The sequence below is a fragment of the Cucumis sativus genome, chromosome 3 (genome assembly GCF_000004075.3).
Source record: "Cucumis sativus cultivar 9930 chromosome 3, Cucumber_9930_V3, whole genome shotgun sequence".
NCBI lineage: Eukaryota > Viridiplantae > Streptophyta > Magnoliopsida > Cucurbitales > Cucurbitaceae > Cucumis > Cucumis sativus.
In genome coordinates, this window is record NC_026657.2 from 35,698,529 (window position 1) to 35,758,752 (window position 60,224).

Below are 60,224 nucleotides of genomic sequence, written 5' to 3' on the forward strand. Positions count from 1 at the left end.
AACTCAGTTGTCCAACTAAATTAGAGTTCTTTTTTTTTTTTTTTTTTTTTTTTGTTGCATTCTTGGGTTTGTAGGGAGTTTTTGTGAGAAAGACGAAGATTTAGGAATGGCTAGGAAAGAAAATAAAATGATTTTTGTAGATCTTTTGACTTGTTTTAAGAAAAGATAAATGTTAAGAGAAGTATGGGCTACCGAGGTTAGATGTTTAGATGAAAAAGGGAGGAGATGAAGATTGTAAAAATTTCTATGTTTTCTTTTTGTAGCCTTTTCTCTTTTTGTTCTACTGTCTCTCGTGGAAGAAGAAGATATTATTTATAGCAAAAAAAAAAAAACTTCTTCAAATTGCTAAAAATTCGAAATGGCTAGTTTTTTTAATTTAAAAATAATACTAACATTAACAATTCATTTCAAAATGACATAGAGCCTTTAATACTACAAGAAAAATGGCATACAGTGACAGTTATAAATTTTCATATTTAGAATTGTTGACAGTTTTTTTTCAGTTATTGCATCGCTTGTAAATGTATGACCATCTATGACAAATTGAAAAAACTGTCACAATAAGTGTTTTCAAAAAATAAATATCACATATTCAATATTATTGACAAATGATGAATGTCATTATTTTATATTTTATGACAATTACTAACTATCATCAGCTCACACATATTAGAGTAATTATCTATGATTCTTTGTCTATTGACCATATTTAGTATTTCTCCACCTACCTTAACTAGGCTAACCAATTGATTTAGTTACTCTAACCAAATTATATACCTACAAATTTTAACAGTAATTAAATATTTTTTTTTTACAAAAATTGGTTAATCACAAAATTAAAAAAGATAGTCAATTTAAAATAAAAGTTAATCTAGCAATTGAATTAATTTTAAATTACATCCCACAAAAATTAGCGAAATTGTGAAGATGTAAGTTTTAGAAAATAAAATTTAAAATTTTTTAAAGGTGATTTGTGACATGCATATATATCCATATATTGTATAATGCATGCATGCCATCCACAAATGTTTTCAATTTAAGAAGAGATGAAAATATGTAAAACATTTTTTAAAACATTGAAAAAAAAATCAATTATAATAATAATAATGAGTTTGTACTATATTTAGATGTTGAGCTTTCTCTTTATGTACTAATCAATATGAATTGGGTTTAATTTTAGTTATAAAGTCTCATTCCAAATATTGTTGAATTGGTAAAGCATCATCAAATCCATGGATTCCAGAGAGGAAATTAAATTAATTAAACTGTCATGTGCTATGTCGTTTTGCATTTTTAATTATTGCATCTAATACCCACATAATTAATTGTATATTCATATCTACACAATTTGTTTTCAATTATTTTATTTTTGCTTTCTATATTATTCTAATCACTTTTGTTTCTTTTTGGTTTTCTGTTTCAACTTTTTAATATCTTACCTCTTTAGTTTTTTTTAAAAATAATTAGTTTATTAAACAATTTTACTTTTAATATTTTTCCAATTTAAAAAATCACAAACGCACTTTTTAAAGAAAAAATTAAAAGCAAAATTAGCTAACATTATCATTCGGTTTTCTTTTTTAATATTACATGAAAATAGAAATGGAATAGAATCTCCAACTTCAAAGTTGTTGGCACTTCTTCACTCCTCTCGGCTCACCCTCTAGTTCGAATACACCGAATTAGAACATACTAATGAGAATGTCTTTGAATCAAAGTGGCACTTGTCTGACGATGAGTTGAGTAGGCTATGGTGTCTAAGTAATTAGTATACTCGAGTAAGCACATAAAGAATATTGCTTAATCTCATCAAGTTGTTGGTGTGGTCATTTACAAAGTCAATCATCTAACTCTCGTTTAGAATATTGTGGAATATCGATCGTGTCAAAAATATGTGTGTGGGTTCTCAAAGTTAGAGAGAACTAGTGATTAGCTTTACTCGATTATTATTATTTTTTTGAGGTGAAATTCCACAACTTAGATGGTCGATTTGAAACTAAAGGACTTGAACCCTTTTATCAAGCTTTTCCCAAGTCTTCTAGGTTTGAGCTAGATTGATAGTACATACTTTATCTTAATTGAATTGAGTTAATTTTTCATTATTAAAACATAGATATAGAAATAAGGGTGAAATGTGATCAACTAAGCAGATAAAAGAAAATGGAAATCGTAGTTTAAAGAATCTAATTAAACTATGATTAAATCTCTTTATTTTATTTAGAAATAAAGTAAATATTAACACCAATAAAAACAGCATAGGTATGTGTTTACTCATTCATAATAAAAATAGGTATACTTATAATGCAATTCTCTTGAGCCCCAATCACAAATGTAATTGAATTTTTTTTATTGCATTTACCTAAAGCTATGAACTTTATCAAATGTACTCTTACCATTATAGTTACCTTTATCTCTCACAGTCAAACTGTAATAGTAACAGTAACAATAAATGTGTCAAAATTTACTATTATTGTTAGGGTCATGGTTACGATTTGTTTTTCAAGGTCAAATAGTAACCGCGTAACAGTAACAGTAAATGTGTCAATATTCATAGTTTTTTTTTCTCTAAAAGAGTAACAATCAAGGTACGTAACCATAACCATAACCCAAATCATAATGATAACGATAACGATAACCAATAAGATGTAATTTTCGAATGCAATCGGATTGATCGCCATCTACTCGTCAATCGGGTTATTCTTTTTTATGGATTTAAACATGAACCTCATGTATTAGTACGAATGCAAAATACAAGTAAACAACATCAAACATAATCACATTACACTCATTTTTTAAATTATCATTAATTCAATTTTTTCTTTGTTGGACTACAGTAAACATAGTAATTCTCAAGGAAAGTAATGAGAAGAATAATGTGGGTATATATATTACATGCATGAAATGGTAAAAGAATTGTATAATAAAATATTAAAAAGGAAAATGAAATAAATTAAGCTATGATTAATTAAGAAGGTATGGAGATAAGGTGGAAGAGGCCATGTAGTGTGTGTGTGAGAGACTTTTGGTCTAACCAATGTTATGATTTTCAAAAACCAAATCATTGGAAAGAATAAAACAAGAAAATGACAAAACACACTGAAAATCATTCCTTTATATATATATATATATATATATATATAACTTAAAAATATCCATTATTTTCTCTCCTAATTAACTTTTTTTTTCTTTTTCTTTTTCTTTTTTAAGGGAACACACACAGCTCCTTGAAAGTGATTACCTAACAAATTAACAAATAATGTCTCTTCCCTAATGCCATAGATCTTTTTTCTTTATTTCTTTATTTTTATTGTTTGTAGACAATATACACCCATATAGCTAGATCTATCTTAAATGCATGTTTTCATATGTGCACATAAATCTAAATAAAAACAATATGCTTTTAGGGTAATTGCCAAATTTTATTCAAAAATGATAATGTGATATCAAAGTATAGATTAGGTTAAAATATGTTTTGTTTTGGTTCATCCCTATCGAATTTGTTTTATTAGTCATATAATGTACGTACTTTCAAATGTGTGTCCTAATTTTGTCGGTGTTTTATGATATACTTCCAAATTATTAGATTTTTTCTTTTCTTTTTTTTTTAAAAAAAAAGATAATCTCTTTGTATTTAAAGATTCATTATTTTGACCTAAATATATCATTAACAATAAATTGATGATGGTATCCATCATCCCATATATTAGTTAATTACGTACCCATATCCCTTAACTCAATAAATAGAAAAACTTACCCAAATTTCACCAAATATAAAAGGGAAATATTTATAGTATATTAACATGGGATATGCTCAATTGGATATAGAAATAAGGTACTTCTGAAAACAAATTAGTAAAAAATGATCCTTCTGAAATAAATTAGGTAAATAAGATTTCTTTTTCTTTTTGTTTTTTATTTGATTTGTGTCTCTTAGAACTAGCTAAATATATTTTTTAAAAAAATTTAAAAATAAGAATGTTGTCTCTTTTAACATAGGCACTCTAATGATAATAATAAAAATAAACTCCATTTACCTAAATAATTTAAAATTATAGTATCCATTTTTTCTATTTTTTTAATAAAATACCTTATGTATCTTATTAAACTCTGAAAAAACAATATCAATTTAAATTCCTACACCAATTTTCTTCATAAAAGTTTTAATTTCTTTCTCCCTTTTAATTAGTCTTTTTTTCTTTTTAGAATACCTTTTTAATCTTGTTAATCTAGGTGTCTTCCACCATTAATATTAAGTGGTCTTTAACTACCCAAAAACGTGTTTATAATCTGTCAGAAATACAACTTTTGAATATTGACTATAAGTGCTAAAGACAATTATTAAATAAAATCAATCAATTGAGAATTTCCAAATCATATATAGGAATCACAATATAAAAGGTTAGGTATATACATATATATATATAATAGTTGTTTTTAAAGTGATTTTTTAGGACATATTTTATTGAATGTGTTACAACCTTCTTCTTTTTTTTCAATTTTGTTTGACTATATGTATGTTTTCTTGAATTATTTTAGCATATGGTTGTTGTTGTATTTTTTTTTTTTTTTAAAAAGCAATATATAAAGAAAGAGAGAGTAACAAATAAAAGTCAGTAATGTACTAATGTTTTGAGAAGGACATGCATGCAGTCAAATTAAATTCATTTGTATGTCGTCCTCATTCGCCAACTTTTTTCTTATTTTAGAACTCATTTTTATACATTTTCTTCCATTGCTAATTTGGAAAACTCAAATAGTTTAGACAATAATCAATCCTTTTCATGCTAGAATAATTTCCATTTTAAATCGTAGAAAATACAATTTATTCTCTTCTTTTTCTTTGAAGACTAAAGGAGTTGTAATTGTCAATAAGATAATTAATAATTAAAAAAAAAAAAAACCAAAGTAGCAGCCCATTGTCCATTGAGTTGAATATTCCATCCATTAGATTAATTAACAAGAAAATTACTTTTCTTTAGTCCATAAATTTTGGATCGTAGATTCCTTTCTTTATCTAAATTTTAAAATAATTTGTTTGGTTAGAGAATAATAGGTTAAGAAAGCCATAGTTGAAGTAACTTTTTATTTTAAATCGTTATATGGTATTTTAAATTAGAAAATTAATTTTAGAGAGAGGAGATAATTTTTGTAAATTTATTCTTTTAAGTTAATCAAGTGATATATAATTATTTTAAATAATAATAATAATCCTTTCGGGACCCTTTTAGTTAAACACATTCTTATAAATTTATAAATTCAGAGACCAACACTAACTTCTTCTTTTTTTTAATTATGAAATTTTTTATATTTTAAAATGTTACTATATTTTTGAAAAAGAAAATTTGTGATTTAGAGTGAATTCCTATTTTATGTATAGCAAACCGAGAGGGCGGCAAAGTTTCCCTCTTTTCCTTCTCTGCTCTATTTTAGATGAGACAAATAATATTTTATAATCTTAACTTTTTCTTTTATTTGTTTAATTTATTATATATATAATTAATATTTTAGTTTTTATTTTTTATTTTAAAGCCAATCAATAGAGAGGTACTTATTGTGTCTATTTCTCTGTTTCTTCTGTCCTACTTGTTTTTAGTTTTTTTAGTTCAATACAACATTTTTTCATGTGGGAAGACCAATTCAAATTATACCCTATTTGGGATGTGATTTCATTCTCTCCTCTTCCAATTCTTTCTAAAACAAACTTTTAATTAATAATTATTAGTTTTATACTTTTTCAATATAGTTTTTTCTTTTACTATTAAATCACTCCAAATATGATTTAGAGTCATTTTAAAAATGAATGTCAAAATTAGTGTTCCCAAACCATGTCTTAACTAATTGCATAACTAATCACTCTTTTATTATTAGTAATTAACCAAACTTTACATTAATGGGTAAGTTAAATAAAATCCTTTTCACTTCTTTTCTTTCCACCCTTTACATTTTTTTGAAGGTGTAAGTAATATTTATAGGCTTTATTTATAAAAACAAAAACAAAAAATCAAATGAATATGAAAGAAGAACCTAATAATTTAAATAAATGACAAATGCGATAACAAAACACATTGAATATTCGTGATTAAGTTAACACATTTTTAGTATCTTCATCGTACATTTATATTTGAAATTGCATTAATTAATAACAAACTTGATAGTATGAGATAAAGAGGGTGAGAGAAGGTAAACTCAAAGTATTGAGAAATCCAAAGGAGGATAGGTTAGAGAAAAGCAACCCTAATCCAGTGGTGTGCAAAAGATGCAGCATAGCCCCCAAAAAAGAAGAAAAGAAAAGAAAAATTGAATGAAAGTAAGAGAAGATGGGTTTATGGTTAAAAAGATGATGAAAGCTTTTGATGTATAATGAATGGATGAATGATGCCACAGTAATTGGGGAAAGGATCTACTCATTTCCCATGATATGGATCTAAAAAGAGAATTACAATTTACAATATATTATTATTTGAGAAGAAGAAAGTAATTCTTTCTCTTTCTCTTTCTCTTTCTCTTTCTCTTTCTAACTCTAAGTTGTATATATATATATATATACAAAATGAGACTCTCTTTTTACCAAGACAGGCTTTTGTAACACTGTTGTTTTCACACCTTTATGTGAGAGAGAGAATGGGAAAAAAAGTTTGTTTCTTAGAGAGATTAAAGAAAAGAGTGGAATTTTGTGAGAAGAAGATTTCAAAACTTTCCCCCAGAAAAAAAATATAATTGAAAATATACATCCATTCATTGAAAAACATATCTAGTTTCACTTCTCGATTTTGGTTCTAATTTTTATTTAGTTTTTAGATTTTAAAATGTTATATTCTTATGATATGATTGTATTTGAAGCTGAATTAGATATCCAAAATTTCAATTCAATTAATTTTAATAGAAATAAAAAATTATCAATTTAATTATAAGGAATTGATTTTTGAAAAATTAAAGTAATAAACCATCAAATTATTTATAAAAAAAATCAAGATTTGAAAGTGTAAATCTTGTGCTCTTTTGATTAAATTGAAAAGAAATTCATATAATGAAAGTTAGAATAAAAGTGTGATGTTTTGAAATTTAAAAACCAAATAGATCCAAAATTCAAATACAAAAATGGTATTTTTCTCGAATTTACATCATAAATAATTGTGATTGAATGAGCAAGAGTATGTTTAGATGGACTAAAAAAATGCATACTTTTTAAAAAAATATTTTTATTTAAACTCTAGACAAAATAATTTAAAATAAAACTTGAAAAGTATTTCAATTTTTTATTTAAAATAAAACTTGAAAGGTATTTAAAATTGTTAGTAATTATCAAACACTACATTTTCTTAAATAACTTCCTTTAAAAAAAAAAATTCTTTTTTAGTCACCAAATTTTGAAAAATATATATTTAGTTCGTGAGTTTACATATTTACGAGTAAACTCAATTTTTTTGTTCACTTTTCTAATATATCTTTTATGGTTCCTAAATTTTTAAAAATAAATTTAGGGAGTGGACTTCAAACCATTGTATATTTTTATTTTAAATAATTATATAACAAAGTCATTTTTGGACAAATTAGTCATAATTATCTGATATTTTAAACCAGAATAAAAATTTCTAAAATTCATATTCACTCTAAATTTAATTATTTCTAATTTAAATATTATATAATTATTTCTAAAAAAATCAAACTAACAGAATATTTCAAAAATATGTTAAACCCTATTTTTTAAAAATTCAAAAAAGTAAAATACTAGGTTTTAAAAATTCGAAAACCAAATAAACTTACTTTCACTCACTGGAACACTAAAAATTACCTTACTTAAACTCACATATTCTTTAAGAAAAAAACTCAGGCTAAAAACATAATTTTTTCGAAGAAAAAAATATTTACAGAGAATAATAATTAAAAGATAAAAAAAAAAAAAGAAAAACAGAGGAAAAGACAGAAAGTGCAACATCTCAAGGGTTTAGGCAGCCGTAGGCTTCAATTTCCTTTGCCTCCTTATGGTTTTATTATGTGTGTGTATATATATATATATTCTCTGTCTTTTACACTTTGTTTTCTTTTCACTACACAATAATACTTCATTTTAATTTCAAAGGTAACTCCCTCCTCTTTTTTCTTCTTCTTTTTTGTTCAAATCATATATATTTGGGTGGCTATTAATTATTCTATTTCATTTCATTGATATTATCAAGATTTATATAATTTATTTCCACCAAAAAAACCAAACCCAGATTTTGTTTACTCTCTCTCTCTCTCTCTCTCTCTCTCTCTCTCTCTCTCTCTCTCTCTTTCTCTCTTCTTCTCTTTCATGCATTTTTTTCAAAAAAAAAAAAAGAAAGAAAGAAAGTGTCTGAAAAATTGTCTGTTGGGTGAGTGCCAAATTCAACACAAAGATTCAATTTCAAGAGCATTGGTGGTGAGTTTTCAGTAATTAAGTTGCTATTCTCAAAAGAAAGAAAGAAAGGATCAAATTAAATAGACCACTTTTTAGGTCCTTTCTTTTGTTCACTTTCCTCTTGGATTTTACTCTTCCTCTTTCCCCCCTTTATTTCTTAAGATCCATCCACTCTAAATTTATTTTTATTTAATTTTAATTATTATTCTTATATATATATATATATATATATATATACCTGTATATTAGGGATGATTAAAAGTTTGTTGCTTCAACATCAATCTCAAGCTATGGAGGAAAATTTGTCAAATTTAACTTCAGCTTCTGGTGAAGCCAGTGCCTGCTCCGGCAACCATTCCGATCAGATTCCGACCAACTATTCAGGCCAGTTCTTTTCCACCCCACCACCACCAAAAAAGAAGAGAAACCTCCCGGGAAATCCAGGTTCTTTTTCTTTTGGGAATTAGATTTAAATGATTAAGTTAAAATTACAAAAATTTCACTTTCATGTATTCGGGTGTAAAGCTGTCAGTTACATTGTTTGATTATTTTGTTTACGGATCTGACGATTGTGGACGTTTGTTTTGATTTTGATGTTAGACCCAGATGCGGAAGTGATAGCTTTATCGCCGAAGACGCTTATGGCGACGAATAGATTTGTATGCGAGATCTGTAGTAAAGGGTTTCAGAGAGATCAGAATCTTCAACTTCATAGAAGAGGACACAATCTTCCATGGAAATTAAAGCAAAGGGCAAACAAAGAAGTAATAAGGAAGAAAGTTTATGTGTGTCCAGAAACAAGTTGTGTTCATCATGATCCATCAAGAGCATTAGGGGACTTGACAGGAATCAAGAAGCACTTTTGTAGAAAACATGGTGAGAAGAAATGGAAATGTGATAAGTGCTCTAAGAGGTATGCAGTTCAATCAGATTGGAAAGCTCATTCCAAGACTTGTGGCACCAGAGAGTATAGATGTGACTGTGGAACCCTTTTCTCAAGGTAAAATTAAGATTTATCTTACGTATCTACGTCCTACTTCTACTGTTAAATTACAAAATTTAGTGATCTTATGAATTTTTTTACCGTTTGAGTTTTGTGCATATACTGATAACATGTTAATTAGATATATAATTAAAAAACACGGATACTTGCTAGTTATAGGAAAAAAGCTGTCATAAAATTTCGAAAATTTTGTGTTTTTTCTACAAAACAAACGCGTGATTTTGGCTTTAGTGATGGTTTTTCTCTCTCTTCTCTATATTTACTGATGTTCATGTGTCAAGAAAAATCTAATTTGTTCTAGTGTGTGCTTAACCTTCTATTCACTTTAGATCACTTGAGTTTATAGGTCTTCTCAAACACACTTATCATTGTCTTCTCTGTACTTCAATTCTCTAGCTTTATTGTATGCATATAACTCTTCTCCTCCTGAAATGCATTGTTTATGGACATGAAGTATGATGAGGGGGTAAGGCGTGTTACAAAATATGTTAATGCTTGATCCTTCTAATCTTTTAGAATTTGACAAATATAAAGTTTATTAATTATATGTCATTAAGTAGTTTTATGATAATTAATTGATGTGCTTTTGATTATTTCATGGGGTGTTGTTTTTGTTGTTATGAATATTATTCAGGAGGGATAGTTTCATCACCCACAGAGCTTTTTGTGATGCATTAGCTGAGGAAAGTGCAAGAGCCATTACATCAAACCCCCCAATACTAATAGCAAATAATAATAATAATAATTATAATCAAAACCACCTTCTTCCTCCACTTTCTTCCATTGCCACTCCCAATATTAATTCTCAATTAAACTTCCAAATTACACAACAAACCCATTTCAATAATCCTCCCTTCTTAGATAATACCTCGTTTAATAATAATTCTCTAAAAAAAGAAAATCATCAATTACAAAGCAATAATAATAATAATGATAATAATAATATTCCCCCATGGTTAACCTTTCCCATTAATAATAATTCAACCTCAAATAATCATAATCACCATCAAATTATAAACCCTAATCATAATCATATTAATCTTGGTCCCACTTCTCTTCATCTAATACAAAGTGCTTCACCTTCTTCTCCACATATGTCAGCCACAGCACTTCTTCAGAAAGCAGCTCAAATGGGATCTACCATGAGCAGCAACAGCAACAGCAACAACAATAATAATAATAATAATGCTGAGCCACCACACACAATCATTCCCCATACAAATTGTAATTTTGGCCTTAACTTATCATCCACCACCACCTCCTCCTCCTCACGTGACATTCATCAGAATCAAATTTTGGAAGAAGCTGCAGCAGGGCTTTCTCATGCACTGCCATTCTACAGGAACAAAATTGCTGATTTTGAAGGAGCTGGGACTTCTTTTGAATTAGATCAATTTGGAGGGGTTTTTAAGAAAAACAATGATCATCATCATCATCATCAAGCTGCAGCTGGGCTCAGTACGAGAGATTTCTTGGGGTTGAGAGCTATTTCTCATACTGAATTCTTGAGTAATATTGCAGCTGCTGGTAATTTTAGTCATTGCATTAATAATAATCATAATGTTGGTGCTGCTCAGAATCCTCAAACTACTCAAATTCAAAATCAATCCACTTGGCAAGGTTAGAACACCAAAATTTCAAGTTCTTTTTTTCAATTCTGTCCCTTTTTGGTTTAGATTATATATGAAATATATATATATATTTTTTTTAATTTTTGTTGTTTTTTTACAAAGGGGTCTTTTTTCCCCTAAGGGGGAAGGACCACCATTTTCTTGAATTAGGAATTTTGGATCATAATATTCTATATGTTTTTGTATGTATGGATATATACATATATATATATTTCAGTGTATAATTAATTCTCAGTGGATTATTATTTCTTGGTACGAATGAAATTGTAAAGTTAAATCCATCTTTGGGATTTCTTAATTTTGAGACTGAAAATAATTGTCTCGAATTTTTTAATTGGCATAGTTTTTAAATGTCATCAAATTTCAGTTTTGTTATAGTTCATTATTATTATTATTTATGAAATTGAGAAAACCCTAGTTAGCTTCATAAATTGTGGAGTTTGAATATATAGTGGATAGATAGAATATACATCATAGAATTAAATAGTATTAATGGTGATGGACATGGAAGTTCTTCTTAAATATTTGATGTACATGTACCACACATTTATTCTATCTTAGCTATGTTTTAAAGTATAGTATCTTCCTTGATATTTATTGACGTACAAGTTTTAAATTTTTTGCCATGTGTGTGATATAGTAGAAAACTTGGGGACCCTGATTTAATTAATTCGAAAACTTGGAAGGGAAACCCTAGGTTAAAAGTACTTTTCCCATTAATTTTGTATTTATATCTATATTTGAATAATATAGTTTATCTATATATATATATATATTGTATATTCTCTCTAATGTTAGAAAAAATAGGGTAATTATTTTCAAATTGATTTCAATTAAAATCTTAATAGATATTATGTCATATGCATCTCTATGTATTAAATTATAAGCTCAATTAATTAGAGAGTTGTGATGATTGCATTTAATAACTTGATAAATATTTTATAATACTGTTCATCAAGAGAGGTTTCAAAGAGTTGATTGAATATATTATTTTTCACACCAGTTGGGAAGGATAGTAAATATAATAACATATGTTAATGTTAAGATTTAAGTTGGTTGCCATGCATTTGAAATACACAATTATTTAAAATCTGACTTTTTTTTTATAAAAAAAATTATGAAGTATTTGTGTTGTTTTATTGTTCTATGAAGATTGGAACAAAAAGTCTTGGCTTACAAATAATTAAACAATTAGTTTAAGTAATCATTCTTTTATGATTTGTTTAAATTACTGTTTACTTTATTTTTCTGGCATTTTCTTTTCTTTTCTTTTCTTTTGTTTCCTTTTTTTCCTTTTTTGCCAGCCTCTTACAATTTCAAATCCAAGTTGGGTACTAGTTTTTAAGAATTTATTTTTGTTTTTAAAAATTGATTAATAATTCAAATGTTTATATAATAAACATTAAAACCATATGCAAAAATTAGGAAGAAACAATATTGAAAAAGAAAACAGAAATGAAAAAATGAAAATCGTTATCAATCAACGTCTTAGTATTTCAAATTCGAAATGGGTAAGCAACAAGTCACCTTGTGATTTGATAGAATATTTTTCATATATACATTATTGCATATGTATCTTTATCAATAAACAACTAAAATAATTAATGAAATTTTCCTCTCCATATATTTGGATCATATGCACACACAAGAAGAAGAATATTGTTTCTTAGTCCTTGCATTTTTGTTATTTCTTAAACTCCTAGTTATTGATTACAAGAGACTAAAGAAATAGTTAAAATTAACATCATACTTAGAAAAGAAAAAAAAAAAGGATTTTCTCCATGTGTCATACCAACAATTGAAATGACGTATTTTCATAACTATGATAGATTCTTATTGCCATTTTTTGTTTATATTTAAAATTTAAAATCATTCACTATAATATATATTAATCCACTTATCAATCACACTATAATAGTTTATATTACAACTACAATATGAGGTGAATGTCTCCTGCCACTAGCAGACGTTAGGTTGGCGTAATTATATTTAGATGATAAAGATAGATATAAGCATAATTTAGTTAATTTATATCATTCCTAATTCCCATATATATATATAATAAAAGTACAATGGATGGTCTTTAAAAACTTTTTAATGGGTTTATATATATATAATAATTAATAGAAATCTTTATAGAAAAAGGCTATAGGAAAAAGCACTAAGTTATTCTCTCTTTAAGAATGATAGTGATCAGTATATAATGGCTAGAGCATGGGAATATACAGAAGAGATGCAAATATATATTATTATACAAATATATAAGATACTATAAAGTTATGAATTATATGTTGAAGCTTTTTAAAGGGACAGTAATTTATTTTAGTCAATCAATATTATTATTTGTATAATGGAAGCCCTTTTCATTAAGAAAAGACCAGCACCCAACAAAATCTCACTCTCAATCTCTTTTTATAAGAAAATATATAAATTTTGATTGTAAATGATAAATGGGTTGAAAAAAAGATGGTAAAATTTGATAAATATATTGATTCATTTTATTATATATAAAAACAAACTAAAATGAATTAGAATTAAGAGATATAAAGTTTGAAAGGGGAGAGAGGAAAGGAGGGGTATTTTAGGTGTAGAGAAATGTGAATAATTAGCATAGGATTCTTGAATGAAAAGAATATGTTGATGGGCAAAGAAGAGAATATGTGTGTGAGTTAGGGTTTTGTGTGTGTGTTTAAACATATTGCCCACTTTTCTTTTTTGGTAAACAAAAGGGTGAGAGAGAGATGCTGTTTGACACCTTATGTGGGTGCAAATGGGAATCAATCCCAAGGCATATATATAGGATCAACATCCATCACCTTTCTCTCTCTCTCTCTCTCTCATCTCTGCCTAAAATTCATTTCAAATTCTTTCTTAATATACCATTTTCCTTTATATGTTTTTTTTCAATAAATCTTAGACTTAGTTTCTTAAAATTACTTTTTATCCAAATTTATTAAATAATTAAAATAATAATTTTCGTACAAAAATTACAATATATGAACACGATTCAACATATTAATTAATAACTTTTTTTAAAAAAGAAAATCAACAATAGATCCGTATTAATAGATTGAATTTAAGAATTTTTTAGAACACATGGATTAAATTTAGATAATTGAAAGTAAAAAAATTAAATTAAATAAATTTCAAAATATAGGCACCAAAAATCATATTTTAATCAAATTTTTTATGACTGTGTATCTTCTTTTTTCTTCTTCGCCAAAACCATATTTAAATAAAAAATTGTGCATCAAAACAGACCTACAGTAAATTTGCAAATAATTATTTATTTCTTTAAAAAAGAAAACATTATTATGAAAGGAAGATATGTAGAGAGATTAAAGTGATGAGCATTAAGCGCCATGCAAAAATGTGATAATTAGCCTATGATAAGAAAAAGTGAATCCTATTGGAGAAACTTTATGGTAAAATAATTATTTGAGAGAATAATTAGTTAGGTGTGTGGGATGTGAGAGATTTGTCACACACATACTATATATAAATTAGTAAAAAAGAGAATATAATGGTATAGATAGTGGGAAGTGGGGTTGCAATATTATTATTGCATACCATCTCTCTCACACACACATTTTGCTTTAACATTAGAAAGAGAACAAGAGGTACGTAGTTTTCCATTTTAATTATACCTCAAATCATCTCGATAAATTTTTATCAACGCCATGGTCAATTATTAATACTTTAAACATGAAATATTATGGTCTCTCTTCTCTTCTGTTCATGATTAGAAAAATATGAATAATGGTATTTTTGAAAAGGTGGAAGGATTTTTGAAATCCCACCCAGAAATGTTTGAACTAAAAAGAGATAGAATTAATTGAGTTAGATCAGTAATGAATAGTTGGGCAGTTCCAAAATGATTAAAAAAAAAAGTTTCAAATGGGACAATAAATAAAAGGTTTTTGTTTTGAAAGATTGAACCTTTTTAACAAAATGATGAACACGAGAATAGACAAACATACCATTCTCTGTTATAAATGTTTGCCACTTACAAAATTATTCTGACTTTCTTTTTCTTTAAAGAAACCATTTATTTATGTATATATATATACCAAATTTTTTATTATATAATATATAAAGTTTTATATTTATTTGGTCCATGTGAAATTGTGGGGATATACTGAGAAAGGCAGACAAAACAGTAAGGGACACACTTCCCAAACAACCCGTGTTCTACTTTTTTTTCTTTTTTTCTCTTCTTTTCTTTTACATTTGTCTTACAATCTAAAATTTGTAGATGAAAATGTCAAATAGTTTCACAATTATTAACATTTTATACAAATATTGATCAAATATTGACGTTGACCAATATTTTTTCTTAAATGCTATAAAGCATTGAATAGTAAAATATATTACGTTTTTTTTTTTAATATTTTGTTACTTACTTCTTTTTATTGATTTTCTTGTATAAGAAGTAGTAGAAATGTTGATATCTCCATTCAAAATTTAATAGGATTATTTTTGCATCTATTAACCATTGTTATATTTTCATCTTTTCAGAAGCTTAATAGTTTTCCCATAAATTTCATTTCATACTCTATTGTTGTTAGCAAGAAACTTTACCATTCATTCTATTTTGCAGTTCAAAATAATATTTTTTTAAATTTTAAATAATTATATAATTCTTTTTAAAAATTGAATAAGAATACTTCAAAAATACTTTAAATATATATTTTAAAAATTTATGAATCAAATATATATATATATATGATTATAAGCTTGAACAGTCAAAAAGATACATTTTTTAAACGTATGAGAAGAGAGGTAAAAGCTCTAATTTTGTATCATAAAAAACCACTTATTTATCTAAATTTTTACGTTTTGCTCTTGTTCTGTAAAAAAAATTGATCTGTAAATTATAAATTGGGATGATTTGAGAAGATGAGAATTTTATCCAAAGCCCTTGAGCGATTGTAGGCGTGGCACATGTCTAACATAATTATATATATATATATATGTATGTACTTTTTGAGTCATATATTAAATGTTGATTATTTAGGAAAAAATGAAATCACTTAAAAAAAGTTGATGGGTAACTATACATATAGAAAGATCATATCAAAATTAGTGTTGATATTTTATGTAAAATTTAGTGACAAAGACAAGGAGTTCTGTATAAATAATATGACAATGAAAACTTAGAAAAATATATAGGAATATAAAATAGAATTGAACCACACTTTTATATGTGCAAAGGGAAAAAGGATATGTAAATTAAAAGAAAAATAGTTGATTCAAAGATGATTATTAGAAAGAATGGGTTGATTTGTCCCTTTGTGTATATATATATACTTTTTTTTTGTGGTGGGTAGGCATTGGCGTAGCCAAAGGCCAAAGGCAATATATATATAAAATTTAGAGGTTAAATTATAATATTTTTTTTAGAGATAAAAGATTTCAACCTACTTCCGTATATTTCGATACTAGTTGAGATAAGATTTTGTTAAGTGATTAAATTAGAAGTGGTTCCTTATAATTTAGAAAGAAAGTTTTAAAAGTTAAGATTAATTAGTTTCTAATCTCATAATTTTATAAACCCTCATAATTTGTACTTATAGTGAGACCACAGTGAAGGTTAACCCTAATTTTCTTTCAAACTATTCAACAAAATTTACGATTTAACCTAAATTAAAATATAGCCCTTTTACAATAGCTTAAGTAGTACCATTAAAAAAGGGCATTGAAATTCAAACATATTCTCCATTTCCAATCATCATATTTCCAACCTTTATTTTTAGTTCATTTTGGATAATAATTGCAAAAACCCCTTTACTTTGGATACCCTTTGAGTTTGACCATGCCATGCCATATATACTAGGCCTCACTTTTCTTTTGACTTCTCTAAAAGCTTTGACCTTTAATTATATTTCTCCTTTGTTTTTGACATACACACACACACACATATATATACATACTTTGAGGAAACCCCAATATTTTTGCTTTTATGGGAATGGAGCTTCAATTCTTTCTTTCTTACCTCCTTTCCAAGAAAAAAAGAAAATCATGATATGACATTGAAATTTTTATGTCTTATAACTCTTAGATTGATTTTAGTAGAAAGCTAGTGTGTGAGTACTAAAAATATACTTTATAAATGGGTAGAACATGGTTATCATTCTTAAATTTGACATTATGTTTCATTTATTCATCAAGTTGGCTTCTCCTTTGTAAAGTACCCAAGTATTCATAAAAAGAATACAATATATTATTCAACCATATCATCTATCTCACTCCATGAAAATAACATGATAAAGTACTTTGTTGTAAAAGGAAAAAAATTTATAAAGAAGAAAAGGTAAGTAAGGATATGTTGTCTTTTAATTTTTTGAAATGACTTTATCTAAGATTTTAAAACCATTTTTCTTTAAGTGTTTTAGCAAAGTTGTAGTAATTAATTGAGTACTTGAAAATTGATTAATTGAAACAAAGCTAAACAATTTCCTATATATTGGTGGTAGGAATTAATATTGTTTTCTTCTTGCATGAATATTATAATCTCTAGACAAATATATATCTCACATATCACACCCTCATTTTTTAGATTCGTTGGTTCTTCGGTGCTGCTACACTACACTATTGCACATGATTTCTATCGTAAGCTAATTTTATTTGGACACAGAATAGCTTACACAAACAAAAATAATAACTTTCATTTATAACCATACAAGTGGATAACACATTTTTATAAACAAACTAAATACAAGCAACCTATTTGGATCTTATCCCAAATACAAAAATTGGCTAAATTATATATATCTTACAAAATACCTCTAAAATTTAAATAAATAAAAAAGTTTTTCACGGAGGTGGTTAAAGTTTTCTACCCTAACTTTCAAAATTTTAAAAAATGATTCAAATGAAAAACTCTTACTTATACTAAATAACTAAAAACGTGCCTTAGATTGGAACGGTGTTAATATATATTTTTGTTAAAACAAATACATAATATGTAGTGGTAAATTTAAAAATAACAATGTTAAAAATATATAATAAATCTTAAATGATATTTCAATTTCAACATTTAAATTTTTATAATATTTTTCTATTTCTATAACATTGTTAAATTTTTTAATCAAGTCATTGTATAAATTTATTTAAATTTTTGTTGCCGGAAAGAGAAAAGGTGTTGCATTTTTTATATTAAGTAAATTATTGTATAATAAATATAATTTTAAGTAATAAATGTGAGGAGCTTAAAAATAAACTATTTTTAAATATTGATGGATAATATTATTAACAATTAGATTAGAATTAAGAAAGGAAGAGTGATAAACAATTAAATTTAATTTAATAAATGTGTGATCATATCTTCATGTATGATAATAAGTTTCAATACCTCAAACATTTCTTTCTTTTTAATTTCTTTTATATATATATTTTACATAATACTCTATCTGAGGCTCCAATTATTTTAAAAAGGTTCCAAACATTGGATTGGCAAATACTCCATTAAATCGATAGTTCTAAAATGAAAATAAAAATTAACTTACAAAACAATAGAATTCAGCAAAATTTAAATATTAACATTTTCTTAATTCAATTTTTTTTAGTTAACAGAGAAAATGAGTGGATAAAACTTGAAGGCAACCAGAATTTTTTATAACAAATTTAACTAAATGATGCATCTATATTGAATAATTGATGATTATTGTTATGAGATTTTAAAATCCAATTCTTTTTATTATAATAATTGTACAAAAGGTTACAAAATCATTTATTTTTCATATTACAAACAACTTATAGAATTTGGAAAACCAAGTCTATTTTGTTTGGGTGCAAAATGGTTACCAACAAGGTTAAATGTTTTAAATTATTTCTAAAACATTATTCACGCCATATATGGATGACTTTCTCCTTTTCCTATTCAAGATAAAACTTGTATTTGTTTGTTATTATATTATAGTAGAACAAATATTGAAAGGGTAAATTAAAATGATTATTTATTATAAACACATTAGAAGGGGTGAATGTTTTCTTTCATTATTTTTTTAAAAATGTAAACACATGTACTTGACTTTTTTTATAAATCGAAAAACTTAAAATTGATATTACTACGTAGAGTAATATACTCACTTTTCAAATACTTTAATCTTTCTAAATTAAATATTTAAAAATGTAATGAAAATGAGTAATTACAACTTTTACAGATAAACCAAAGATGATAATAAAGTGTTGTGTGTGGTAAGCAATTAGAAAAAGCTTAAGGCTCCGAGAAAATTAAATTAAAATCACAAAAATAGCAAAATGATTTTTAATATTATTATTTATTAAGAATTGTCAATACACTAAAATACACCCAAATTAGAATTACCATACTTCAAATAAATCTTAACCACTTGTATTCTTTTCTAAATCAATTACAATATTTATTTCGAAATTATCTAACACTTAAATGTTGTCAACTTATATTTTTTTTTCTACAAGCAACCCAAATATTTCATTACGTATTAAAAACATAAATAAACCTAAGACGATCAATTCAATATTTAAACAATTAGTTTCTTTTTGTTTAATATGCTTAAACTTGAAAGTAATAAAACACACAAACCATTTTATATATTATTTATCATATCACTACATAAATGATAGAATTATTCAAATAATAACATCCTAATTATAATATTAACCTTCTTTCAACAAACAATAAAGTTGAAGATCAAAGAGAACAAATAATCCTTAATTCCCAGTTCTTCTTCAATGATGATGTTTAGATCAGTGAAACCACTCTTATTCAAAACCTTTTTATTTGCTATTTGATCCAATTTTCGATGTAAAAAACCTCCCCAAAAAGAGTTAAGAGGGAAGACTAGATAAATTATAGAATTAAAAGGGCTACTTTGGACAAATACCAAAAAGAATTTAATTATTAAAATGAAAAATTCGAAAAAATAATAAAAAATAAAAGTGTGAAATGGAAAAAAATACTCTCTCCAATTTATTTAAGTTAGTGATTTCTAAACACTTCAAAAAAATACTCAAGTATCCTATAAGAAAACCAATTACTACAAATACACACAAATATAATGTATTATAAACATTTGATAAGCAAAAATTAAATAACACCCAATGCGGTCCTTAAAGCTTTTGGCTGCCTATGCATACAAGGAAAGCTAACAATGGACTTGAGTTTGTGAGATGGTCAAAAGTCAGACATGGAATTCAAGAAATGGTTGTTGAACCAACGATCAGAAACATGAGATCGAGAAGGAGAAAAAGAGAATGGAGGAGGGGGCTAAGTGGAAAGATGAGATTTAGAGTTTTTTTTGTTATCTTATTTTATTTAGATTGCTAAATAATAATAATAATAATAACAACAACAATAGATCATAATGATGATGATATTATTATAATTATTGAAGTAGGGGAGAAAAGTAAGGAATTCTTTTATTTATTGTGATTAATTCGAAAATTAGTTAGATAAAATGTAATATAAATTCAAATAAAATTGGAGGGAGAATTTGCCATATTCTGATATTCCTCCTACCTGACCCAATTGACAATAAGGCCCGTGAACTAAATATCCTCAAGACTATATATGGGCCAGCCTACATCATTAGGCCCACTTACTAATTTGAATTTTGGTTAACTAGTCAACACGATTAGAGGGAAAAATTCTTTTGATGTTTTAGATAAAAGAAACTCAATCTAATAAAATAGGGTTAAAACAATAAAATACAACCAAATATTTGTTGTTTTATAAAGTTTATTAATGAAATATTTTGATATTTTTGGAAAACAAACAAATAAAAGTTTATTAAAGATAAATACAAATTTAAAATAATAAAAATGAAGAAAATATTTCAAATTTTTTATTAAACCTATATTTTCTAAATCTTAGTAAAAATATATATTTTGGATTGTTTAAATATATATTTTCGAAATTCTAGAAATAAATACATAAGAGATAAAAATTAAGTTAGAATATAACTTTAGTAAATAAATATACAATCAATTATGATTAAGAGTAGATATTTTGGGAATCTAAGTAAATTAAAACAAAAAAAAAATATCAAAAAATACAACTAGATCTATGATTTTGCTCTTAAATCTCTATTCATCTACGATATAATCCCACTTCATAAAATCGTACATGGTATATAACAAAGATGACGTAAGATGTTGTAACTTACCACCAAGGACAAAAATAGGATGTTTATAAAGTTAGAAATGAGTTTCTTAGCTAACATGAGTTTAGCTCAACTGACACATGTATGTTTTCGTAGAAGATTACCGTCATATTTGTCAAATTTACAATATGCAAAAAAATGTGTTATGATTCATTTTTTTTCTAAACTTTTTTCGTCATCTAATACAATTTCTCTTATTTCTATGGATTTAGTTTTCATATATTTTTTATTAGCTTAATTGTTTTATCCTTATTTTATTAAGGATGAAAAAATTATTAAAGTCGTGTGTAAATAAATTTTATAGATGTGCACTCAACAAAAATAGTATGAGAGGTATACATATAACACCATTAAAAATTTCAAAATATTTTAAAAAATGATGGAAAGAGTTGAAAATAAAAGGAAAATAGAGATTAATGAAAGAGAGACAGTTAGAACGACAAATGCGTAAGAAGAAAGAACAAAAATAATTAGGAGCAAATGTAACCAAGAAAGGAAGAAGAAGAAGAAAAAGTTTTTGAACTTCGTTGAATGAATTACAGTTCGAAGCTTTCATCCATGGCCAAGAGACGGCACCTGATGCCTTCCCTTTTCTTCCTCCTCCTCATCTTCCTTACAGTTCTTGGAGTGATCGTTCCAGTCTTTGCTCTTCTTCCTTCATTACATTCTCACTCCCATCCTCTCTTCCGCCATCACCATCATCGTTCCAACTTCAACAAGGTTTCTTCACTTTCTTTTTGCGTCTCATTAATGTCTAACACATTACTCAATTGCTGTCTCGATGTTACCTTGGACTGCTTGATTAATATTTCATTTCATACCAGTTCTTTGAGCTGTAATTCACTTCATCCTGGTAAGTAGCACCTCTTAATCGTTTTCGTGCCTTTTAAGTTCTTGGATTTGGGTAGTAGTTTAATACTGAACTTTAATCGGATTCGTTTAGCGTATTCATGTTCTATTCCGATTAGAGGAAGTCAAGAGTACATTTCCAGGTTTTTTGGATTTAGATAATTTACAGGTGTTTTGAGTCCTTGATGTCAGTAGAAGCAAGTGTTCATTAATCTTTTGGAATTCTTTCCTTGCATTTGGATCGTCAGTCTGCAACTTGACACTTTCAGCAACCAACCTGAAATAAGCTGGGCTGTGAATTTTACCATGGAGGAAGCCACTTCGGGGTTGTTTGGGAGGCTAGGATGTAAACGGTATTACTGGGTATTACTGAGAATCTAACGGGTGTTGGAATAATTTTGAAATTGAGGGTGGAACAAAATGAGATCGTGAAGCAAAAAAAAGGTGGGAAAGAGGATTGAGTTGAAAACTATAAGAAGGAAAGGAGTTTATTATTACAAACCGGCCCAAAATACTCAATCTAAACATGGGTTTGGAATTAAAACCCATTACAAACCCATTCTGTTCAATGCTCCCAAACATGCCCATAATATGAGGATGGCATTTCCTCTTTATCTGGTAGAGAATTTTCTCGAAGTTTCCTCCTAATTTTTCATTTTTTATCTCCTTGACTGCAATCCCAGTTAATTTTCCCTCCTAGTTTCTCAAACTGGAACCATACTCTGCCAATTCTTCTAAACCAAAAACTCCCTATCAAGTTTGAGTTATTTGCAGGGTTCGTTTAGAAAATAATGATAAAAAATAAAAATTCAGACAAGCTTTAATGGAACAACTACTTACTGATAGTGAGACAACGAGGCTTTCAACAAGAAATCAGTTAGCATTTAAATAGTAAACATTAAAAGTATGTTCTCTGTTCTTCTAATTAGATGAGTTTGATTCCACTAACAGAAACAATTTTCTCTTCATTAGTTTTCAACTCTATTAAATAGAACACAAATAACTATTGAATATATTTATTTTTTGTTTGCCATAATAAAGGTCTTGACCTTCTCTTGTAAACGGTGTGGCATGGCCTCATCTTTGACCTTCATGTTTACATTTTAAGATATAGCCGGCATTCCACAATTCTCAAGCAGTTGGATGATTTGTTATTTTATATCAGGTTCATACTAGAAAGTTTGAGATTGATGATGACATGTTCTGGAAAGATGGTAAACCATTCCAGATTATTGGTGGTGACCTGCATTATTTCAGAACTCTTCCTGAGGTATTTATTATGCACTTATTTCCTTTCATGGTTATAAAGTAATAATACATCATGGATGGAAATGCTCTCAGCGATTGGCACTCTATGAATTTCCTTTGGCTTATTACTTCATCTTTATAGTGTCATTCTTCATCTTTCGGTTCAGTTCAGACTAGTCGGAAATGGATTTTGATACAATACTTTGAAGCAGGTCAACGAAGTTTCATGGCAGAACTAAGGTTTTGATTTGTCAAATATGTTTAGCAAAGCTGTTGACTGCCTTTCACTAACTTAGCCATAATAACTTTCATAGTTACACTTACAGTCACCATGCTGAGAAAATTAGTTGAGGCTCCCATTCAACTTTTTCACAACTTTTCATACATGTTAGAGAAATTCAATAGAAAGTAGTAATTGGTACATATCCTCAAGCATAAAGTTGTTGACTGGAAGGTCCGTAACTTCAAAGTTTGTTTTTCTTCTTCTTGCATGACTTTTTATCATGTGAAATTATGTCATGCTTGCAGTACTGGGAAGATAGACTGCTTAGAGCAAAGGCATTGGGATTAAACACGATCCAAACTTACATTCCCTGGAATCTGCATGAACCAAAACCTGGAAATTTCACATTTAATGGGATTGCAAACATAGTGTCGTTTATCCAACTCTGTCAGAAGCTAGATTTTCTAGTTTTGCTCCGGCCAGGGCCTTATATATGTGCAGGTAGACTCTCATTGGCATTAATTTTAATTCAAACAATTCAAAGTCTTATTTTGATTCAGAACCAGCATCTTTTCTTTCTTGTGACACCAGAGTCTTCTTTCAATATTTCGGGAGATTCATTCAACCTATTTTGTCATTATCTGCAGCAGTGCCGTTGATCTTTGACCATTTTGACTCTGCTATAGATGTTCCTGTGTGCTTGCACACTGATTTTAAAAAGAAAGTGATATTGGTTTGGTGACAACTACTTTGTAGTGAGACTAAAAGATTTTCAAATCACCTAATACTCTTTGTGATTAGAATTGATTCCATTCTCTAACTGATTCTTTATTGAAAAACTCACGAGATATATAAATCTAATTATGATCAAATGGTTTTTCAATCCATGACTGCATGTTTGAACTGAAAGGGTATGTTACTGTTATATAAAATCATAGACAACGTATGTCGAATAGCTTTTCAACCCATGACACCTTGTTTGGATTAAAAGGGCATGATTCCATGATATCAAATCTTGGATAATCTTGAAATTTTTTGAAGCTCTTGGTTTAACATACAATTATAAGTCTGTTTGGTCTGGTCTGCAGTCACTTAATTGGTTAAGAGAATCTATTCATTGAAAGGTCTGTTTTCATGACCTGACCATTAGTAATGATGATACAATTTTGATGTTGATAATAAATGTTTAGTTAAGAACTCAGAACCATTAAAAAAACGAAAAAATGGACATTTAAGTGAAAAAGATTCTTATTGTTATTTGCTGCAGAGTGGGACCTTGGGGGTTTTCCTGCTTGGTTGCTTAGCAAAATGCCAGCTTCTAGGCTAAGATCCTCGGATCCTGGTTACCTCCAATGGGTATGTGTTCTTTATTATAAGCTTCCGAGTAAGTTAAGAACAGTGTAATAGTTCAACCCTTGACTCTGGGATAAATATTAAATTCAGACAAGTCAGTTTTATGTGTGTAATGTGACATTTTCTCATGTTAATACTTGATACGTTACTATTTTTATGAGAAACTTTAGTTCTTATGATTTGATTGGAAAAGATGTTTGAGTGCGGAAAATTTTAGGAAGATAATTCTACTGACTATATATCAGGTTCATGCCACTTTCTTGTTGAGTTAAAATGTGTGGTGTGACCTTCTATTACCCTATTATTAACTTTGTCTGGTTCATTAATGAATTTGTCTTCCAATTGTATAATTGTATTCAGGCTTTGGTTCTTTCTGTAATAACATATTACCCTTCTCTTGATTTCAAATTTTCTTTCACATCTGTCTATAACTTCAATAGTAAAACAAGTGAGAGTCGTTAATGGAAATGGTTACCTCATATACATTCCATGATTCATATGTTTTTATTTATTTATTTTTATTTTGAGATGGAGAAGTTTAAGTAACGAAGTATAATATGTACTTTATACATGGTTACCCACCCATGCAGACGCTCTTATCTTGTACACTGTCTACTTCTGCAAACAGATTCTCTTATTGTGTGATAGTTTCTTATATGAGCCGACTTGTACACTGTCTACTTCTGCAAACAGATTCTTTTATTGTGTGATAGTTTCTTATATGAGCCGACTCTCTTTTATTAAGAAGTGTGAAGTTGAAGCCCATCCTTTCAGCTGCCTGAATCCTTAACTTGTAAAAGAAGTATCTTATGTTTTAGATTTGCTCAGTGTATATTTTTTCACCTATTATTTCCTCTTGATTTGTTTGTCTACCCAACAGTTTCAAGATCTACTTTTTTCTTAATACATGGTATAACTGATTATAGGTTGAAAGATGGTGGGGGATTATTCTTCCGAAAGTAGCTCCCCTTCTTTACAATAATGGAGGCCCTATAATAATGGTCCAGGTATGTAAAATTATTATTTTTAGCATAGCTTCTAATAATTAGAGTTTCTAAGTTGGACTTATTCTTTGTGCATTGTTTGTCAAGAACTTTTTAGGCTTCCTACAATACTGGAAACATTCTGTATTTTTTTAGGGTCCTTTAGGTAGTCTCTTGGTCCACTTTCACTGTTCATGGGCCAAATTCTATTTCCTGTCACTGAAAAGGAAAAATAAAAGGAAAGGAAGTTAAGGTTTTATTTACTAATACCTCTTGTATGGTCATGGTCTAGTACATGTAATGTAACGCCTGAGATTAGGAGGGAGACATGAATGAATCGATATCACATCTAAATGAGAGGGATCCTGAGGACATTAAAGTACTGTTAAGAAAGACTTAAAAGAATTAAAAATTAATACCCATACCAACAAGATGCACCTTCCTTTTTGGTGGCTCGATCATAGGAACTCCAAAGTTAAGCGTGCTTATCTTGGAGCAATTTTATATTAGATGACTTCCTGAAAATGTTCCTAGGATGCATGTGAGTGAGGACAAAGCATTCTGAAAGGACTCGTGTTGGTTTGTGGGGAGAACTTTCACTCTAATAAGCCTTTAAGAATAGTCAGGATGATGCTGTCAGGTCACATGGGATGTAGGAGAATGTCGGGGATCCAAATTCCAAATCCTGGTTCGAATCTTGGGCCTGCGACATTACATGTAATGTAGGGTATTATTACTTCTAAATACTTCTAATTCTACTTAGCAGTCTTGTTAACACAGCATGACTGACTATTGCGGTTTTATTTGTACTAAAGAGAATGGGAATGAAAAGATGCCCAAAAGATGACGTGGAAAATGTTAAAACTCATATTTGGGAAAGGATATATTAAATGCAGTTACGTGGTGAAGCATTAATGCACATGCCACCTTGAAGCAGATAGTTACAATTCTTTTCGACATAACTGTTTTATTGCTATTTTTTCATTACTTGTTTAATGGTTAATGACTTGAAATTTTTTCGAATGAGATAGGATTCCTAAATTAGAAAACCATCAAATCTGTTGGTTCATAGTCTTCTACCTTGTCTGGTTCAAATGATAATATTCTTTTCCATTTTGAACATCCTCTGGTTGTAAACACTGCACTTAGAGCTCCAGAGGGACTGTTTTGACAGATTGAAAATGAATTTGGCTCATATGGAGACGATCAAGCTTACCTTCACCATTTGGTTGCGTTGGCAAGAGGTTACCTTGGGGATGAAATAATATTGTGAGCAGTTCTACTTATTCGAAGTTACGTTCATTGTTAAAAATAATGTTTTCAGCTAAATGATATGAAAGAACAATTATACATGTTCTCTTTGTGGCCGAACAACTTTACAATATTCATCTTGGTAATGCTTCTCGTGGCTATATAATTTAATTTATAAACTAATAATCTATTGAAAGACCTAAATGGAATGATTTTTTAAGTGTGTACTTATTTTTTGGACAAATTGCAAAAACCACCCCTAAAAGTATGGTGATACTTGCAATGACACCCTCAATCTTTCAATAACAACAATTGGATCCTTACTTCTAAAAGTCTTAAAATTAAACCTTCAAGCCTACAATAATTGTAAAAATTGGACCCACAAATGATAAAAATTAAATAATCAAACTTGTATAATCAGTACAATTTATACAATCCAATTATCAAATTTGAATAAGTTTGAAAGCTTTATTTTTCATTTTAACAGTTTAAGAATATAATTGCAACTACTATTAGGTGGTTTTTGCAATTTGCTCTTTTTTTTAGATAGACATTTCAAACAGACCTCTAATTGGCCATTCAAATAGGCCTTGATGTGCTTCTAATGCACGGTTCAAATGGATGCTCATGTATGAGAACAAGATTCTACTAGCGTACGGAGATCCTACTCTTTCTTATATCAACAAAGAAGTCCGCTTATTTTCAATTTTATTTTTAAGCAGCTTTACAGTTTTCCACAACTAACTGTTCTTGTGACACTGTCCTCTAATGACTTTTAGGTATACTACGGATGGAGGTACTAGGGAAACTCTTGAGAAAGGAACCATTCGTGGCAATGCTGTGTTCTCGGGTACATTCATAATTCGATTATGCTTAGTTTTTAACATGACCACTGATTTTATCTTCTTATTTCTCCAAATTTTCAACCTTGTAGAGCAATTATTCACGAAAAATAGGGCAGTGCTGCCTTTCTGGCTATTTTGAACTCGAACACTTCCATTTGCATTCTCTGTGAATGGACATAATGTCGGTTCCATCTTTTACTGTCAGAAATGAGCGAGTATGAGGTGTATTGGTTGACATAAAATGCTTGCACTAGTACTTTTTTGTCTATTTCTTTTTCTATGGTGCTTAATGGAAGTTCTTGTCTCATATTATGTTACAAACGAATTCTATGCTTACTCACAGGCCATGTATTCAAATTATGATTCAAAGTAATACATTTTTATGGGAAGTGATAGATATCAGAATAAAATGCCAATACAGTTTTGAGTTTCATTTTTCTTGCTCCTGGAATAAGTTCTTGAAACATACAAATTTTGATTTAAATGGGTTTCTCTTCCTAGTTCATGGTATTATGAAAATACAATGATGTACAGTATCATCCTCAGTCCTGTATTTGACCTCCCCCAACCTTATTTCCACTGTGTAGCTGTTGACTTTTCAACCGGTGAAAGACCTTGGCCTATTTTTAATTTACAGAAGGAGTTCAACCCCCCTGGAAAGTCTCCACCTCTTACTGCGTGAGTGTTATACGCTCTTAAAATTTCCTCTTTTGACTAAAAATAGAGTTTTTAAGTTCATGAAAATTTGTCTGTTTAGAGAGTTCTACACGGGCTGGCTTACACATTGGGGAGAAAATATTGCAACAACTGATGCCAACTCTACGGCAGCTGCCTTGAATGAAATTTTGGCAGGGAAAGGGTCTGCTGTGCTTTATGTATGTCTGGAAAAGTATATACTATAGTTACTCCTCTATTGTCATTTTTAAAAACTATTTCATCCTTCTTTTTAGATGGCTCATGGTGGAACAAATTTTGGATTCTATAATGGAGCGAATACTGGTAATGATGTATTGGATTACAAGCCTGATCTTACTTCGTATGATTATGTAAGAACGTCATTAATGTTGCTTTACTTTTTCCTTTTCACTTATTTATAATTGTGAAACGTAAATATCAAGTCACACCTTTTCAGGATGCACCAATTAAGGAATCTGGTGACGTTGACAATGCTAAATATGAAGGTTATCTTCCCCCATTCTCTTTCTCTTTTCTTTTATCTTTACAAACTTTTGGATGAATCGGAACTTCTTTTCCCCCTTGACACTACCAACCAGACTTGGATAGAGAGTGGCTCCCGGTCAACCCAACCCCATTTCAATCAAATGATGGGGTCCATAAACTTTCTATGAAATTACTCTTTTCTTGTAACTTGACATCATACAAATATAATTTTATTTCCTTTCTAAAAAGCCATTCATGTTTTTAGTTAGTCGTAGTTGAGTAAGAACTAAGAAGTGGGCTAGGTTGTTGCACTTGTTAACAGCTATGGATGATGGAAGTGCTTGTATCAGATATATACAAAGCTAATGTCATTGTTATTTTCCCCCTTCTTTTGTATATATATGTATGTATGTATTTGTAGTATTTTTAAATTTTAAATTGATTTGTCCTTGCATTTTGTCATTTTTTAGATGAGTGACATGTAAGGAATACAAATTCAACAATCATATCATTTCCACTTCATGATGCATGTTGTTTAGAGATTCTTGTTAATGCTACCTTTACAAGATTTGTTTCCAGACAGTACTACTTTCTTGAACATCATCCACCAAACTTAGGCCTTTTCAAATTCTAACTTCCATCGTTGCAATCCTCTAGCAATTCGAAGGGTTATACAGCACTACAGCGGAGCGCTGATTCCTTCCGTTCCTTCTAACAATGAAAAGATAGGTTATGGACCAATTCAGTTGCAGAAAGTTGCATTTTTGTTTGATCTAATCCATATGATGGATCCAGTTGATGTGGCTGTATCTGAAGAACCACTATCAATGGAATCTATGGATCAGGTGTGTTTTAATTTGCCATTTTTATTATGAATGAGCCAAGGTTGTTGAAAATTTGAAATATTTAATTCTTAGAAGTTAATTTTTTTTTTCTCAGAGCTTTGGATTTCTGTTATATACGACCGAATATGTGGCCAAGGATAATGAAGATGGACACGTTTTATTTATACCAGAGGTGCATAATTATTGAAGCATTTCTGTTTTATTTTGATTTTGTTAGAAAGTGTTGTTTTTGTTCAGGTCTTGATATCCTTCTAATTCTGTATTACCAACATCATGAATGCACGACTTATCTTGATATCCTTTTTGCAGGTGCATGATCGAGCACAAGTGTTCCTCTCTTGCTCTTCTAAAAACAAGGGTGTGCGGCCAACTTCGGTCGGCATTATTGAAAGATGGTCAAACCGGCGTCTTAATCTGCCAAATACGAGATGTGACTCAAATACTTTATACATTTTGGTATCAACGTCCTACCTTCCGCTGCCATTGTTTTGTTTGTATTTGATACACAAGCGCAAACAATCTGGGCTGAATATATTTTTTCTATTCTTGTTATGCCATTGTTAAGAGTTATTGTGGTGATAAATTGCTTCATGGCAAACATAAACAGTTGCCCTTAATTATTCTCGATCCTATTCTTGTTATGTGATTAAGAATTTATGCAAATGACTATTAACCCAACAATAGCTAAAATGTTTAGCGCAGTGCTAATTTGCTATGTTATGAATGAAGAGAACTCTTGTGTTCAAATGTTTACATTATCATTTTGACTCCGTGATTGAGAAGTGTTGGAGTATATTAATTAGTATGTTCATATTATCTCATCCCAGGTTGAAAACATGGGTCGCATAAACTATGGACGTTACTTATTTGACAGGAAGGTAAAGTTACCAATGCAAACTTTTTTTTCTGTTCCTCTAGACATCTGAAAAAATTAATGATTTGATTTTACAACTGATTGTTCTTGCTTGCATTTTGCAGGGTATCTTATCATCTGTTTACTTGGACAACAATGTTCTACATGGATGGAAAATGATCCCATTGCCTTTCAACAACCTGAATGAAATTCCAAGAGTCGATTTCTTCTCTCAGATTGCACATTCTAGACTCAACAAAATCATAGCAAAGAGAGGTTTAGAAGCCAAGTTTGGTATGGGTTCATGAAACTGCACGAGAATCACGAAGCAAACTCTTCATCGCTTTATTTCTCTGCTAATATTGCAATGTTCATTTGATTTCATGCAGGAATGGTGAATATGAATAACTTACGTTTGTTTTTCTATTCTTTCTCCAGGTAACATCTCGGGCGAACCGATACTATACAGTGGTTACTTTTATGTCGACAAAGCGAACCTCAGAAAAGATACATACTTGTCATTTGGTGGCTGGACTAAAGGGATTGCATTCATTAACGAATTTAATCTTGGAAGATTTTGGCCGGTAAACTAGAGTTCATTTTTGTGTCTCAAATATGTTGGATGTGTTAGATAGTGCATATTTATTTTACATTCCAGCATTGATCAATGAAGACTTTGCAGGTTGTAGGGCCACAATGCAACCTATATGTTCCTGCTCCAATTCTTCGGCTCGGGAAGAATGTACTGGTATGAGAGTTTTTTGCATTGTTTCTCATTCCCATTTCCTTCAAATTGCCATTTTTGCTCCAAACATCTCAGTTCGAACTTGAAACCCTACCTGATACAGGTCATACTTGAGTTAGAATCTCCAAATCGTGATACTGTCGTACATTCTGTTGATCGGCCAGACTTCACTTGTGGTTCTTCCAAGTCCAACTTATCTCAGCAGCTTTTAAGCCACCAACATTCTGTGGGCCTTTGAATTTGATATGAAGGCACAACCTTAAATCAGCCATCTAAACTGAGTGAAATGAGTGATGAATACCTTATGATTTGTTTGTAATGGGGATTATATCAAGTTCAAGAGCAAGTTGTTTTTCATATTCAAAAGGTAAAAACTTTTTACGGTTATTGAGGAATCCAGGAAGGCTGAAAACTATCTTCTTGAAGAATTTATAACCTTGAATTCTGAAATTTAGGGTCTTTTTTTAAAAGAAAACTTCAGGTGATGAAGAAACAAAAATAGCGCATGAAACAGAGAACTCCCAGACGACAGTAGACTATTTTAGGAGTTCTTGACAAGCGTTTTTGAAGATGAAGTGTATGGATGAGTTTCATCATTTTCTTGTATTTATTTATTTTTTTCGAAAACAGTACTACCACTCTAATCACTTTTTCACTTTTGCAAATCCTTTAAATGGTTTAAATCATTTTAAAAAGTAAGATTACATTACGTTAAAAAGTGTAATATTAAATATAAAATTTATTTTGAAAGATTAAAGTGTGTTTTGGAGTGATTTTAAACCTTAACAAATTCAAAATCACTGTCTTACATGTATTTAAAGAAATCGTATATATACTCATTTCTCAAATTATAATTTTTGAACATGGAACAACTAGAATTTCTCCTATATTTAGGGGTAGTGAATCAAATTTGAGTCTTTACCAAAGTGAATGCTTCCCCACCTTAACATTACTAAAATGAAGATTAGTAATAGCATGTCAATGACCTAAAAGTTGTGTAAAAATGATCAAATGACCCAAATTTCAACCGGAGAATTACCAAAAATAGACCAATTTTGAATGGGATTGCTTTTTAAAAAGTTAAATTTTAGGATAAATGATGTATGAAACGTAAAAAAAATGTTCTTAGTTCTTACATGAAAATTTTCTTTATTCTTATTTTTATTTTAAAAAATTATATAAAAAGAACTCTCTTTCCCCATTTTTCATAATTTTTTTTGAACTTATTTTCTCTCGAGCTCTCTTGTCATTTCTTATAATTTTTAGTCGCTCTTGAACAAACAATCTGCCATTTTGGAAGGTGTTTATATTTTTTTATTAGTAATTGTTATGGATAATCCTCTTAGGTTTTAATGTTCTTTTGGTGAAATGTTTAAACCTTAAGTGTATAATTCAAAATCAATCATATAATTGTTCTAAGTGATTTACACTTGTTTAAAATGTGTATATATATATATATATATTTTTTTTTTTTTTGATGAGACAGACGTATCAACTTTTCTTATTTAAAAAAGAAAAACCTTCTTCCATCTTTAGCATCCTACTAACTTTCATTGGCAAAGTGATAACTATAAACCACCTTTCTAACTCTCCAATGGTTGTGACGGCCATACACCAACTTGTGACTCAAATTTTTTTTTTTTTTTAATCTATCTTCTTCTCCGTGTTTTGCCACGACGAGCTCCACCTCACACTAATCTCATTGGATTAAGGTATTTTAAATTTGAACATTGAGAGATGTGAACAAGTTGTTTGCAATATTAAAAAATAACTAATGAAACTACTCGAACATGTTATAAAATCACTATATATAAATCACAATAAAACAAATATAGAATTGATTTGAGATTGAACATTTAAAGTTTGGAAGTTACAAGATAGTTGTGAGGTACAAAAATAGTAGTTAAAAACTTTCTAAAACATAGGTAAAATCACCCTCAGTCACATAAAACAAGTATAATGATTGATTTGAGATTGAACATTTAAAGTAAGGAAGTTGCGAGATGTCTATAGGATATTTGCAAAATGAAAAAGAAAAAACTAACAGCTTTCTAAATATGTATTAAACAACCCTAAATCACTTAAAACAATTATAAAATTGATTTTGGACTATACATTTAAGCTTTGAACGTTTCACCAAGAGAACATTAAAAACTAATAGAATTATTATCTATAACAACAATAATAAAAATGGACATTTTTTAAAAATAGCAAATAAATTAAAATATCTATAAGCTATATTAAAATTTTAGATTCTATTCATGATAGTCTTCTATCACTATAACATACATATCAATTACTATAAGTGATATAATTTGATATAGATTATAAATATTTTGTAAAATTTACTATTTTTGAAAATTGTCCTAATATAAAAACATAAACACTTTCTAAAATACTCATAGTTTTTTTTAACGACTAACCATTCTAAAAAATGAGAAAAGAAATTAGAGAAACATGGAAAATTGGAGTTTTTTTAAAAATATATTTAGGGAAAAAGAAGAATTGTCATCATAGATTCTGTTTACGCCATAAGCAATTTCTACCAGAGATATAAATTCACACCATTGAATGATTACGCTTATCGTGTCAGGTGTCAATACCATATTCGAAAGTTTGATAAAGCAATTCAAAATTTGATGAGAATAAACAACAGTTGTGTGAGATTTTTTTATGACATTCCTATAGAGAAGTGGACTCAAGCACATGACGGAGGATTTCGGTACGGGTGGATGTCGATGAACCTATCAGAGTGCATGAATGAAGTCCTCAAAGGAGCTCGAGCATTGCCGATAAATGCTTTAGCTCAAATTACATTCTTCAAATGTGTGAATTACTTCGAAAAAAGGAGAGAAAATAAGAGATGCATTGAAACATCGAGATAAATACACTGGGTATGGATTTTTCAACTTTATTGAGAGATGGAGATCAGAGACGCATACATTTCACATGTCGGTTGGAGAGTGCACGATTACGTTGCAAGATGTGGAAGTTTTGGTGGGATTACCTGTTGATGGTGAGCTCGTTACCGGTTAGAGTCATGATGATTGGTTGCATCTTTGGTAAGTGTTAATCAACAAAATATTAAATACACATGATGGAGGGATGGATCTGTTGTATAAAAAAAGATATTACTTTGAAATAAAATTTGGAGGAAAATTAAGAAAAAATGAAAGAAAGGGAAGTGTTGAAGAATATAAAAGAGAAAAAGAGAATAATAAAAGTTATATTTTGGTAATTAGTTTTAAATTTAGAGCTTCAGCTCTCCATTTATCTCAAAACTCTTCTTTTAAAATCTTTAATGCCTTAGAAATAGAATGTATCCTTTTTGTTTTTCTTTTTTGGCAATTTAAATTTTCAAATCCCAAACAATCTCGCGAACCCTAATTTCTAAAATTCCGAAATACGAAGAAGAAGAAAGCAAATAAATCAGCAATATGGATTTCCCTGGAGGAGGAAACTGGAGTATGATCCCCAACATCCCTAATCTCACCAATTCCTCTAATCTTTCACAAGAATCCATCTTTCTCCAACAGCAACAATTTTCTCTTCAACATCAGCAGCAGCAGCAGCAGCAGCAACAGCAGCAGCAGCAAGCATTTCACCACCAACAACAGCAATTTCAGCCCCAAATCCAACCCCAACAGCAATTCCAGCAGCAACAGCTCTCCCCTCAATTTCAACAGCAACAACCCTCCCCTCAAATCCAGCCCCAACAACAACCCTCCCCTCAATTTCAACAGCAATTGCAAACCCAACATTTCCCCCAGCAGCAGCAGCAGCAGCAGCAGCAGCAACAGCAATATCATTTTCAACAACAACAGCAGCAGCAGCGGCTTCTTCAACAGCAACAGCAGCAACAACAGCAACAGCAACAGCAGCAGCAACAACAGCAACAGCAACAGCAACAGCAGCAGCAGCAGCAATATCATCAGCACCAATCTCTAGCTTCCCATTTTCATCTACTTCATGTAATGCGTTCAAACCCCCCACATCATTATCAGTGTTCTCTGTGGTACTATATTTTGTGTTTGTTGACATTCTTCGATGTTTTGTGTGTTGTAGCTTGTGGAGAAATTAGCGGATGCAATCGAGAACGGAACTAGAGATCAGCAATCTGATGCATTGGTAGCAATTTTGATTGTTTTTAAAAAAAAATCCTTAAGATTAATTAAAATCTTGTTTGCTCTGATAATTTGTTCTTGTAACGTTTGGAAGGTTAATGATCTAAATAACCACTTTGAGAAGTGCCGGCAGCTGTTGAACTCAATATCTGGATCACTCAGCTCGAAAGCTATGGTATATTGGAACTCTTTTTTCTTTTTCCTGTCTGCTCAGGTTCTTGAGTGTTCTTCTTGTGTTTGACATAACCGATCCACCATTGCAGATGCGATTTATCAAATTTTCTGAAGTATAGATTTACAAGTGTTAAAATTTTTCTTTGTTAGTGTCTAAATGTTGGTGATGATGGTTTCTAAGACAAAAGGTTTTAGTAGAGCATAGTACAATACTCATATATAGAGAGATGAAGTAGCATCTCATTTGTAACCCGTTAACCCTTTACTACAAGTGCAAACCATTAAACCTTTGGACTGCTTTTGTGAAGGCTGAGGCTCACCAGGACTTCAAGAAATGTCCTATTTCCTTCCGACTTTTGTTTTATTGGTTTGTGGTGAACGATATGTTTTCTTGTGGAAAAATGAGGTAAGGATATTGTTTTTTTTTTTTTTTTTGGGTTGCAGACAGTAGAGGGGCAGAAGAAAAAGCTAGAAGAACATGAGCAGTTGTTAAGTCATCGAAGGTACGGTGATATAATGCCATTTTTTGCCTCTGGTTCTCATTAAATTGTCTCATTCATCAATGTGTATATTAATGGTTCTCTATTCAAATAGGGAATTGATTGGGAAATATAAGAACTCTGTTGAAGAGCTTGTCAAGGGCGAGCCCTAGCTATTTTGCTCCCATTCTGCATTAGGTATACTTCTAAATACGTTGCCTATTTCTTTTGTGTATGTCGCAATTGTCGGAACTTCTTTTTAGCTTTCTTTTTTCTTTCTCATTGCCATCATTTTCCTAAAAGTTTGTAACTTCTGTGGCTGGATTTGAAATGTGGTTTTCCGCGAACAAACACTAAAACTTAGATGATTGTCCAAATTTTCTGTTGAGCACTGCATATACCAGATTTTGTGCATTCCCAACATTATACATTCTTATGTTCTGTTGGAAAAGGGGGTCCTTTGCTTATAATCACAATCATCTTAGCCCGTATTTGGGGATTAGGGTTGCCCTTCACTTCTCCTCCCTCATTTTGTATGGATGCCAGTATTTCTTTGTTGCAAGTATTTCTTTGTCTAAAAGGGGGTTCAAACTCTCCTACTATTAATCATTCAACATTCTCTGTATTGATCAATTATCTATTGCTCTTAGATATCTTAGGTTTTACTTTTAATTGCTGCATATAGTTCTTAGAGGTTTTCCTTGATAAGTCGAACGCTTGTATTTTGTTGGAGTTGACCTCTGGTTTTGAAAATCTCCAATCAATTGAACGCCATGTGTGCTGTTTACACATTTGAATTGAAACTTTCCTATACCTGTACTATACATATTTTTTCTATTCTTTTTCACAAATTTGTTCTACCTGACTTATCTATTCTACATCATTTCAGGCATGGCTAGCATCATGTTCCCATTTTCAAGTGATGTCAAAATTACTTTTCACCGATTCGCACAACTCCATGGAGAGATTCTTATACCTAATCTGCTTGCCCATGCATTTCCTAACCATAATGATGTTGAATGGAACCCTTTCTGTACTTCAGTGCTATGGGGCACCACTTTTTCTGGAAATTCATTTACCTCTCGTTTAACTTGTACAGTTATTCCAACAGCTTACACTTTTAACTCCTTTTTTTGCGACAATATGTGGTTTGAAAATATTGAACATCTAACTTCATTTTTTTTTTTAATACAAGTACAATACTTGTTGAGTAGAGTGAGAATTTATAGTTCTTAATTATGTTGATTTTGGTGATATGCATAAATTTTGGCGCCTGAATATTGGTTAATAGAGACTAATTACGAATGAAAATGTAGGACCAAGTGAAACCCAAAATGCAGATAATTTTCCCACTCACATGCTATTAACATTATTGGTAAATCTTTGCACCGACCAAATTCACAAAAGACCACCATTTCTGTTCTATCAATCTATATAATCGGGTCCTTCCCCCTTCTATTTCTTTGATCTTCACATCAGGTCAGGGATAAACCACAACGAAGAGCTTCACACATGAAGAGTCTTTTGGTATAAGAATTCAGTTATGTTCTTAAACATTCAATTCAATAATAGGGTCATCAATTTCATAATTTTCTATCTGAAAAGCCAAATCATGAAGAATTTCATCTACTTTCTCTAAACCTTCTGAAATTGTGTATCCTGCTTTGAACATATAAACCTTCTTCTTCACCTCAATCCAGCTCCACCCCGGAACTTTCTTTAAGCCCTTAGCCCTAGCTGAGATCCTCACCCTTGCAGAATCCTCCCATCTACAGCTTGCAGCAAAAATATTCGACAGCAACATATGACTTCCAGTTATCTTGGAATTCAGATTGGAAATTTTCGCTGCAGCTTCTTCTGCAAGATCTGTATCTTTGTGCATTCTGCAAGAGTTGAGAAGAGAACTCCAGATATAAGCGTTGGGTTCCATTGGCATGCCCTTGATTATGTTACTTGCTTCCTCCACAAGTCCAGCACGACCAAGAAGATCGACCATGCACGCATAGTGCTCTATCTCAGGTTCAATCTTGAAGTTCTGTCGCATCTGAGAAAAAAGCCAATGGCCTTCGGCAACAAGACCGGCATGACTACAGGCAGACAGAGCAGCAATAAAAGTAACACCATCTGGTCTATATCCTGATTTAATCATATGATTAAAAGTTGCAAGAGCATCTTTACCAAGTCCATGCGTTCCATATCCTGCAATCATTGAATTCCATGAGATTGAATCTCGATTTTCAAGTTTTTCAAACACCATAAATCCTGGCTTGAAACTTCCACATTTTGTATACATGTTAATCAATCCATTTCCAACCAATACGTTATCATCCATCCGAGCTCTAATGACATGACCATGCATTTCCCTACCAAGATTAAGAGCTGCTAGCATAGCACAAATTGATAAAACACTAGCTATCGTCACTGAGTTTGCCTTTACATTTGCAAGCTGCATTTTACGAAAAACTTCCAAAGATTCTTCTCCTAGTCCCTTGGAAGCAAATCCACAAATGATTGCACTCCAAGTTATAACATTTGGTTTCATCTCTGGATAGGCTTCCATTTTCTCCAGCTGAGAGAGCAATTCCAAAGCTTTGTCATATACTCCAGATTCAGCAAAGGAGGATATAAGAGCGTTCCAACTCACAAGATTTTTCACTTTCATCTCATGAAATAACTTCTCTGCATCTCCTACCCCTCCTCCTTTTCCATATAAGGTTATAAGTGCATTCTTAGCAAACAAGTAATCATTGAAACCTCCCTTGACCATATATCCATGAATCATCTGACCGCTGTTCAATGTAGCTAAATCAGCACAAACAGATAACACCACAGCAAGCATTTCAGCAGTGGGACCAACACCTTTCATCCTCATCTTGCAAAACAATACCATAGTTTCTTCAAGATGACCACACCGAGCATGGCTCGACAGCAATGAAGTCCAAGTTACTGGGTTTGGCTCAACCCCCTCCAACTCCATTTGATGAAACATCCTAGAAGCACCATTAACATCGTAATTATAGGCATAACCAGAAACCATAGTGTTCCAAGAAACTACACTTTTGATGCGCATTTTATCAAACACTTTCCTGGCGTCATCCATTCGTTCAAGCTTCGCATACATCCCAATCAATTCATTCCCCACATGCAAATGATTTTGGAACCCAAATTGCACAACATGACAATGTAGATTTTTGCACATGTTAAAAGCACCCAAATTAGAAGAAGCCCTCAAAAGCAGAGGAAAAGTAAACCCATCCCCCAAAACTCCATAATTTCTCATTTTCCCATACAGTTGAAGCGCTTCTATGCAATACCCATGATATACATTGGCTCTTATAATCGAATTCCATAACAAGAAGTTGGAATAACATTCAAATGGCGCAGAACCAAACACTTTTCGGGCATCAGAAACAAGCCCATAACGGGAATAGATGGACACAAGCCGGGCGGAGACGAACGCTGAACAATAGGCACCGGTGACAACGGTGGCGGAATGAACTTGTTTGCTATGCTGAATGCCGTTGCATTGCCGAAGAAGATGATCGAAGAAATCGGGAAGGTCTTCATCATAAGTGATTGAGGAAAATTGGGAGTGGAAATTGATTGATAATGGAGGAAAACAAAAGGAAACTGATTTGAATCGCTGATAAGAAGAAGCACAGAGCATGAATTGAGTTCGAGGGTTTAGGGTTTTGAAACCCACAAACTTGATATTGGCGCGAATTTATAAGACACCAACAGTTCGCAATTGGGACGACATTGCTAAAAATTTGGTTCTTAGAAAAAACGAAACGACGAGTCGGATGAACGAACATGTCAAAGTAGATAGTTTTATAACACAATTCATATATAGCTCTTTCTTTTTAATCAAACCACAATCACATGAAGTTTTAAAAGTGGTTGGTTACTTTCAAGTTGAATTTAATGTTCGATGAATGTTAGATGATTGCTTCCGGATCGATGTATGTGTGTTGTTTTATTGTTCATTTCATCGAGTTACACCATTTGAGGAAAAGTCAATCTTCCACATTATATATTTGCATGCAATTGCTTTCCTCAACTAGCTACATCCAGATGCACCATTTTCTTTCTTTTTCGAGCTAGAGGAGTTGTCACATTTGCAATCAAATTACAATAGCTCGTTTTGTCATAATTGATCCTTAGTAACATGAATAGAAATCAACATATATAATATATATTTAAGTCGTTTGAGATAGTTTGAAAATAGTAAACCCAATCGATCGTCAATCTCTATGAATTAGAAAACTTTTACAACTTATAGCAAACTTTATCTCATTGATATACTGATAGAAGACTATCTGTGATAGAATCTAAAATTTTGCAATAATGCTCCTTAAATAAACACGTTGAATAGAATAAAGTTCTTGAGTTAAAGGTATGAGAATGACACTTCGTCCTCAATAATCATGTATGCATTACCCAATTTATACGGGTAAAAAAAATTGTAATCTTTTTAGATTAATAATTGAGTTATTTTTGTTTATGTGTGTTTGGATTGACTAAAATTTTTTAATTTTTATTTAAACTTTTTGGTAAAAGTTGTTTAAAATGAGTCCACAAACAATTTATTTATTTCTTTTTAAACTGACTTTTTGTTAAAAAAATATATATTTACGTCAAAATGTGCATTCAAACATCTCTACTAAGTGAACACTTCTTTAGCACTCTCATCGTTTCTGTTTCATTGATGATAAAGAAGTTCAATACAAGAATAAAAAATCAAAGCAAAAAGTCTAGAGTTACGCCCAAACAAGAAAAACCACAGACGAATTTATACAAAAGCGTGAAGGTTTAAAGCTATGGAGCTAGGATTATAGTTGATAAATAGTAAGAGGACGAATGTCTTAGAATGACTTATTTTTTAAATTAAATATTTGAGAATATATTCGTAAAACACAACCTAAGTTATTGAGTTTTGTTATTGGAAACCCTTTCATTTAAAACTATATATACAAATAGATATATGAACAAGTAAACAAATCTTTTTCCTCTTGCTTTTATGATAATCGTATATATTAGAGTAGATAAAGTATGCTAATTTAAAGTTATCGAGTTACAACTACTAGAAAAAATAATGTTTTTTAATCACGTTTTTTTAAGTTTAAGTCTCATTGTTCTTGACGTCTTAAGAAAAAATACATTGAAAGATTCCATGTCAAGAATGAGCTAAATCCTCGTTTGAGATTATATGTTATAACTCTTGACTAACTATTTAAAAAACTCATCATGAACTAAACCCTCATTCTTTGTAAATACTAGAAGGAATGGGAGGACGTTAAAATAAGTCTTTCATGAACAAAAGAAAATTAACTTTTTCTTTCTTTCTCATAACATGATTTACTTTTGTTGATTTTATTTCCAGTGTAGTATACAAAAGTTGAGTTTAATACTAAAAATCCCAACAGAAACTTGATTTTTATAAAAGCAATATCTGAGATCACTATGGAAAAAAACCTTTAAAACCATGGATTTTATTTAATCTAAAGTTCTTATCAAGCATAGACATAAATACACCTATATCAATATTGAGGGGATCAGATTGAAACTCAATTTTTGTATAATGTCATATTCTTCTTCTTCTTCTTCTTCTTCTTCTTTTTCTTTTCAAAATAGAAAATAATAAAAGAGAGATCTGATGCATGTGATCCAAAAAACAATGCTAATGATGTATGCCATTTTGATTTTTGTAGTTACAATATGCTTTTTAATTTCCAATTGAAACCCCCCCATGTGCCATTTTCTTTTTTATAATGGAATTTGAGAAATTAAAATAATAACTTGGTAGAAGAACTTAATGGTAGATCAGCTACAAAAATATAGCTACTGCTTTTTATTTTATTTAACACCAATGAATGATTATGGAAATTTATCTTGAGAAATTATTTGAATTTTAATACTAGTTTTCTTTAGAAGATTATAGAATTAATCAGTACTACATTAAGCAATAAAATATTTTAATAATTGTCAAATTTTATATGATAATTAAAAGCTTGCTGTAAATTATGTAAGTACTTTTTTTTAATGAATAATTAATTATGTAAGTAGTTAATATTACAAATTAGGTAGAAAAATGTTAATTCACTCTTAAATTTAGTGATTTAATTTTCAAGTCTGTATTTAATAGAAAAAATCTAATATGTGTTCTATCATATATATTTAATATTTTTAAAATTTAACAAATCATATATATTACAAAAGATACTATAGCTAGCTCCTAAAAATAAATATTAAAATTTTATATTTTTGTTCAATAAATTTATTGTTTTTTAAAAAAATGTAGAATAAATGAGCCCAAAAATAAAAGTATACAAAATTTACCACATAAAATTAAAAAATAAAATTGATTAGATATGTGATGATCTATAATTAATATAGCTGAGTCCAACATGTTATTTGATCACTTCAACTCTATATTTATCAAATTCTTTTGGTTACTCATTAAAAAATATGTGATTGACTGAAATTATTAAATGGTTGTAAATTATGAGAGTGCTTAATGTACATTTTTCAAATCTAATGTCAAAACATTTTTTTAGTTTCATTCAACTATCATCATATCATCATATATAAGGTTAGGTTAAGGTGTTGAGCTTGAACTAGATTTTTTAGAAAAAGTATTTAATTACATAAAAAGTAGCCTTATAATCAACTATGATTACAATATTGTGATAATGGTTTTGATAGTAATCTTCGTGCATACTTGATCTAAGGTTTATTTTTAGCACATAATATTTGATAATTCAAAGGTCAAATAACTAAAATTATACGTTAAAATATAAATTTTTTTTAATCTTTAGTTTATTCAATTTTAATCATACAATTTAAATTGTTTGATTTGAGTTCTTATAATTTGAATAGATGTTGAAGCATTTTTTCTTTTTATGATTGTTCATTTCAAAATAATTGTTACCTAATACTTTTACCATATGTTCTTTGACATATTATGTCATTATTTAATCGATTTTTATTAAAGGTTACAAAGACTGATTTGATTTGAATGAAAGCTAAAATGATGTTTTAATCAAAATTATAATAGCTTTTGAATCCTCTTTGATCATATTAAGCCCTTGTAATTTAAATTTTTATTTCGAAAATTTGGGTTATGTTGTAAAATGAGGCACAACGAGAACACGAGTATAAAAAAAAAATATTATAAAAAATTCCATTATTTCCAATTTATTTGAAATTTTCACTATTTCTAAGAATTTTCACAATCTGCAATTTGACAAATATAAAGTGGATTACATGATGACTAAGAGTTCTATATCTTGAAGACACATGACAATGTAATTGAAATGTGGAGAAAATGACATATGACAATGAACACCAAACATGATATGAAAAATTGATAGTTTACTAAAAAAAATCATAATAAAACAAATAAATTTAATTATAAATAAAATAAGCTTATAAACTTAATTTTTAAAGACTAAATATTTAAAATTAAATAGTTATTAATAGAAACTTTTATTTCTTTTATAGTTTTTGAAAATTGTATTTTTTTCTTATAAAGTCTATAACATCTATAGCTTTTTTTCTCCTTAAATTAGTATTGTTAGCCAGATTTAGAAAACAAAAACTTTATTTTTTTTCAAATTTTGATTTAGCTTTTCAAAACAATCACAGAAGTAGATAACAAACCCAAATAAATAATAGGGTGAAAGTATTGTTTATAAGTATATTAAAAAACCAAAATCTAGAAAATAAAAGGTTATATAGCACCATCTAAACCAATCTTGTGCTATTTAGTTTTAACTTTTAAAGTTATTTGACATTATTTAAGCATATTGATTATTTTTAAATTTTAGAATGCTCATCATAGTCCAAAGTTCAAAATTTTATTTAAATCATTTTTAAATTTTAAAAACCAAATATACATGCATCTATTTTAAGATTTCAAATTAAATTTATAAAACTCGTAAAAAAATGAAATATATGGTTTAAAATAGTGAATGGATGCTATAATAAAACGTATCAAATTCTCTATAATTCATTTAAATATTTTTACTATATTTTGTAAATAATTTTTTTCTTTTTTTTATTTATTTATAAAATTTCTCTAGACAAAATGATAAGATATAAAAGTTTTAGTTTCTTCTTCTTTTTTTAGTTCGATAAAAATAAAGGATAAAAACTTCAACAAAAAAGTATGTCTAAATATTAGATGCAAATGGCATAGTATACTTAAACAAGTGACCTCCACCAAATTATTCATGTGTTCTATGTAAACATACATCAATTTTTAATATTAATTGTCACATGTTGATTCATAATCACTTCATTTGTTGTTTATGTGTCTAAAGCCTATCCAATATTAACCGACCATATAATCTATCACCTACTTGTCCTCTTTACCTATAAATAAAAATCTTCAGTAAATCTGGTAAAAACAGACGACATTGGTGAAATTTTAAAATAATTAAAAATATGGAAAAATAGCATTTTTCAAAAATATATATATATACTTCTTTTAAGTTAGTGAGAAGGGTCTCTTATGTGAAGAAAACCATTAAAATGTGTATGTAAGATAGTATTACCCCGAAGCTCCCCTTAAACAAATATTTCCCTACAAATGGAATTCTTTTCTAAATATATATATAATAAAAAATTCTCTATTCTCTTTTGAAACATTAATAAATAGAATAAAAGAAATGTTGATTGAATATCATTTTGGTAAATTACATGTAGAATTCTAATTTTAGATTCTCAATAAAATCTAGAGTCCTGCAATTAGCTTAGTGTTCTTGATTTGTTGAGTGTAGGAATTTACAAGGTGGTTGAACACTTTTCTCTTTTCTCGTTTTGCAAATATGACAACAACAAAAAAAACAAGTCTAACCCAACTGATGCACCTAATACATTTGATATACACTTGATACACATCTCAATATATTTTATACACATATCTATATACATAAATGTTGAAAATGACAAATAATTAAATGTTTTTAAGTTAATGACAATTATGTAAATATGTCTATTTGTCATTTGGGTAAATAAAGCAATTTGACATCTTCTTAAATAAATTGATCTTTATTAACTTTAGGCGAAAAAAACGTTAATCTTTTCGGCATGAATTTTGGAAAAGTATTTAAAAACTCTTTTTCTTTCATGATAATTATTGTTATCATCTAACAAATTTCCATAAAATTAAGTCTTACAGCAAAAGTCTAATTTGATATTTTAATTATAATAATATATGTTGTTATTTGTGGTACCACGAGCTCTGGTAAAAGTATGGATTTAGACAGTGAACTTTAAGAAATTTTTAAATTTGTAATAATTTAACGTAAGCTTTGAAATCTGTAGAATTTTAGTTATAATGTATGAGTAAACTTAATGTATATAATATAAAGATTAAATGAGGGTTACAAATGATAAAAAGTATATATAAATTGTAGATAAATATTTATTAAAGTAAATATAAATGTGAACATATTATATAATATATATTGGTGTGTATGGGGATGTTAGGGAGTGGGACCAAATAGGAGAAAGGAGAACCACAATAATTGAAACATGGAAATAAAAGGAAAGTAAAGTAAATGAAAGTCCTTGTATGCCTCCACCGACACATCTCTCTTTCTTCAAAAATATATAGAGTATTTTCTTCTCTAACACAAAACTTATGTGATATATATTTGTGGATACAGCTCATACACAACAAATTAAAATCAAAACCATTTAATTAATTTCATTACACAACAAATTTTAGATTATGACTCTTTTTTTAACATTTGGTTTGTGTCCATCCCGGACCCCCCCACAAGTCCACTCTATCTATCTTTCAACTTTCATTATTATTTCAAACCTATTCTCTCATTTTAATCACAAACTATACATATATTTTTGAGTTGTAAAAATTATACATTTCTCAACAGTGGGATGAAATGAAAATAATTCCTTAAACATCTCTCCATCATCACATGGCCAATCCCTTAGTATGTCCATTTTCTCTCTCCAAAATTCCATTTTAATATATAAATAAATAAATAACAGCTAGCCTTGCCTTACACACGTTCTTTACACCAAAGAATAATTAAGTCGTAAAGCCAGCCAATTTAATTCTCTATTTTTCAACAACTACGTAACATATCACCTAATTATCATTTCTTTTATTCTAAACCTTTCTTTCTTTTTCTTTTTTTAACTAATTCATTTCATTCAATTTACTATATTATCTCCAACTCTACAACTTACATCCAATCCAAATAATTCCAATATTTATATATATAAAAGGAAAATCAAATTCTTACCCACAATTCAATTTTTCAATCATCAAACTTAATTCCATTTACAAAAAATATTCTAAATATTTAAATAAAAAAAATGTTACCAAAGTTTAAGAGAAAAAAAAAAAGGTATATAATCAGAGATGACGAAAATTAAATTTCCGGAAAAGAAAATACAAAAAAAAAAAAGTAATAATAATAATAAAATAAAACCGGAGACCTTTTTTTTCTTTTCTTTTCTTCTTCTTCTTCTTCCTCGTGTTCTTGATGTTCTTCCATTGTTCTTTTAGATCGTCCATTTCCAGATCTTTATTCTAAGATCAACCTTACATTTTGCACCGGAAGTTGAGGCGGTCGCCGGAGATTTACCGGTTGGAACGTTTACGGAAATTCCATCACATGTAACTCTAATTCCGATTTTAGGGGTTTTAAGTGCTCCCATCTTCAGTTTCACCTTCGTATCGAGTTGAATCTGTAACGGCAAACCTTTCTTGCTTTTCATACTACTCTTCAAGGTGCTTTCCGATGAACTATCCAGTTGCTGCCCTTTACTGATAACCGAGGTTTTCAGTAGCGTCGTGTTCTTTGTTTCGTGCACGAATCCAGGCAATACTCCATCTCCGATATCTATTTCGTTTGAGAATATTGAAATCGAGACTGGATTGTAAGTGAACACGAGCTTTTTGTTAGGGTTTCTAGTGGAAACGTTGAGATCGAACTTCGAATTCAGGAGTGAAGAGGAAGTGATGTTGAACTGAGAGAGTTTCACGGCGGAGACGGAGAAGGAAGGTCGGTGAGGGCGGTAGATTAGGTAAACGACGGCGGAAGCAATGGCGAGGAGGAAGATTAGGAGGATGATAGTAAGGGATAACCAAAGGCAAACAGAGCAGCAGCAACTACGGCTGTGACGACGGCGGTGGTGTGGTTGAGGACGGTAGGCAGGGCGAGAGGCACCGTAGAGTTGAGACTTGGTGGCGGGAAATGGAGCGGTCTTGGGAGGGGCCGGAGGAGCGCCGTTGGAGGCAGCGGCAGCGGCGGCGGCGTTGGGATGGACTCTGTCCGTCATTGGGGGAGGAGGAGAAGGGAATTTTGGAAATGACTTTTTTTTTTTTTTTCCTTTTAATTTATTTGAGTGAAATGAGAAAATGGGAATTTAAAGAAAGAAAGGGGTTTTTAAAAAAAGGGGAAGTTTGTGCGCCTTTTTAACAAATTTTAGAGAGAGAAAGACTTAGGGGGCTCATTGTAATTTGCAGGAAACAAAGGGGTTTATTTGAAAATCTGAGAATAAAATTCTTTCTTTCATATTTATCAAATCTATGTTTAACTTTATTTATTAAATATATTTTTAAATAAATAAACCACCTTTCAAAAGTTCTATTTTGTCCAATTAATTTCAACTTAATTGGGCATACCTTTATTATTGTTCTTGTAATTATTACTATTTTGTAAAATATTAATGTTGGCCGAAGTTTTATTTATTTCCTCAACTTTTCTCATTACTACATGCATTTGTCTATTCATTGTTTTCTAATATTATAATAAAAAATTATAACAAATACCAAAATAAACTAAAAAATTTTAGTAATGGACCCAAAAATCAATATGTATTAGTAATAGATAATGATAAATAGTGATATTTTGTTATATTATTTTCAATAATTTAACTTAGGAGTATGTAACGTTTTATTAAAGTCAATTTTTTAAATGTTCAAATTGATCTCGATTATTGAAAAGTAACTCTTTAAAATATTATTTAAAAGTTTTTAATTTGATTTTTCTGAAATTGGCACTAATTTTTGGATGGACTATCATTTTTAAAATTTTCAATCAAAGGCAATTTAAAAATTATGAAAGTAATTTGTTTAAATAGAGAAAATAATAATAGTAATAGCTTTGGTTTTGGTTTTGTTTTTAGTAAGAAGTAAGTTTTGATGGAGTGATTTTTGTTAAAAGGTTGCTGTCGGCTTACAAATTCAACCTTTCCCTCATCCAATTATTCCCTTCCCAACTTCTCCCCTCTTCTTTTTTGTATTTTTAGGTTTAATTAAAAGAAATTACATTTCAACCTTTTTCTTTTTTTAGAAAAAATTCACTTTGTATCGTTCACAATTTACATAATATTTAAACCTACTAACCTTTTTAAAGATATATAATAAAAATTAATCTTTTTATTATTAACTAAACTAATTATATATACATTATCTATTGGATTTAATAAAGAAATGAAGAAAAAAAAGGAATAGCATTTTTTAAAATGAAAAATAATAAATAGTGTTAAATTTCTCAAATTGAATATTATTAAATATCATGGTAGCAGTTTTCTTTTTGTCTTTTTTATTTAATTTCTCGTTCTTCCTTTTTTCTTATCATTATTATTAGAAAACTTTTAAGACAGTAGATTTTACAGCCTACACCAAATTTTGATAGTCACTCACTATAGCGATTGAAGATTATCAGTGATATAATTCAAAATTTTAAACTTATAAATATTTTAATTTATTTTGCTATTTTTAAAAATATCTGTTATTATTATTAGAAATATTTGTAACAAAAATAGGTTTGATATTATTATTCTTTCTTTATTTTTCATTTTAAAATCCTAATTTAAAAGTTGAAGTTTTCCTTTCTTGAGAAGGATTGAAATTTATGACGTCATTATTTAGTATTGTTTTTATATTTATCAGTAGAAATTATAAAAATAAAACTATATATATTTGTTCTTTTAGTAGAAAATGTATAGGAAGTTATTTTTCCCTAATTTTTCTTTATATAAATCTTGTAAAGTTTCATAAAAGGATTCAATTATGAGCCAAAGATGGTTAATAATGATATGACTATGCTTCTCAAAGTTTAAAAAGTTACTAAAATAATTTGATGGGTGTGATTTGTATACATTCAATTTAATCCAAAATTTAGTTTCAATTTAATCTCTCTAATCTAGATTTAGATTTAGTTTCTCTTTTAATTTCAATTTAAAAGTTCAACAATCCGGGGTTCAATTTCTTCACCTCCAATTTATATTAAAAAAATAAATTAATTAACTCCTATAATAATTAGTCAAATATATGACATAACCTATTAATTAAATAGGTAATTGAGTGACTAAATCAAACCATGTAGCATTGATACTACATTAAAATTTGTTACACGAAACCAAACTAGTTGAAATTATAAGTATTAAATTGAAATTATATAAAGTAAATTGAAATTAATAGAGAGCATATTAGTCATTTAACATAAAAGTTGAAATCTAGAAAAAAGAGAAAGAAAAAAAAAGGATAAATATGATGAGAGGGTGAGAGTTGGATTTAAGTATTGGAAACCCATAGAGAAAGTGAGAGTCAACCATCCATTGATGGTTCCACCTCACCTCCTCGCCCCTTGTGTTTTGGTGTTCACTTATAACAACTCAATTTTCAAATATATCCCTTTCAATTTAACCTATAAGTTGATAATTTCTCTCTTTTGTTTATCTTTACAATAAAACTAAATGTGTTGTTGTAATGCATTTTCTTTTGATTCATGTTCAAATATATAATTAAAGTTTTCTTATTATTCAATTATGGTTTTTTTAATTTTAAATCTTATTTGATAATTCTTACACAAACGTTGAGACAATTGTTTTAAATATTTATATATAACTGATAGAATAAAAGTTGATGAGAATGTAATATGAAAGAGATGGAGGGTAAGATTAAAATATAACTTCACATGTAGTGATTATGAAATAATAAATTTTATATATCCAATGGTAATTGTAAAAAGTTAACTTTTGGTTTGACTTGGTCAAGTGGGAATTAGGTTCCCCTTCTCTATCCTTCTTTTGCTTTATATAATTCACTTCAACCTCCATTTGTCATCAAGTGAATTAGGTCATACTCAATTGTATAATCACACATATATTTTAACTTTTCTCCTTCCCTTTTTTTCTTCTTTTTTAAAGCTATAATTGTTTATGACTATTTGATTGAGTTGACTCACTTTTTCAATTGCAACTCCTACACTAATAAATGGGGCTGGAATTCAATGTTTTTGTTTTTAATACTTAACAATTGGTCCATTTGTATTTCCAATGGAGTATCTCCCAGTTTTAACTAAATTCTAATTAATGTAATTGATTCTTCAACCTCAATCACTCAATTACACATCCAAATGGTTACATAAGTCTTAAGTATTGATTTTTGTTTTAAATTGTAAGAGATTTTTGTTTCAAGAGTAGTTTTAAAATGCAAAATTGAAAAATATAGAGATATTTTGAATGATTTAAGGGAGAAAATTGAAGGTATTAATTAGAATATAAAAAATAAAAAGTGATATTTGAGATTGAGAAATGTCAAAGAGAGGAGACCTAGAATTGCCTGTTTGGGTGTTTGTTTCTTTATTTCTTATCTGTCTCCCAATCATTGATATTTATTATTTTTAATTAATTTCTCAAATAATTCATACAACTTTCTTTCTTTCTTAAATATCAATTTTCATATTATTTCCTTTCTTTTTTTTTTTCTTTTTTTTTGTAACATTTAGCAATAATTCAATTCAACATTTCCGTTATATATTCATACCAACCACTTTCTGCGGATCTAAACAAATTAATTAAACTTATGTTTATTTCTTCCTAAGGTCAATAGCTAATTTTGAATATTCAAATAATATGTATAACATGCTAACATAAATTACATTTTCATTTTTCTCCTAATAAAATTCAACTTGGAATTTTATTATTGGCTAACTTAATTTCAATAAGAGAGAGAAAAAAAAGATACATTTAAGAATTTCTATATTATTCGTGAGTGTTCGCGCTATAGTTTTTTGTTCACGTTGACACAAACAATAACTATTTAACTCTATTATATATGTGATTTTAATGATATATGAGGTTCGAGATCAAACCTCATTCTCAAGGTTGATAATAAAAGCCATTTAGCTATATTCTCATGTTATATAATATACACTATAAGAAAAAGGGTATTTTCTCAATGCCTAAAACCGTTAACAAAATAGTTTAAAATGTGTTAGAGTCATATTAAATCTTACATAGGTGATTATCATTGCTTAAACACATTAGACATTCCCTTTATATATTTTATTAACAAAAAACAAATCAATTTTAACCATAGATTTGTCAAAATGTTTCAATTGAAACTCCAAACTTTTAATTTCATCAATTGTACGATTGTGGAGGTGCATAACATTAAAACTTAAACAAATGAATATGTTGCGATTTTAATTATGTAATAAGCGCTATCATGCTAAGTTTCATTGAAATAAATGGTACGTGGCTATTCATATAAAGTTGTATTGTTTCATGAATGAACATATCTTTTTGAAAATAACGAGTTTGAAGAAAAGACACAAGTATTCAAATACTTACAAATAATTTATAAATACCTCTATTTTTCAAATTGTTTTTTAGAACTTTTTACCATAATGATTTTCTCTCATAAACATTTCTCTCTCTTGTAAACTTTGTTTAAGTTTGGTTTATTTCTATAAAGTATGGTTTGTTAGATAGTGTGGATGAGGTGTTGCTTACATGAAAAAGTTAATCTTTTCTACTTTGAAAGACAAATACTCATAAAATTCAAGCACTAGAATGAGTAAAATTGTCTTAAAGAGATAACATAAATTCATTAAGTTCATACTATATTCGGTATACCAAGTTCTATATTTTCTAACTTTTATTATGATATTATTTCTATAACAAGTAATAAGATTTTTATGCATCGGATGAATTATCGAATTAAAATGAAATTGTTAAATTTTAGGGAAAATAATATTTTTTTTTATTGAAATTTAGGAAATTGTCAAGTTGTTTCCCACCAAAATCGATGAAATTAAAAGTTCAGAATCCAAATTAATGTTTTCCCTTATTGTTATTTATATTCATCCTTATAAGTTGGCTGGTCTGTTGGAAAAAAATTCAAACCTTAAATTAGAGTTGGGCATGTGATAGACAAAAAAAATTGAGCCTAAACACTGAATCAAGGGTCGCAGTTGTTGATATCGGTTTGTAAACAACATTTAAAAAAAAATTAAATACGGTAAATCAATCAACTTTCGTGGTCAAGATCAATTTAAACATTTACCAAACTGATCATAGTTAGTTCGATAGTGATTTGATTTGAAAAGTGACTCTCACCCACCAATGCTCACACTCAACACAAATCCAAATAATTCCAACACAGGAAAATTTTGAAGATAGTACCTTAAAAAATGATTCATCTTTCCAAGAAAAAGTGACCTATTTTGATGTGAATATTAGTGCAAGTACATTGTTTTTGACATAGCTTACAAAAAGTACATTAAAACAAGTAAAAGATAATGGAATTCCAACCCAATGAGACAGAGATGGAGGATTTTGCATCCCAACCTAACCTGGACCAGATATGCTTTACATTTGTAGGCAAAATAGGCATGGGGAAAGTTGTAAGAAACTGAACGAGCTTTTGTTTTCTTCTGTGTGGCATTTGTCTCTTTTAATTGTCTTCTCTAGAACCACTTTTCGTTCCAAAATCACTACTCTTTTTATATTACATGCCCAATTTCCCCTCAGATCAAAACAGTATCTTTCCTATTTTAGTCTTATCAACAAAACCCTTTTCCCATTGTTCCACTAAGCCTCCAAAATAGTCCCCTCTTTGTCTCTTTCCATTTGCCTCGCTTTTTATACACCTCAACGGTCTTTCACCAAATCTTCTAAAATAATATATGTGTGTGTCTGCTTTGTGATACGATAGTGGATGAGATTTATCTAGATGGGATGAATCTTTCTACCCCACAATTCGTTTAAGGAAATGGGTACAAAGAATGGTAAATTGGTTCAAACATGCAATGGTCCTAGAAGTTAAAGGATTTGAAAGAAGAAATAAAAATGATGATATAGCTAGAAGCAGGCCTGGAATGTTTAGAAGTTCATATGGGATAAAACTTTATATGCATTGCCCAGACCAAGCAAGCCAAAATCCTACAGTTTAACTACTTAGATAGATAGGAGGAAGAGATGACATAATTACATTTTCACAACCAAACCTGGAAACATGCCCATTGCGATAGCTACCATGCCAGAGCTCGGATATACCCTATATACCAGCTGTCTTTCCCAGTCTATCCTTCAAAATCTTCAGCCCCATATACCTGCAGCATAAGATCATCCCAGAATAAAGCAAATTAAAATTCCAAAATTCATAGTGTATATATAACTTTGGTTCTTATAAATTTTTGTTGAAACCAATGGAAAATTATACTCTAAATTTCGAATGAGCTCATGAACTGATTTTTATCCTTACCTTCCCATCATCATGACGGTGGCTTGAGGATTGGTTCCAGGAGATTCATCAAAGGTTGATCCATCAACGACACGGAGACGCGAAACACCGAGAACCTTGAGATCAGGGCTCACTACCTTGCCGACATGGCACCCTCCATGGTAATGCCAAATTGTGATAACTGTGTCTCTGCAGAACTGCTCTAAAGACTTGGTGTCATTGGTATGCTTAGGAATGAGATTGACATTTGCCTTCACAGTTGCATTAAGTAACTTCTCAATAGTTTCCCCAGTATTTTTTGTGTACTCTCTGAAGTGTTTTGACTGCACAACTTTTGCTGCCGTGCGAATGCCATCAATGCACCGGTGAAGGTCGTATGGGTGATTGAAGTAGTTGAAGGTCACAGATGGGTTGTCGTCAACATTGGTGTTAGCCAACGTAAGTTGCCCTGTCGATAGAGGATTGGCAATCTTTTCAAGAATGAAACCGCCCTGGAATGCCTCCTGCGGTAAATCACGCTTCCTTGTGATGTAAGCTTGGACGGCCTCCCAGGTTCTTTGCTTTGGGGGAATGGTAGATAGTTGCCCGATCTGGTTACATAACAAATGCAGATGATCATACACCCAATACAAATCAGTAGCTAACTTTCTGATTAAGTAATTCTAGAGTCCATGGCAAATATATCATTGATTTCATGACTTAAATAGCTTGTTTCATGTGTCTACCAAGACTATGGTTTGAAAAAATTACAATATTTTCATTTATTTCTCTGAGTTCCTTATGCTTTTGACATTGTGTTCTTTTAAATATGTGACAAATCATGGCTGTTAACACTCATAGATAATTTACATGTCAATATATGAATGTTTCGTTCAATGACTAGAAAATAAAAACTCCTTTGTATCATAAATGATGAAATCAGAAATCTAATGCTTATAAGAAAGGTAGCTTACTTCAGCTGACATCATCCCGTGATTGCATCGAATGCTATCTGAAGACTGCCCAAAACCGCTGCTAGATTCAATGTAAACACCAAACTTTGTAATCCCAACGGTCTGTATAAGAGATTTCTTGATAGGCTTGTTGGTGGGAACAAAGACAGTGTTCATAGGGTTATCAGCCATTCCTTTCCCAACAAACTCATTATCAAGCACTACAGATATGTTCAACTTTTCAAGGTCTGCTCTTGGCCCAATGCCACTCAGCAGCAACATTTGAGGTGACCCAAGTGCTCCGGAAGATAAGATAACCTCACTCTGCCTCCTATTTCTTAGAACTGCTTGATGTCTATTCCCATTTTCATCCTTAAAGATTACTCCCACTGCCTTTGGTTGCTTCCCTGCAAAAGTCATTTCCAGAATTAAACCAAGACTACATAGTTCCTTTCTAGTTCAATCAATCTCTACAACTTTCAGTTTCAGCATTATGTAGTTCTTATAAATGAAAATATTTCTAAGAAATTCGATCAGTTAAAGTTGACTGCAAGCATCTATTAGACCTCAAATGGAAAGTTCGAAAAGCTACAACTTATAAGTTCTATAGAAAATTTATGGGCTTGTTTGGGCCCATTACTTCAAAGTGGTTGTATAGCTAGCACACTCTATGTTTGGGATTCCAATTGGCAACTATAATAGTTGACATTTCATTGTTACTATTTCAAATTCTTTTTCATTACGGAGTTTACTATTTCTTACTCATTTTCTTTGTCAAACCATATAACTCAACGTCTCAACCAATTAATTCAAAGTAAATGAGAGCAAAAGCAGTTAAGATTGGAAACATAGAATTCCCATTGAAGTACATTGTAATAGGAATTTTGAGAAAGAGTTTGTGTGCAGGGTGACTCAACATACCTGTAGTATCAAATACAATGTTCTGGACAGTGGCATAAACCAAGACGGTGAGCTTGTGGGGGTCGGCGGTGGCCAAAAGTTCAGCAGCAGTGTGACGGCGGCCGAAGCGGTCGAAGATGGTGCCGCCAAATTTGGTGCCGTAAAGATGATCGTAGGTGAAGCCATTGAAAGGGGAGATGCCAACATCCAAAAGACTGTCTCTGAAAGCTGTCTGCCATGGGGAGAGCTTAGGCCGATGAACAATCTGCTTCTCTACCCATGGGTATGATTGATTAACAAGTTTCGCATCCCAACCCACTTTCTCTATGAACCTGAAACCACACCATTGTTACCGTTTGCCATTGCTTCGTTCAAGAATACCCATTTTGTAGATTTATTCAAAAGCTGAATTAATAAAATTCATGAATCAAAATAGATTTGAATTAGAAGCCATCAACCATTTTCAAATCTAAAATTCATTCACTTAAAAATGTACTTCACCCCTACTTGAATCATTTTTCATAAAACTATACTTATTGCAAAATAGGATGCAATCAAATCATTTAAAAAGTATATATTGATAAACCCAAGGTTTAAATTAATAAACATATTAATCTACACTTCGAATCAACCATTGAAGGAGGGCATGTCTTATGTATCATTTGAGCAATGCTCAATGAACGTTTTTAAGGGATGAATTAAAAAGAAAAAATAGTGGAGTTTTTGGAAAAACATTAGAGATAAAAGGAGTTGTTCTTAAACAAATTACATAAATTAAAGCATTTTCCACTTTTTTTTTTCTTCAAATTTTTTAGAGGAGAGAAACCAAGTTTTCTCTTTTTAAATTTGTTTTAATTCCTTCTATTTTTACTTTTTTTTCTTTGTAATTATTTCCAAAACACATAAATAATTGATTGTTTATTTTAGTTATTAAATTATTTTTATTTAAATTCTTGTTGTAAAAAATGATTTAAAATACATTTCAATTAATAACTCGTTTTTAAATTAAACATGTATTCTAAATTAATTGTAACTAAAACAAAGAAAGTGGCTTCTCTCTCCTATGAACAATTTTTTTTTATTAATGGTTCTGATAGATGAATATTAATCTAATATATATATGTATATACGTAAAAAGTATAATTGAATAATTTTATGTGTGGTAAGTTCATAATACACAAATGGCCTCACCTAACTCTCTTTTATGACCTAACTATTATAGACAATATTAAATTGGAGAGAGAGAGAGAGACACTGCCCATTTAATTTAATTAATACATTAAGAAGGGGGAGGTTGAAATTCTTAAATGTTTTGAATTTATTGTACTATATATCATATTCTAATTAATGTGTGACCTTCTCCTCACAATTATTCTTTTTTTTCTTTTCTTTTAATCTTTTGTCAAAATTTCAATTAACTATTCTTCTATTTAAATCTTGTGTCCCCTTAATTGTTTCCTCTAAATAGCAATGTAATCTTATTTTTCCAAATATAACCTATAAGCCCATTATCATAATACAAACTTTTCTCTTTTTCATCTCTAAACTAATTGATTTATCATTTACGTTTTAAAATTTACAATTCAGTCTATTATAAAAAATTTGTCTCACATATCTAATAAGCCCTTCTATATTCTTACGTTTTTCATCTTTTTTTTTTTTTTTTTTGCTATTAACCTAAAAATGGTAAATCAACATTTTTTATTATCTCTTTAAAATGTATCTAATTTAAATATAATCTAAATAATAAGCATGTTAACAACTGTGTAAATACAACACTTATAATATTTTGTAAAATTGAAACAAAAATCGATATTTTAGATAGACATTCACATTTTAATTTAAACTATAAATCCTATACCCTAAGATCCTAAGCAGTATATTTTTGTAAAATAAAATGTTGACATTTTAAACGTTAGACGAGACTAAATCTCCTCTTTAATAAAAGGGTTAATTATAAATGGACGTAATATGATTCCTTGAATAGTTTCTTTTTATTTCTTTTGTTAATTATAATTAACTATTTATTTAGGCTCTAATGATCATTAGATGATGGAATAAACGTAAAAGATTTAACTATCTCAAGTCTAACTAAAGGTTTGCAGTAAGTTTAGTGACAATAATGATGGGTCCACTTTGTTTATTATAATCTTATTGATCATTCAACAATAATAACCAAACAAAAGAAATCCATACATAATTCAACACTAACAGATTCATTAAAGAAGTTCACAAAAATTAAAGATGAATTATGGATATTAAATGATCTAAACCTAACTTAAGCAGTTAAAATTAGAAAGGAATTTAAAGATAACGTTAATCTAAACTTAATTTAAGTAGTGGTCAAAATAAACATAAGAGATATATATCGTTGTTGTTGTCCTAAGGAAAAATAGACTACACAAAATTTACTACTTATTAGGTATGATGTGAACACCTATTATATTTAACAAGTTACCCACTTAGCCACACAAATATATATGTACATATTTAATGCATCACAAACACATAAGTTTTAGTACTTTTTTTTTAATGTGTATGCTTATTTATTTTATATACACCAACAACCAAAACAAAATAACACTTCAAACCTACACACAAATTTCAAATTTAACTTTTTCTCAGGATAATTGAAAAAATGATTCAAGTCACTTTCTATCAGGTTTAAAATCACTTAAAACCAATTTGTTATTCGCAAATGATTACAAATACGACAAAAGTGATTTTAACTGTTTAATACTCATTTTGAAACTTGTTGATCGAGTTTTTTTTTTATCAAAATGATATAAAATAAAGAAAAATTATTTTAAGTGACAAAACTATCGAACATATTTACAAATACAACAAAACATCAAAGTCTATCTATGATAGAGTACGATAGTCACAAATAAACACACGTAGAATGATGTTTTGTTGTATTTTACTAGTTCGGAAATCTTTTTTTTTTTTTTTGTAAGGGTGTGGTTTTACCTTGAGCTTGCTCTTGTGTAGAAACCAGCATTGATACAAGTGCCACCACCCAAAACCCTAGCCCTAGCATTGAGAACTCCATCAGTAGAAATGAAGGCTTGGGAAGCTGAAGTTGGTGAAAGATCTGCCAAAGCTATATGAAAGTTACTCAAGAATGACACATTTGAATTAGCAAAAGGGACTCCTCCTCTTTCTAGTAATAACACATTGAACTTCTTAGACAACGTGGCTGCCAATGGACACCCTGCTGTTCCTCCCCCTACAATTATATAGTCGTAGACATTCTCCCCGTGCCCCGACGAGTACGTCGACGATGACAAAGATGAGAATGAACTCGCCCGTTTGATAAATGGGTATCGGAATTCTGAATATGATCTCGCCCCTACGAATCCAAAATGTGACATTAATAAGTAAAGCCTCTTGTTTTTCAAGGGCAAAAAAGAAAATAGCAGCTATATATATATGTTACCTTGAGAAGAATGTGAAAGGAGAATGAAAGAGAGGCAAAGAAGGAGAAAGGGAATATTGAGTCTGTGTGTACCAACAAAAGCCATTGGGGAAGGAAGAGGAAAAACAGAGAGTTTTTTCTTTTTATATTATATATAATTTTTATGGCAGAAAAGTTAGGCTTTGGTCTCTTCAAAGCAATATATGTGGTTGCCTCTAGTTGGCCATGTCTATATATACAAAACTAAATAAACTCTTCCTTCGAATCCCAACTTGATTTCTTGTGGCAAAAAAGATTGCCACGTTGGATTAGGGCTACTTAGCCTTTTTAACCTAAATAATATTTGTCATAAATAACTCCAAAATGGTGGTTTACACTGCCAATTTTTTAACTTGGGGTAAACAATTCAACTTCTCTGCTACACATTATTAAAATTTGCATATTTATTCATTATTTTTTTATTTATCCAAAAATTTCAATTACAAAACTTTCTATTTTGCACGTTCATGGAGTAAACTCATATTTTTTTACTTCTCCACTTTTCATATTTATTTGAGTAACTCAATCTTTTATTCATTTTCTCTACTATTGACATTTATAGAAGAACTATATATCTTTACTAACTCCACTCATAGTGAGTTAAACTACCCAAAATGAAGAAATAGTTTAGCATTTTGGCATGATAATTAAAATCTTATCCACTCAATTATATTTAGATTAACAAATTTAGTATTATTACAATAAAGGCTTAGAGTACTACAAATGTGTCCTCTTGCATAGCCAATTTGAGAATCCTCTGCTTTAACAATGTTTGAAGTTAAGTACTTTTTACCATTTTATAGACCAATTGTGTGATTCGAATTTCACAAGTTTTTCTTCTCTCCTTATTGTGCAAGAAAATTATTAATAATAATTGTCAACCACAAACTTCTTTTTTCTTTTACCACTTTAATTTCTTTCATCATTTAATTACCCTAAAACCTTAATTACTTTTTTTATCTTCTTTCCAGATCCAATCTTTTCCTTTTTCCCTTTTTTCCTTTTTGGCATATATACAGAACTAGAAAAGCTTTTTATTTCTGTTTTTAGATGAAAGTGATGTTGCCAAAAAAAAAGGTAATAGGCCATGATGATCAAACACGAGAAACTCATCCATTGAGAGAA

The 60,224-nt window shown here is 29.5% G+C and overlaps 6 protein-coding genes across 7 annotated transcripts; 3 read left to right on the forward strand and 3 right to left on the reverse strand.

Moving 5' to 3' along the window:
* Positions 1-8,011: 8,011 nt before the first annotated feature.
* Positions 8,012-11,295, forward strand: LOC101204728 (protein indeterminate-domain 7). 2 transcript variants are annotated; one of them, XM_011654047.2, is made up of 4 exons: positions 8,012-8,080; positions 8,630-8,824; positions 8,981-9,380; positions 10,018-11,295. In XM_011654047.2, the coding sequence occupies exons 2-4, from the start codon at positions 8,632-8,634 to the stop codon at positions 11,006-11,008; spliced, it is 1,584 nt and encodes a 527-aa protein (XP_011652349.1). In that variant the 5' UTR covers positions 8,012-8,080; positions 8,630-8,631; the 3' UTR covers positions 11,009-11,295. The 2 variants fall into 2 exon arrangements, with proteins under 2 accessions (XP_011652349.1, XP_011652348.1); XM_011654046.2 differs by lacking the exon at positions 8,012-8,080 and adding an exon at positions 8,214-8,401.
* A 10,290-nt stretch (positions 11,296-21,585) lies between these two features.
* On the forward strand, positions 21,586-32,111 carry LOC101204972 (beta-galactosidase 17). Its single transcript, XM_011654049.2, has 19 exons — positions 21,586-21,879; positions 23,174-23,278; positions 23,785-23,980; positions 24,747-24,835; positions 25,759-25,839; positions 26,990-27,084; positions 27,846-27,916; positions 28,499-28,589; positions 28,669-28,786; positions 28,862-28,957; positions 29,044-29,092; positions 29,730-29,917; positions 30,012-30,089; positions 30,227-30,373; positions 30,745-30,795; positions 30,896-31,064; positions 31,209-31,354; positions 31,453-31,518; positions 31,619-32,111. Exons 1-19 carry the CDS (start codon positions 21,691-21,693, stop codon positions 31,751-31,753), a joined length of 2,160 nt encoding a protein of 719 aa, XP_011652351.1. The 5' UTR covers positions 21,586-21,690; the 3' UTR covers positions 31,754-32,111.
* Positions 32,112-34,783: 2,672 nt separating this feature from the next.
* LOC101212090 (mediator of RNA polymerase II transcription subunit 9) lies at positions 34,784-37,514 on the forward strand. Its single transcript, XM_011654050.2, has 6 exons — positions 34,784-35,486; positions 35,581-35,643; positions 35,734-35,814; positions 36,258-36,316; positions 36,408-36,490; positions 37,182-37,514. Exons 1-5 carry the CDS (start codon positions 34,953-34,955, stop codon positions 36,463-36,465), a joined length of 795 nt encoding a protein of 264 aa, XP_011652352.2. The 5' UTR covers positions 34,784-34,952; the 3' UTR covers positions 36,466-36,490; positions 37,182-37,514.
* Positions 37,515-37,627: 113 nt separating this feature from the next.
* On the reverse strand, positions 37,628-40,122 carry LOC101212334 (putative pentatricopeptide repeat-containing protein At1g17630). The gene has a single exon (XM_004146803.3). The coding sequence runs from the start codon at positions 39,957-39,959 to the stop codon at positions 37,842-37,844; it is 2,118 nt and encodes a 705-aa protein (XP_004146851.1). The 5' UTR covers positions 39,960-40,122; the 3' UTR covers positions 37,628-37,841.
* Positions 40,123-46,679: 6,557 nt separating this feature from the next.
* Positions 46,680-47,709, reverse strand: LOC101205214 (NDR1/HIN1-like protein 13). Its single transcript, XM_004146773.3, has one exon. The coding sequence runs from the start codon at positions 47,609-47,611 to the stop codon at positions 46,832-46,834; it is 780 nt and encodes a 259-aa protein (XP_004146821.1). The 5' UTR covers positions 47,612-47,709; the 3' UTR covers positions 46,680-46,831.
* A 5,059-nt stretch (positions 47,710-52,768) lies between these two features.
* Positions 52,769-59,285, reverse strand: LOC101205454 (protein HOTHEAD). The gene is made up of 6 exons (XM_004146774.3): positions 59,082-59,285; positions 58,613-58,994; positions 55,664-55,974; positions 54,764-55,149; positions 53,832-54,400; positions 52,769-53,679 (listed from the first exon to the last, which is right to left on the reverse strand). The coding sequence occupies exons 1-6, from the start codon at positions 59,164-59,166 to the stop codon at positions 53,625-53,627; spliced, it is 1,788 nt and encodes a 595-aa protein (XP_004146822.1). The 5' UTR covers positions 59,167-59,285; the 3' UTR covers positions 52,769-53,624.
* Positions 59,286-60,224: the final 939 nt, after the last annotated feature.

Coding starts and splice junctions, on each gene's coding strand:
- LOC101204728 (XM_011654047.2), top strand. CDS start 8,632: ATGATTAAAAGTTTGTTGCTTCAACATCAATCTCAAGCTATGGAGGAA. Junction 8,825..8,980: donor AAACCTCCCGGGAAATCCAG/GTTCTTTTTCTT, acceptor TTTTGATGTTAG/ACCCAGATGCGGAAGTGATA. Junction 9,381..10,017: donor TGTGGAACCCTTTTCTCAAG/GTAAAATTAAGA, acceptor AATATTATTCAG/GAGGGATAGTTTCATCACCC.
- LOC101204972 (XM_011654049.2), top strand. CDS start 21,691: ATGAATTACAGTTCGAAGCTTTCATCCATGGCCAAGAGACGGCACCTG. Junction 28,590..28,668: donor AAGTCTCCACCTCTTACTGC/GTGAGTGTTATA, acceptor TTGTCTGTTTAG/AGAGTTCTACACGGGCTGGC. Junction 29,918..30,011: donor CAATGGAATCTATGGATCAG/GTGTGTTTTAAT, acceptor TTTTTTTCTCAG/AGCTTTGGATTTCTGTTATA.
- LOC101212090 (XM_011654050.2), top strand. CDS start 34,953: ATGGATTTCCCTGGAGGAGGAAACTGGAGTATGATCCCCAACATCCCT. Junction 35,815..36,257: donor CACTCAGCTCGAAAGCTATG/GTATATTGGAAC, acceptor TTTGGGTTGCAG/ACAGTAGAGGGGCAGAAGAA. Junction 36,317..36,407: donor CAGTTGTTAAGTCATCGAAG/GTACGGTGATAT, acceptor CTATTCAAATAG/GGAATTGATTGGGAAATATA.
- LOC101212334 (XM_004146803.3), bottom strand. CDS start 39,959: ATGCTCTGTGCTTCTTCTTATCAGCGATTCAAATCAGTTTCCTTTTGT.
- LOC101205214 (XM_004146773.3), bottom strand. CDS start 47,611: ATGACGGACAGAGTCCATCCCAACGCCGCCGCCGCTGCCGCTGCCTCC.
- LOC101205454 (XM_004146774.3), bottom strand. CDS start 59,166: ATGGCTTTTGTTGGTACACACAGACTCAATATTCCCTTTCTCCTTCTT. Junction 55,975..58,612: donor TACACAAGAGCAAGCTCAAG/GTAAAACCACAC, acceptor GTGTGGTTTCAG/GTTCATAGAGAAAGTGGGTT. Junction 53,680..53,831: donor ACCGTCATGATGATGGGAAG/GTAAGGATAAAA, acceptor CTTATGCTGCAG/GTATATGGGGCTGAAGATTT.